At 37.7% G+C, this 72,089-nt stretch overlaps 1 protein-coding gene across 1 annotated transcript; it reads right to left on the minus strand.

The window, feature by feature from the left end:
* Positions 1 to 2,890: 2,890 nt before the first annotated feature.
* COL3A1 (collagen type III alpha 1 chain) lies at positions 2,891 to 53,522 on the minus strand. The gene is made up of 51 exons (XM_061457539.1): positions 53,300 to 53,522; positions 36,053 to 36,258; positions 34,403 to 34,441; positions 33,685 to 33,801; positions 31,559 to 31,630; positions 27,932 to 27,997; positions 27,411 to 27,464; positions 27,151 to 27,204; positions 26,347 to 26,400; positions 26,141 to 26,194; positions 25,608 to 25,661; positions 25,082 to 25,126; positions 24,827 to 24,880; positions 24,573 to 24,617; positions 23,795 to 23,848; positions 23,209 to 23,307; positions 23,051 to 23,095; positions 22,861 to 22,959; positions 22,035 to 22,088; positions 21,787 to 21,894; positions 20,570 to 20,623; positions 20,350 to 20,448; positions 19,182 to 19,235; positions 18,698 to 18,796; positions 18,503 to 18,556; positions 18,321 to 18,374; positions 17,750 to 17,803; positions 17,310 to 17,363; positions 17,045 to 17,089; positions 16,855 to 16,953; positions 16,652 to 16,759; positions 16,049 to 16,102; positions 15,027 to 15,080; positions 14,869 to 14,922; positions 14,239 to 14,292; positions 13,808 to 13,915; positions 13,582 to 13,635; positions 13,028 to 13,081; positions 11,489 to 11,650; positions 11,255 to 11,362; positions 10,348 to 10,455; positions 9,897 to 9,950; positions 9,609 to 9,716; positions 8,934 to 8,987; positions 8,715 to 8,822; positions 7,495 to 7,548; positions 7,154 to 7,261; positions 6,217 to 6,499; positions 5,501 to 5,688; positions 5,070 to 5,312; positions 2,891 to 4,047 (listed from the first exon to the last, which is right to left on the minus strand). Exons 1-51 carry the CDS (start codon positions 53,376 to 53,378, stop codon positions 3,901 to 3,903), a joined length of 4,383 nt encoding a protein of 1,460 aa, XP_061313523.1. The 5' UTR covers positions 53,379 to 53,522; the 3' UTR covers positions 2,891 to 3,900.
* Positions 53,523 to 72,089: the final 18,567 nt, after the last annotated feature.

A 72,089-nucleotide genomic window follows, 5' to 3' on the forward strand; every position in this document is an offset into this window, starting at 1 on the left:
GGTGCCTCATTACTCACGTGTCCAGGAGAGAGGCACTTGGTTTAAAAATGAGAGCTTGACAGACCTGACTTTCATTGTGGTGATAAGAAATTGGTATGTTTTTTCAGAGAACCATTAGAGTTTCAGTCTTGGTTGCGATGGGTATGTTATCTGTGATAAGAAATATATTCTAATTTGGTGGCTACAATGAAGATGTGTTAGTCTTAAATAATAACCAGTCCTCCAGCAGAGCTCATTTTCTAGCTTATATCATCAACATGCAGCTGACTAGGAACACTGGAAATGAGATTTCTCTACTAATGCTATCAGGACAGTCATAGAATGGCAAGATGTGAGTTGGGAAGATCTTTCCCCTTACGAATTCAAAATTGTTATACGCAGTTTTTCCTCCAAGTTACTGCCGGCAAACAGACTCTTTAACTGGTGTCACAACACAGGTTACAAATTACATTGCTGCTCATTTAAATGTTTGACTTCCTTTTTCTAGCAAGGAAAGTTGTTGGTAATTAGCTTCCAAAAAAACTTAGTAGTTCAAATTCAGAAACCATCACAACCCCATTATAAGTTGACTGTTTGTCCTGGCCTGGTTCTAACTGTAAACTTACCACTGAGGTGAAGAGCTGCAGACACAAGGTTACTGAAGGGCTCCTCTGTTGCTGGTAGCAGTCCCTAGGTGGTTACCTCCAGCAGGGAAGAGCATTAAAGCCAAGCTGCCTCTGCAGTGATCTCTCATGCTCTACCCACCAAAGGCTGTGAAAGGTGCTTGCAGGGTTTTTAAAGCATTGCCTGAAGCCACACAGCTGCTAGGTAGGAGGCCCCTACCTATCACCCAAAGGGAGGTAAGCTTCTGCGAGTGATTCATAAGTGTTTCTAAATTGTTTCAAATTACACCCTAGTCAAGTTTTCTGGTTAGAGAAGGGATTGCTGGCTTCTTGTCATGTTTTTTGGTTGTTTTGGGTTTCTTTCAAACATCTTTTCTGTAAAGAATGCAGAAAGGTGTTGCAATAGACCACTGTCACAGACAGTAGTCAGGGAGTCCAGTTTCACCACAAGAAAAACTCTGGTGTCCTACAAAAGAGTTACCCTTTTAGGTGATAACCTGCAATCAGCTGGAAAGGTGACATTCAAACCAAATATTAAAACCTAAATTAGTGGTATGTTAAAACTGTTGGTATTGTCTGGGAAACTGAGGCACTTTTGGGTTGGTTTGGCTTTGTTTTGGTGATGGTTTTGTGGTTATATTTTTATTTTGTGTGTATGTATTTGCTTTTTTTTTTGTTTAATTTCTGTTCTTGTTTTCCCCAAAGAACCATAGTAAATGGTGTTACGAAGTGTTTGCATATTAGCTGGCGTAACTGAATAAGAAACTGTGGATCAGAATGAGAAAGTTCATGTATGAGTCTTACTACTGTGTGAGCAGCATCTTTCCTTATTACTTCAAGCCTTTCATTCACCTCCAGGCCTCTTTTTTCAAGTGTGTATCCTATGGTATTATTTGGTTTTTAATTTATTCAATTCAACTTTAAATTTATGTGCCAAAGAAAGGTGCACTCACTTACTTAAATAGATGCCTAAACCCCAACTTATCTTATAGCTTGAAAGTAGGTGGTTCCAGCCAGCCTTGAAAGACCTCTATTAGTTACCTGCATGAAAATGGGTTAGTCCCAGAAGTTCTGTAGTCTATGAACTTGATGTGCTGCTCTGTAACAGTGAGTAAGGGTGTTGCTAACCTGAAAGTGTCCAGTAAGATTTATTTATTTTTCATTGTATTCCTATGTAAAATAAAAGCCTTTTGCAGGCTGACACATTAAATCAGAGTAAAAAAATACCATAATATTAGAATCTAAAGAATTCCAAAGGATTAGAAGCTAAATCTTCCTTATTTTCTAATCTAATTTTTATTTATGAAGCTGAGCTGTTTCATATGTCTATTATGTCAAAGTTTTCTATAAAAGTACACACGTATCAGAATCATGGTGGCTTAATAACAAATTTGGAGAGGTTTCTTAAAAAACAGCGTCTCTCTGTCCATTTTCCCTGTTTGGTGCAATCCTAAAAGTGTTCTCAGAGGATGCACAACCCATAAACATCAGTGAGAGCCTTTAAGAATCTGGGGTTTTTTTCTTCCTACTTCTTGTTGTCCGACCCTTATAATGCTGGGCTGTAGAGCAATGTGTGGCAGTGCAGTAATGATGTGGGGGCAGGCTCTGTATCTTCCTTCACACGAAAGACTGAGTAGTATCTACCAAAATCTACCTCTGGGAGCGGTTTCACAGCCCAGATATTGGTGTACAGCTAAATTTTCCTCTACTGGCCTGAAACTCAGGTACGGCTCAACTACTGTGGTAACTGCATACCCTTGAATTTTTGCTATGATCAAGGGATGACTCAGCTGTGCAGCTCCAATGGCCATAAAAAATACCAAGATGCTTAGATTGTCAGCTTCATCAAACTGCCATTGCCTCCAGCCTGCACTGCTGGAGCCCTTTAGAACATTTATTTAAGCTGCAGTCTGAAAGGATAGCGGTAGCCTATGACTGCCTATTTATTTAAACTTAGGTAGGTTTAAGCTCTTATATTTCCTTCAATCTTACCTGCCTTGGTGTATGAGCCCTATTTTGGCTCTTGATGTAAGAGATGAATCCATGCTGGTAGTCAAAGAGGCTTACCATGCTTCAAAAATGAGCCATTGGATGGATAAGAGTGAAAAAAGTAACAAAGGAAATGTCAGAGTATGATGCAATAACTTGCATCACTCAGAGCTACTGAGTTTTCCTTCAAACAAATTATCTTAGAAAAATCAGTTAAAGTAGTACCAGAGTTGTGGCCTGCCTTATTAACTTGTTTAAAGAAAGAGATTCAGATAGTAAAATACATTTTAAAAAGTGAGTTTTATGAAACAAGGAGTTTTATTAAGATATGTTATTATGTGTCTCTGTAAGGAATAGACCAACAACCATATAAAAGCTTATAAAGATGGATAACCTTCAACACTATAAATGTGTTAATGTGACAGAAGAAGTTCACAATTTTGCATCTTTATTGACTTTTACAGAGTGAAGGGAGAAAGTTCTCAACAATGACATGCCAATGATAATCTTTGACAGGAGACATTTACCATTGCTTTAAATCCCTTTTTATTTTTTTTAAGCAAGTCAATAACCCTGACTTGCAGAGTTAGGAGAGAAAAATACATTAGCACCATCATATTAGTTTTTTACACTTCCCTAATTTTAGTGGTCTTGACCAGCAATGACAGGAAAGTAGAGAAGCACCTTTGATAACAGAATACAATCCAACAGTAAAATTATGGTGACTACTGACATTAAGGTGTTAAACTCTTAAAATACACTGTACTTCACAGCTAATCAGTACAGAAACAGACAATTTTGTACCCAATAATTCCACAGAATTGACCATGGTTCAATGTGTTTTGATTAGTTTGATTGATTTTTGGTGTGACTCATTAGACACATCCCAGTTTCTGTCCATGTTGAGGTAGTTGAAACAAGGAGGTCTTTCTAGCTTTATGGACTGTATCTTTGAAAGAAGGGTAAACTTTGGTACTGGGAGCAATCAGTGCTTTGTAAATTGGCTAACATTCAACTAATAGAACGCAGTGTTGTTTTATTAAGTGTTGAAGTTATAGCACCACGGAGACATGTTTTGAAAATGGAATTTGGTAAAAAAAAATAGAGCAAAAAAGCATTTTTACTGTACTTTGTGTAATAGCAAAAAAGATAACCCTTGATATCAAATCGACTTTTCCCCCAGAAATCTCGTTAATAAATAACTGGGATACAGATGATCACCTGTACTAGCTGACAAGGCTAAAACAAGGGAGCACAGTTGGAGTGTGAATCTGTTTGCTGGGGGTTCAGAAAGAGCAGGATTTTTGGTTTATAAGAAGCAGACCGGGCCAATGTCCACGCCAAATTCCTGATCAGGACCACTGATATCCATGGGTGCAATATCAATCACGGGCAACCTCATTGTCTTGCGTGTTCTGTATTCAAAGACTGTTTTACCCCATTCACCAGTGTGTTTCTATGAAGTTAAAAAGAAAAGACAAAACCAAACGTGTTAGAGAAATTGGTGTTGGGCTAGGCCAAAGTTATCATACAGTTTACTGGACTTCATACTTTCCATACCAATGTGTCCCTCTCAACACCATGAAAACCGGTTACAGTCTCTGTAGCAATGCAGACTTGTAGATAGGTAGACATTCTTCATTTCTAGACCTTTTATGCAAGGTCTTATACGGTTTTAGACCTTGCAGCTCATAAGGGATAGGATAAATAGTGGAATGTAGAATCCTCTGGAGTGGTGCCAGTGCCCTGACTTAGGTCTGAAATGTGCTGTGCATTCTGTGAGATGGTACAAATGGCTACTCTGAAAAGTAGTTTTGGATTCAGGAAAAAGTGACAGCAGAAATGAGGTTGCTCTTCATGTTGCAAAGTAGATGTGTTTATGCATCCTTAAATAGTAAGTTTGCCATATGTTTGAGTTTGCTGTGGTGCTTCTGGGACCTTAAACAGCAGGAGGGAGAAACTGTGGATGGTGTTACTGTGGTTTTTATTTGTTCCTTAAAAGGCACCTAGAGCAGCATGCTCATCAATTATTGCTGCTTTCCAGTACTTCCTGCAGCTGTGAGCAAGGCACAGTGAGCAATGTTGCTTCTGTGAGATAGATGACTGTGTTTGCCCCTTCCCATAATCATAGCTCATGGCTTGAATAGCATTGATATTTTTTTTTTTTTTTGTATGACTAAGCTGATTCTTGCTACTCTTAGTTTTAGAGTTGATATGGGATGGATAAAAACTTGGTCACTGTGACTTCACTGACTTTGATTCTAAAGCAAGGAGATACCTGTGAACCACAGATTTAAACTTTCTACAGTTGCTACAGGAGTGACATTGCTGGTGCACAGAATCTAAATTTCCACAATTAGGTGAAGCTCTGTCCTTTCCTTATCAAGTCATGCAAAGCTCTCTCTTCCTTGATCATGGGTCTAGTCTTCTAGAGGGAATTATTTATTAAACTACAATACTAAAGTCTTGTTTACTTACAGTACAGCCATCTTCCAGAACAGCATATGTGAATTTGCTGTTTCCTTCAGCCTTGATCTCACTTTCCACAGAGCTCATCAGTTTCAGAGCTTTTTTAACATTTCCACTGGATTGGTCCATGTAGGCAATGCTGTTCTTGCAGTGGTAGGTAATGTTCTGGGAAGCACGGCTGGAGAGGATGCGGAGGAAGGCCAGCTGGACTTCTGAGACATCCTCTGGAAGTTCGGGATCTCCATAGCTGAACTGCACAGTACAACACATAAGCAAGAGTTTTTTGTTTAATCTTGCCTAAGGACAGTCCATATAACTATTATTTCACCCACTAAATTTTTAGCTTAGTTTAATTTCAGTACTATATTTAGTACATTGTGATGTGCATGAGTAGAATATGTACATTACCTTTTAGGCTGATAACTGAGGTAATTTCTTACCTGGAAGCCTCCATTCATAGATTCTCCAAACCAAACATGTTTCCTTCCACTGCTTTCACTGGTCCACCAGTTTTTCCTTGGCACAGTGCTGGGGTTAGCACTGACACATGTCTCACCAGTTTCCATATTACAGTACACTTTAATAGCATCCATCTTGCAGCCTTGGTTAGGATCAATCCAATACTCTCCTAGAGGTAAAAATAAGTAAAATGTTAAGGGACTTAATATATTTGGAGGAGAATCTGACTGTATGATGGTGAAGCTTATCTCTATGCCAGATTCCTGAGCCAAATTAGGTAGCATATTAATTTTGACAAGAAGAGATGCCACAGAATATAAGATGATATAAAAATATCCTGAGTGCATCTGCACACTGTAATATGACTGGCATTTGAAACACATACAATTTCTACTTGTCAAGGTTTTTTTTTTCCCATACAATTTTTTAAATAAATGTTCAGTTATAAGCATGTAAGGAATGAAGTTAAGTCAGTGTATATACTGTGCAAATGCATAGTAAATTAAAGTTTGAAATTATTATTGCATTTATCATCTTTATCATGACATTTAAAAAAAAAATTTTTTTAATCGCAGATCTCTGCATTTAAATACTCAAAGACAACAGTATTCATGTAAAGAAAAAAAAAAAAAAACGCCTCAAGATCTGCTAAATTTGCTACATCAAGATTTCTGGTGGAAATTAAAACCTAACATACCACTCTTGAGCTCAGGATGGCAGAATTTCAGATCTCTGCAGTTACGAGCTGGATTCTTCCGTGACCCATCAGGACTAATGATGTTTTCAATCTGGTTGTTAATTGATTTCATTGAAGATATGATGTCACCTAGATTGATATCATTTTCTTTCGGCTCATCTCGATATTCATACCCATAGCCCACTGGGCCTTTTTCACCAGCACCCAGGGCAGCCACACCACCACCACAACATGGACCAGGAGGACCAGAAGGACCAGGAAGACCAGGCTGGCCTGGTGGACCCTAAAACATTATGAATATAGTGTTGAGCAGAGATCACAAGTTAAAACTTGTGCCTGTGTGCACCTCAATCTTAAAAAAAATAGAATTCTCACATGCAGTTTACTTACTCATTAAATAATGGCAGTTGCTATGCATAAACATCTGTTAGACTTTCCCGGCCTTTACTTTCTTAAAATTGGAATTTTCTTTTCCTAATTCTGTCAGGCTGTGTCTGTCCTCCTTCTGTCTGGGCTTTGAGAAGGAGATGGAACCCTTTGCACCAAAATCCAGCGAATAACCATTTCTTGGCTTTAGGAGAAGTGACTATGCTAGTGACCACTGCAGCACTGGCCTCTTTGGAGTACTCTAGGAAACTCATTTCATAGCTCCCAAGATACAAAGGGAGTCCGTGACCTGAAGTGGAGATCCTATCTTCCCTTTCTACACACAAAATTCAGTGATTATCTGAGACTAACATGCATTAATAGTTACACTCAAGTACAAATGATTTGTAGGTTTTTTTGGATTTAGCCTCGATAGCTAGATACACCCTATGACAAAATCAGTCCGTGAAATACAGATTTTTCTGAGGGAGATAATCAAATAGGGGAGAGCCTTATGTTTCATGAATAATCCCTAAAGATTTGTTTGTTTGAGTGTGCACAATTTACTTACTGCGGGGCCACTTTCACCTCTGGTACCGCGGGGGCCAGGAGGACCAATTGGACCTGGATAGCCACTTGTACCATCTTTTCCAGGTGGCCCAGCTGGTCCTGGGGGACCCTAGGACAATGTTGAACACAAATAACATAGTCAAAACAGTTTACCAAATAATCTCAAATTCAGAAAGGCTTTGAGAGATATTTTGACCATTTCTATATGATTTATCAGGCATTTTCTCTTTCTTTAACTGTTGCTTGTTAAGATGACAAACTTTAATAAATAAATTCTATTTGTTTCAAAACACACACTCTGAATCTTCCTTCCAGTTGCATTAAGTAGGGAGTTTTTCTTACCCTTGCGCCTGAAGCTCCTGGACTTCCAATTGCACCTTGTGGACCCAGGGGACCCTATGAAGAAAAGTCAGGTACCTCTCAGTAATATTTTGAACTAGCTGGATGTGCCTTATATAGAGACATTGAAAACATCCTTAGGGTTATATGGAACAACCTTATAAGAAGACTATGTCAGATATGAGAGAGAATTATTGTCATTCTTTAACCAGAAAAAAAACCCTTGGATATTCTCCATATGAAAAATATTAACGATGTGGTATCCAAAATGCAAGAAAGCCAATAGTCATCAGTGAGCTCTGGATGAAATCCTGTATTCATAAGAATACAGAGCTGTAGGATCAAAATGTTGCAGTTTTAATCATATTACCAGTAGAGTTATTTAAATAATTTGACAAACACTTGTGAAATGCATGTTTAAAACTGACTGTTCACTGTCATAGTGTAAATGAGAATTTATTTGGTGTATGGATATTTTACTCATATGTTAGACAACAAGTCATACTGTGTTGTTAAATAGGTTGGTATCAGCGGCATTTACACTTGACACTTCCATCATTGGTAAATTAATAGAGTGAGTTTTGGTTTCTTGATTCTCACATCATGAATGCTAGTAATAATATTATTTTCAGTACAAATACCTTTTTAAATATTTACTTGTCATAAATACCTAGGACATGCCTGTCTATCACCCTTCAATTCTTTTAGCTGTTAAGAACTATTCAGCATGGTAATATATGTTTACAATTCAGCAGTTTACTATTTCATGCCTATTTTGCCCTAATATTAATTATTGCAGAAGATGCATGACAGAAGAGAGGTATTTGGAGTCCAAGTAGCTTTTTCATGGATTTAGTTGCTTGTCTACCATATATTTCTAATAGACATATAAATTTAAACCCTTGCTTTTATCTTTTATAATTTAATCAGGAATAGCCTATAGAAATGAATGCAAGAAGTGTTGTTCCAGACAAAGTCAGACACATACCTGCAAGGGGTTATACCAAACCCATCTTTAGCTGCCAGCAGTTTCTTCTAGTGCTTTACTGTTACTTATTTCAAGTTGATTCAGGGAACCTGGGCTTTTGAACACATTTGACTGTCAAATTACACAGGTTCTTTTTAATTTCATCTGTCTTCAGTAAATTAATTAAATTTAACTAACTACCTGGGACCTAAGCCACAGAAGCTAAGAACAGCAAAATCCAATGCAAAATACTCACAGGAGGACCAGGGAGACCGGGGGTACCAGGAAATCCTCTATGACCCTTAATGCCATTGCTGCCTCGTTCACCAGTTTCACCTTTGTCACCACGAGGACCTTGAGGACCCTTTAAGAGTAGGTTTGCAATAAAAGGAATTTATAAAAGAAATAACAGAAATGCCCAAATAATAGGAAATAGTAAATGTATGATACCACAAATACTTTCAATATGACTTACAGCAGGACCACGAGCACCAGCAGGACCAGCAGAGCCAGGAGGACCGGGTGGACCCTGTGACACAATAAGGAGATGATGGTATGGATCACTTGGAGTTAATGCGTTCACCTTTTTATTTACAGATAAGCAATATGTTCAAAGCTGGCAGCTGTTTGGAAACACGGGGAAGCTACACACACACTATATATAATCAACAAGAATACTGGCCAGTTCCTTTTTCTACCACTGTTAGTTTTACTCAGTTGCTTGTAGGCACTGATACATACCACATGCACTACACTCCTTCCTTATTTTGTGAGGTGCTCAGTGCTTAAGCTGTGCTGGTGTCAGCACTTCTCAAATAACTTGAAGACTTCCAAAGTTACTCCCTTATTTTAAATAAATAACATCATTCATGCTGCATGAGCACCAAATGGGATGGAAATTAAGATAGGGCTTGGTGGGCCCTATCTGCTTTTTGGCATCCTGAGGAGTATGTGGATTTAGAGCTTAATTTCTATAAAGTCATCAAGAGTATAAAGTGATGTCTTTTCCAGTGATACGCTTATAAAACACATCAAGAAACTCTTGACTGACAAATGTATGACTCTTCTGAACTTCCACTTTACTGCATGAAATAGACTTTGAATAGAAAAGATATCTAAATAAGCAGTAAGCTATTTACATTGGTCTTACCTGAAATCCTCTTTCACCAGCTTTTCCAGGTGCACCACTGGTACCTGCAGGTCCAGGGTGACCAGGAGGTCCCGGAGGGCCAGGAGAGCCACTTTCACCACGGTCACCCTGAAGATAGTGACAGTTGACAGGATAATAAATTTCATGTTTTACAGAACTACAATGTAGAGACTATACTCAGTGGAGCATAAGAGATTCAAGGCACAAGTTACATAATACAGAACTACCTATATTGTCATCTTTACGTAACATTTATTTGGCAATCTAAAGATATTGGTGACTCCTTACTTTGCCTCCTGGGGATCCATCACGTCCAGGTAAGCCATCTGAGCCAGGGTTACCCTGGAAAAAAGAATGGTACAGTTTGTTCATAAACCAGATGATGCATACACAGATTGTTTTCCAGTAAGCTTTAAGAATATTTATCAAAGAAAGAGAGAGTTCTCAAGAAGGAAGAATTCCTGCAGGTAGAGTGGCCCATAAAGGATCTGGAAGACCAGCATTATTTTGTAGGCATTTAGGCAGTGTAGTCTCATGTTCATATCCCAGTGAGACTAAGATGTGGCCCACAGGTAGTAAAAGTTATAGCAGAGACAGCAGGCTACGCTAAGTTACATGAGAACGCAATCTGCCCAGACCCCTGTGTGTCAGGCACTTGAGGGAACCTTAAAGCGTATTTACTCTCAGAGCTTCCCATTTGTAATGCACAAGCTAGCATGAAGGTCTAACATCCACTCACATCTCTGCCAGGCTCTCCAGGTAGCCCTCTTTGTCCAACAGGACCTTGTGGACCAGGAGCACCACGTTCTCCTGGGACACCATTGGTGCCAGGTCTACCATCTTCACCCTGAGCAAAAAAGGAAAGTATTTTACTGCAAAATAATGTACCTGTGAAATACCATTGTATTACATATCTTTAATTAAATGTGACATGATTTAAAGGGCCAATGTGACTGGTGGTTGTGAATACTCAAATAAGAAAGATAAAAACCTGGCCAAACTGGTTTCTTTTCATTGCTTGTAATATTCACACAAGGTCATTGAGCCCAAGGAATGTTCCTTATTGTTTTGTCAAATAAGAAGTAATAAATGAGTATGTTTCTTCTTATGTGCCCCAAAACAATAGCCAAAGGAAAAAAATGCAAGTCTATCACTGTATTAGTGATAAAATACAAACCAAGCCTCACACAACATTTTCTGGAGGTATTTGAAAGTATTTTTATGTTTGGGTAAGAATATTTCAGCAAGAAACATACTGAGAATCAAACAAAGATAAATAACTTGCAAGTGAGATTCATCTCAAGGGCGGTTTTTCATCCATGACTGCCTTAAGTGTGTGAAGCTGGTTATTTGCTTCTAGACAATCTGATCCAGGGCTTTTGATAATAGAGTTGAAAGACAATCTTGCATCTCACAGCTGCTGGTTACTGGACATTTTAAAGCCTGATCTTATGGATGTAAACACAAATAACTGTAAATTCTGTTGTCTCTGGACTGAAAAGCATTTAACCCCTCCCCCCCCCCCCCCCCCCCCCCCTCACCCCCAACATGTTCGTTACTTGTTACATCTCTAAGGTATTTTTAGCAGCTGAGTTACAAGTGTGGTGTTAACTTTGATGTTTTTGCTGCAGTGAATGTGCTCTCACCTTGGCACCTGCCATACCAGGTGGACCACTGGGGCCACGCAGACCTGGCAAACCCGTGTTACCTCGGCCACCAACAATGCCTTGAGGACCCGGTTCACCTGGTGCCCCCTGTTTAAGAAAACGTCAGAGCAGTCAGTACTGAGCATCTTTAACATTCAGTTGGGAGCTTCTTATTCTTGACAGACGTAATCCTTGTCTATTGGTGTAACAGTCCCTGGCTGGAGATGTACTTACCCTTTCTCCTCGTGCGCCTGGTGGCCCTTTTTCACCTGGTGCACCTGGCTCACCTCTTGTTCCAGCAGGTCCCGGACTGCCAGGAGAACCGGCATTACCGGGGGGTCCAGGAGGCCCATCCTTGCCTGCAGGCCCTGTATTACCAGGGGGACCTGGGCTGCCCTAAGAAGTTTTAAAAAGAAAAGTGTGATCTGTGTTATCTGAACGAGTATCACACACTTACTGGCACTGGTCTTTCCTTATGAAAGCCAGCCAGTCTTGAATCATTGCCTGAAGGCAGATTTAAGGCCCAGCCTCTATTCACCCAAATCTGACCTGGTCTTATAAAAAGAATCTTTCCACCTACCACTTTCAAAACATTTTTTTTCTTCCTGCTGTCTGGACTTAACAGTTTGCATAATGCAACACCTGCATGTTTTGGATGCCCAGTGGCTGTAATGCATCCAACACAGGATACGCATTCCTTACCCATGGCTCTGCCACAGAAATTTGGAATAGTAGAAGACCTTGCTGATTTATTGTCACTTGTGCCAGATACCTTTAAGGTGGTGTCTCATACATGTGCAGAATGAAGTATCTTTCATTAAAACTCAGTATAGCCAATGAATGGAAAGAATTATGATGACTTTAATGTACCTTAAATTAAATCCTACTTTTTCTTTTTATTCAGCAATATTCTAATTTGCATCTATCTGTAATTAAAAGATGGAAAATAAAAATCTGTTTATTCAAATATAAAAGATTTTTTTACTTTATATCTCAGCATACAAAAGATGACTTATAATTTTAACCTTAAAATAGTAAAATCCAGTGTATTCTTTGTATTGTCTTAATTTTTAAAGAATCAAAAATCAGAATCTAATTTTTACAATGAGTCAAAAGTAGGTGCATGTTGAATAAAACAGCTTTTCTTCAAAGATATTGTACAAAATATTGGAATTAGCTGGTGCATCAGCATACATTTTTATAATAAGACTGCACACTGGTAGATTAAACTTCAGATGCAGGCCATATCATAAGACAAGAACTTCTGCTACAAGAATCTTTCCAAACTCCTCTGTTACAACGTAATGAAATCTTAATGCCATTCAGTGCTACAGGCAACTAAAAATAAAACAAAAACCTCAACAGTGATCTACAAAATGTGGTTTTGAAAATGCACACCAGTTCAAGATCCTGAACTGAATATTTCTTGCATCATAAAGGAGCAAAAGACATATATACCACCAACAGCAATACTCAAGAACCTGATTCAGGAGAAAGACTCCCCTCTGATGGGCTTTGGAAAACAAACCATAATAGAAGGGGGAGTATCAAGACAGTAAGTGAATGAACTGCTATTCCATATGAAATAAGAGGAGAGAAAATCTCTTTTGCAGATTTTTTTTCCTCCAAGTCCAAACATCATATTCAGGGTGCTTTTGATTGTGATACATTCATGTCAAGGTACCTACAACTTAATACAGTTTAATGTATTAATATATGTCTAAATATATCCACAAGATAAGAATAAAAGAAAAGGGCGATAAGACAACTTACACTGCTACCAGGGGGACCAGGTAGACCACGAGCACCAGGGAAACCAGCAGCACCCTATAAGAGATCACTACTTTCAGTTGTCATTTTTCTTAAGATTGGAAAAATGTGAACAATCAATTTTTATATAACAGCTGACTTGGAATTATATTTAGATGTTTTGCTTAAAACATGAATTAAATGTCCTGGAACTAAACAAGAATTTAAAAATATTTTCATTTTTATTTTCCCTTCAAGGGAAATATGTTCCTCAAAGGTAAACTAATGGGCTCTGAGAAACTTGGCAAGGGCAGCATATAAATCTAATTACAGTTGAGATAAACCATTTTAGAGATTTGTGTCATTGAGCAAAAGCTATTTTGGCACCTTACTTATATTAAAATCACTGTAATCAAAATCACTAAACACTTCAACTTTAATTATTCTTTCTGGAGCACTTTAATTATTCTTTATTTATGCAGATTTTAAAGCCACTGAAGGTCTTATTTTTCATTGACCTGATGGTTTTTATAATAGATAAAATCATTTATCAGTGATTAAGTCAAAGAGATACTCACAGGGCCTCCAGGAGATCCACGTTCTCCTTTTGTTCCTTGGGGACCAGGTGGCCCCTACATGGAAGAAAACAGATAAAGCAAATGATTTGTTAAGTCAATTAAAATTATAGGAAGTGTCATTAAGTTTCAGGCAGTTCAAATGCTTACACTTGGGCCCAACCACCTTGAGGCTGAGGGAGAACTGAAGAAACCTCTCCTTTAGCAATGAGGAACAGGAATAACTTACTGGTGCACCAGGACCACCTTGTGGACCTGCAGCTCCTGGGGGTCCAGCCTCTCCTCTTAGACCAGGTGGGCCTCTTTCCCCTTTACCACCAGGTTCCCCATTTTGTCCCTGTAGAGAATTAGTGCCATTCCATTACGACTCAAAAATACAGATGATATCATTGTCATAAGAAACCCTACTTTTCTGAAGGGAATTTAAATATAAAATTAAATGTGAATGCAGTTGAACTCTATTGATCTACCAATACAGGAAGGGAAGCATAAAGAAATGTTGCTGTATGTGTGACTGAGTACAGAAAGAGTATCAGATGAATCACGTGTGTAACAAGTATGTATATTAAAGGAGGTACAGCAAGCCTTTCTGAGATGCAGATGAACTTAGGGAAACTAAACACTGACAATCACATTCAATTGCTTTTGATTTATACTTACTGGAGCTCCAGGGAAGCCAGCAGGTCCAGGAAGACCTTGTTCTCCACGTTCACCCTGTAGAAAACGTCACCAGTGGAAGATGTTAGAAAGATAGGCTTCAGTTTACAAGTTAGATAACACTCCCATAAACAGCACTTTAGTTTCTTTATCTTATCAGCTTCTGGAAGAAAAAAAAACAACCTAACCTGAGCTCCTGAGCTCTAAAAAGAGCTGTTCAGGATTTACCCAATAATTTATCTAAAGTGTGACAAACTGATCTCAGTCATACCTGCAAAACCCTGAGCACAATCCAAGGTGTTGCCCAGATGCAACTGAGATCCAAAAGTGCTGTTTTACCAATCTAAAAGCTAAATATAAGCATTTTTAAAAGTTTGCTTAACTGGAAGACAGATAGAAACAACTATTTCTGCATACTTGCCTTGACCTATCAGTGCAGCCCTCAAACCCCTTTACAATGTTAAAAGCACTAATTTTCTGAAATCCTTAGTGCCTATAAATCCTGAGTCAACAACAGCCAAATGTTCTTAGTTTATTTTGAACTCGAGCCATATGTGTTCCTCACAGGATAGGTACAACACCAATATCTATACCATGGCAAAGTCACAGTGGGAGAAAAGTGCTATCACTTACAGGACCACCACGGGAACCCATCGGACCTGGGGCACCTGCTGGACCAGTCTCTCCCTGTAAGGAACAAGAATGATTAGTATGTGTTTTTCTTCTTTCCGTGAGACAGTTACTGGTGTGACACTTTACAGTATCAAACACCATTATGGAAGATGCTTTACCTTATCTCCAGGTGGGCCGGCAGGACCAGGAGGACCAATGGGACCTACATTACCCTAAACAATTAGAAAATAATATATTTTGTATCAAAATATGACAATGTTAATTCCTCTGTTCTGTTCCATTTATGTTTCAGTTTAAAAAACAGCTAAAAATATTTAAATGGAAGTAAGTCTACAATGCCAGGGTGTTGTTGCACACACATTTTGGAATGACACTCCAAGATCACACCATTTTACAGCACAAGCGAACTCCAATTAACTGATTCTCTCTGTTGTTTTGTTTGGTTTTTTCCCCCACCACATAAACCTAATCCAAACCTACATGAAGTTATTAGGTCTTTTCAATGCTAGGCAAGTTATCCATTATCCACATTTCTTCAGTATATGCTCAACATCTCTTGACAGACTCCCTGACTTTTTTCTTGAGAATTTCATGTGCACCTTATGGTTCAAAATTAATTTTTTATATTTCCTCCAACTCATGCAAGCTGCATTTCTATGTTTGTCATCCCTCATTATTTTGGTGCATATACTGCTTGCATGTAGTCATTAGATACATGTATATGTTTCAAGGGTCTATTTTATGTTTATATGCTACATAGACATATAAATATATCACATATAGTAACCTGTAGAAGTATTCTCTATGAGAATACTTACTATCATAATGTCATTTGTGCTTCACTATAACCAGCATTTTCCCCATCAATCAGCTAGATTTAAGAAGCTAGTAACATTTTCTCCACTTTTGTATTGCTGCTTTCCCTCCAAAGCATTGACCCAATTAATTGTATTTTCTCGGTTGCAAAAAAAAATCTATTATATATACCCAAGAAGGTGTAATCACAAAATACTAGTATTAGGTTTAGTTTATAAAACTAGATTTGTACCACATGAACGTAATACATGGGTTTACTACTTTATCTCTCCTAGATGGTATGCACTGTTAAATTTAATCATTTTCTAAAGATAGATTGTATGAAGCTAACTGAGTAACTCTCAGATGTTTAAAGACTACTCACCCTCTCTCCTCTTGCACCAGGAATGCCGTCAGCACCTTTGCCACCAGGTTCTCCCTAGCAAGCATAAGACAAAAAAAAAAAAGCATAAGCAAGAAAGCAAGAATAAGACAAGCACGGAGTGGGGAGAGAAGAATTAAAGCACCACAGAGAAGAGGATCTGGTACTGATGGTATCTCAATGACAGGATTTCCTTATTGTCGTCATACAAATCTAAAACTGGGGATGACATTCTGACCAGTATTCAGCATCAGATACTGAATAATTTGATGGAAAAAAGACCCAAATTGATTCAAAATGGAGTCTATGCCAAACTGTTTACCCTGGTACGAACTATTTTCATCCTTAATTAGCTTCATTAGAACTCTTCTGATGTACGTCTCCCCCAGGAGACCTAGAACAGCAAAATATCTAGCATATATTAGAATAGTTGAAAATTCCTACATATTTTCAACATATAGGTTCCATATCACACTGCAAAATCAGCAGTCAGCTACACAGTCAGCACCTCTGAAACAGGGACAAAAGTGAGTATGTGAACAAACCCAGCGTCACCTGGGAAGCTAACATCAAATTAGCACAAAATTAGCAGAGGGTTAGTGTTACCTTATCCCCTTTTGGTCCAGGACTTCCAGAAGCTCCTCTTTCCCCTGGCATTCCCTGTAAGCCAGGCAGCCCTGTGCCTCCAGGGGCACCAGGAGGTCCAGGAGGACCCTAAAGAGTAACAAAAAATTATTAGGAAAATAAAAATATAATATTCACCTGAATGCTAGACATAACAGCAGGAAAACAAGCAACTCTGTGGGTACCTTGGCACCTTCTGAACCAGCAGGACCTGGCCCACCTCTTGTTCCAGGAGGTCCTGGAGGACCCTGTGCACCACGTTCACCTGGGACACCATTTTCACCCTGTGACAAAGAAATGCATCGTTCTCTGTTTCCAGGTTCATAGTTTGTTAACTTATTCTAGTCACTAAAGAAACTTTGCTGTATGATTTACCTTAGGGCCTGGGAATCCAGGTCCTCCAATATCACCTTTTGGCCCCTATTAATGAGAAAATAAATGCAAGTTATCTGTGCAGTTTATTTAATAAATCTGCATTGTGGTTGGCACCCTGTTTCTCTCTTCTATTATTCCTAAAATCAGACTTCTCTGCTCTGCAGAGTGCCGAAAGCTGTCTGAATTTGGAAATGTAATCTAGGAAGACTTCTCATGTATTTTTTTGTTACTTTAAAGGAAAAAAAAAAAAAGAATCACTACTTACTGGTTCTCCAGGTTTTCCATTTTCTCCAGCTGGTCCTGGTCCACCAGGCAATCCCTATTGGAAGGAACCGTATTATCATCCAAGTTACATAGATAAATCATTAATTTGCCTATCTAGCAGACTTTTTTTTTGACAGGATGATGTGTGCCCAACTCATTACAATCTGTTACAAAGGAGGAGGTGCTAATTTGATAGCTGGAAGTTCTATGTGACATAATCTACTAAACTAGCCAGCTGGTTTGCAATTATGAAATGTTTAAGCTGTAACTTCGTTTGATGTGTCTTACTTGAAAATATGATGACATGCACCCTAATGAAATTGTTTAGATGCCCCTTCATTCCTCTCTCTCTTTTTTGTTTCTTCTTCTTTTTTTTTTTTTAGTCTATTAAAAAGACTAACATCAGAAATTAATAAACAATAAAAAAACAACACACAGCACCTGGAGGCCAGGTGGACCTGATGGTCCTGGTTCTCCTCTCTCCCCTGAAGCACCCTGGAATCAAATAAAAGACAAAAAGAAATTAGAATATTTCCACATATAAACACCTTAACACCACCTCTAATCTATGCCTTTTTATTGTGGTCTGATGATGACATTGCACAATCCCAAAGACTAACATATCTTTGTGTTCTAGTGTTTCCTCTTTTCACTCCAACAGTTAGATGTAATTCACAAGAAACATTTATACTTGATACTAGTCTGAAATGCTCCACATGCTAAATGGAACAATAATGCACTTCAATTTGAATAGGTGGTAGATTCCCAAGACTTCAATTCACTTTGCATTTCAGCTTACACCATGTATGCCTGAATTAGGTTTCTCCTTGATAAGTTTTGAGTATTAATTTATTAAAGGTAAAGAAGAGCTCTTTTATTTGTCTTCATAAAAGGAAATTTTTTGTATCATTAAAAATATTTTCCTTCCCTTAAATTTACAGTCCCTATTTGTAGATGCCAGATCACCTTGACAATAACTGGTAATTGCCTCTAATTGGACTACAACACTTACAGTAGGTCCAGGAGGACCTGGGAGGCCAACATCACCATTCTTCCCAGCAGGACCCTATACAAAGACAGAATTAGTCTATGGTTGTGGGCTAATATAATTTTTATAAGACTCACCGAATTATTATTAATATTATGTCATTATTAAATTATTATATAATTAAACAAAATGTTAATGAAGCTTACAGGTGTTCCAGGTGGTCCACCGGGGCCTCTTTCTCCATTCTTACCTGGTGCACCCTTACAAAAGAAGATTACACTTGAAATATTGCATACAATAACATAAAGCTGCAGTATGAGATAGCTCCTATATGGAGCACTTTATTTTAACATGTGACTGATCAAGCATAAACACAAGAGAAGCAGAGAAATCCCACTCACCTCATTGCCCTTAGGACCAGGGAAACCCATTACACCTGGTTGACCACGTGGGCCTGGAGGGCCAGGTGGACCAGAGCGGCCAGATTCACCCTGACTGCCCTGGGATAAGCAAAAAAGTAATTAAGACATGACATCTGATATAAATGAATATCCATCTGATGTAAATGAATCTGAAATAAATGAATACCCAGGATATTAAATAGTGACTGAGGATGAGATCAGGCTAGAGACATTGTTGTTCAAAACTTATGTGTTTTGTGTTTCAACGAAGCTTCTGCCTACTCTGTATCTTAAACAGTATGAAATGGTAAGATTTGCAGAAGGTTATTACAATGACACAGCATGTAAAGTGATCTGGTGATTAAAAGAAACAAAAAAAGAGACAATTAATCTGACTGTGACAACAACCTGCCATGTAGATACTGTCGTGTGTGAGTAAGGTCACTAGGAGGACTAGTATAAAATATTTGTGCAATGTACATACTGGAGGGCCAGGCTTCCCATCACTTCCAGGGCTTCCAGGAATTCCAGGCAAACCCTACAATTGAAAAAAAAAATGTTATTCTTCAGTTTAAAAAATGTATTATTAGGTTACAATATATAAATATATGAAAATATATTTTAAACTACTTGTTTAATTTTAACCTCTTTAATAAACATTAAAACTCTTCCCATTCTATCCCCATCCCATTAAAGGGAAAAATGAGAGAAAACAAACAAATTCTTTTGTTAGAAGTCCACTGCTTTCTCTGAAAATCATTGTATATAATCAAAGCACCGGATATTAATCAACATACAAAACCACTGTGGTGTTACATTGTTTGGGAAGAAAACTAATTTCAGATGGTAAAATCAAGGAATGAAACAATTTTGGCTATGTACCTTTGCTTCAAAGCAACATGATGTATAACACAGTTAACTTGGTTTATGTTTTTAAATATTCTTTGTGTTATAATTTAAGTAATTAATTTATATTTCCAATGAAATCTTGTTAGCTCCCAGAAGCCTGCAGTCAAGCTGACTTCTGAATTTAAATTTATTATCAGCAGTTTCTAGTTTTTAGTATAGTTCACAATGTTGTTACATCCTGTACATACTATGCTATATGTTATCTCTGAAAATCTTGATATGTACTATGAAAACCTGACCAAAAGCTTATTTATTTTAATTGCAAATAAGCAATAAATATAATACTTCAGTGTATTGAAATATAACTATTCGTGTATAATTTAAATGTTACATTTAAACCTATTAAATAATAATTTAAATAGCAATCTATATAAACCCAATAGGACAAATAAGTATTACATATAATAATCATAGCGTAGTTTTTACTAAATGATAAAATTTGCTAAAATGTAAACATATCTGTTTACTTATCCAGTGCTAATTCACATTAAAGTAATCTCATGATAGATGAAGCTGAACATGATCCCCTGTTCTCAGAGTTTGCCATGCACTAAGCTTCAACACTCACTTGTGACAGATGTTACCTGAATTCTCCATGTATCTGCATGGTTATCTATTGCACTAGAATATATGTACTCTACCTAAAGGAAAAAAAGTTCTAATGGGCCTCCTTTATTGCATCAGCTCAGATAAGGCATCTCTAATAGACTGTATCTCATTTTCTTGCAGACATCTTGTCTTACTCTCATTCCAGGAAGTCCTGGGCCTCCATCTTGTCCACGTTCTCCTGCAGGTCCACTGGGGCCAGGAGGACCCGGGCTACCACGTTCGCCTGCAGGCCCCTAAAAAAGATGTTGAAATTCACAGCAAGGAAATCAGTATCATATTGAACATTAAATTGTCCATTCAAATTCAATAGATTTTCCAGAAGTTTTGGGTTTTTTTTTAGAGAAAGACTTGTACCTTTTCACCTGGAAGTCCGTTGCTACCAGGTAAGCCACGGAAACCGGGGGAGCCCTGCCGAACAAAAGAACAGAATATGTATTATAGGCAGTGTGACTTAGTAATGGCAACTGTTACTTTTTGTTAAGTATTTAACAGTAGACATATTATTACGAAAATTTATTAAATAAATAGATGAAATGACCTTTCACTCTAGCAAGAAACTCTACAAAATTATTGTCTCTTTGGACATAACCCTCCTGTTTAAATTATAGCCTGTCTTCCATTATTTTTAGCCTGCTCTGTGTTACTTATTCTCTGAGTTACCTAAATTCATACCAAAAATAACACATCTTGAACAGTCTTGAACAGTTATTTTTTTTTTATTCAATACTGAAAAGAGCTCTATTGTATTGTTTTAATATTTGTATTTACTACTGTCTTCACTGCTTACAAGAAATGTGAATTATAAAAAAAGATAAAATGTATGATCACATTGTTCACTGGGCATCTTTGGTTTCACCATAACTTCAGCAAATAATAGAATCAATTATTAAATGAGGAGTTATAAGTAGATCAGCAAAATTTCCTTGGGAACAGAAATCTAGAATTGTAAGGATGTTGCTCTTTATTTTGCTGAATAAACCAATTCACAAATTCCTTTGTAAGAATGCTTTTTTGAAAGTTATTGCATCTATTAGCAAAAAAAAACCTGTTGGCAATAAAGATACTCAAACACAGACAACCTGACAATAACTTTATTATTGACATTATTAACATTTCAGACCTATTGACAATGTTGACATAAGGACATATCCTGAATGTAGAAAAAATTGCATTAATTTCAATTTCCAGAGCTGAAATTTTGTGATTGTTCATTTTTGTTAGCTAAGAAGTAATTTTGAAATTTGTATTTATTTTTGTTCCCCGTGTAGTTCTCACAGTTTATTGTTGCTTTTCAGCACAAATCTTTCAATACAACTTCCAGTTATGTAAGATCCCTGCTGCTTTAATATTAAAACTCCAAATAATTTAATGTATTTCAGAGTGGGATAGAGAGAAGTGCTGTGATTCATACGGAGAACTAGATATGAATTCCTCCCAGTTTTGTAACCCAGTTTCACATCTGGATTTTGTTGAGAATAGATATGGAGCAACATTTCTTCTCAATTTGGAACATCAGAGTTTGATGTCTCTGTATGAACTCAAAATGTACAGGTCCATCCACAGAAGCTTACCCTTTCTCCAGGGGTACCAGGTATGCCATTCTGGCCAGGTTCACCATTTGCACCTCTTTTGCCTTCTTCACCAGGAGGACCAGGAGCACCTGGGGTACCATTTTCACCCTAGCAACAATAAAGAAACCAGCCTGCCAGTGAAATGAGAAGTCTCAACACACAACATGCACTTGGGTTTTGTATGAGGAATGATTCAAGGTTCAGACTTCCTTGGAATAAGTCTCTGCATGCATTTTAATATCACTTACACGCTCGCCTTTTGGGCCTGGATCTCCTTTTGCACCATCCTTACCAGGTTCTCCCTAGACAGGAATAAAATCCTATTCAAATTATGAGTTGCAGCAGGCTATTATGCTAGAGCTACTAGATGTAGTAAAATACTAAGAACTAGACGTAGTATCTTTCAAATTATGGATTCATTTTTATTATTTCACTTTTTGCAAAAGAATTAGTGTGCACTGGTTGAACCAGAATGTAGGATGTACAGGTCTCCTTAACAATCCAATAAATGAAAGAGCTGATATGATCTTAAACACCACTGAGTAAAACGATATGACTGTTTCTGAGCTATTTTGGATGTCACTGGGATGCCTGAAGTCCCTGAGTATTTTCTCTGACAATAAACTACATGCATTGTAAGGCTATCAGAAAAGAACCCGCTGGGGCAAGTGACAGTATAACAGTAGGTACAATTTTCTAGGTATAGTGGTCTGTGGACTCAGCCAATGTAAATTTAAACAGTTTTAACTGGGATTTTAAAACAACAGATTTTGTCTAATGTAGCTGGTTTAGACAAGCTGTTTTTTTGTTGTGTGTTTCTGAATTGATAATTTAGGAAAGCAAGAAAATATTACCATTTATGTATAATTTATATATATAGTAATATACACATGCCTGAAAGATAAATATCCTATATATTTAGAAAAATAATTGCCTACTGTTATTATAAAATAATTATTAGACCATCTCAAGTGAATGGGACAAATTCAATGTTTGGGTTTTCTTTTAATGGTATCAGAACTATTTCCACCATATTTGTTTGTAAACCCGTTGTGATGAATATTAGTAACTCACTGGAGTGCCTTTTGCTCCAGGGTTTCCACTTGTACCTGGAGGACCAGGAAGACCACGACCCCCTGGTAGACCAGGAGCACCAGGAATACCAGAAGGTCCCTGCAGAGAATGAATGGCAGGTGGGGATGAAGAGAGCATGGCATTTCTGGACTCTGCCCAGTCCAAAGACAATCATATGAAGAGTACCCACCATTTCACCCTTGTTGCCAGGGCTTCCAGCTCTTCCAGGGGGGCCCTGAGAACAACAAATGTATAAATAACCAGTGCTGGTAACCTAGAACTAAACCAAAGGACATGTAGGGCTTTCTGAAGTGCAGGCTGGCATATCACTTCTCAGTTCCCATGTACCTGAGGCCCTGGTGGCCCACCATGACCTTGAGGACCAGGTTCTCCTCTCTCTCCAGGACTACCACTAGAACCAGCAGGACCAGGAGGACCAGCTTCACCCTGTGGAAAAACAGTAAAAGGAGAAAATGAATGCATTTTAGCCTTGTCTTCAGGGCAATCAGTATTAGCTTCATGATTTCTTCCTCTACTGTGGTATCTTCATAATTTGGGAAAAATTATCGTTATCACCTGAGTGCAAGAGCCAAATCAGCTCTATGCTGAAGCACAAAGTACCCATTGCACTCCAGCCAGCACATACTGCACAACTCCTCTGGTTGTGGGAAGTTCAATTGAGCCCCTCCCATTATGCAACATAAAGCATTGGGTCTACCACCTAATGGTATTTTAGTGCGGGTATTAACGAAGATTATGAAGATAGGGTTTGTCTCCTGTGATGCATATGAAAATACATCAGTTCTAGGCTTGCAACCAGTGTAATAATAGCCAGGAAATGGAGGACTTAGAAAATAAAGTTGTATAATGGCATAAGCTGGCTAACTAGAAAGAGGACCAAATGCTATATTAGTATGCATTGTTAGTGGAATACCTTAAAACCTGGAGAGCCTGGAAATCCTGCAGTTCCAGGGGGACCTGGGGGACCCTTAAAAGTGAAAGAAATATTATTCATGTGAAAGGTAAAAGCCATATGGAATTAACCTTGAATTAAAAAAAAATGTCTGATTACGGGATTTTTCTCTGAGTAAGGAAACACCTGGCAAAATAACAAATATAATTCATGCTGTAAAAGGTGAAGTTTGGCTAGTCCTAAAATATTACATCTACATCTTACTTACCCTGACTTTTACATGTTCAGCTAAATTACTGTGTGCAAATTAAAAAAAAAAAAAGAAAACTATCATAAAAGAGATTAAGTTATAAAAAATGTTAAAAATTTCATCTAATTATAGAAAAGTATAGGAGGAAAAAAAAAGCCAGTATAGCTATGACACACACAAGTGAACATGATCAGGTTTCTAGGCAGATAGGAAAGAAAAATTTTTGCCCAACTTAGCTAAATAACGTATTTGATAAGACAATTTGATCAGGATAGAGAACAGCAGTTCTATTAATCTATATGTTCTCTGACAATAATCTGGTTTTGGATTTATGCATTTTCTAATTTACAGTGTTAAAGCTCTCCTATTGCACTGCACGTTTCAAGTATCCCATCCAATACAGTTATGAAATATAATTAATTCAAGTGCTCATGCTTAAACCACTGCAACCCCAGTCTTGGGTTTGCTAGCATTGCAGAACACCAGATAGAAGCAGCAAGACTTGAGTAACACAAATACTTAAAATCAAGCATTTGTAAGTCATCTTACAGGTGGGCCTGCTGCTCCTGGAGATCCGTCTTTGCCATGGACACCCTACAGAAAGAAGAGAGGTGTTGGGTGCCGAGAACTACCCAGGACACAGAATGTATGATTTTCATGTATGATTTTACAGATACTATATCGTTTTCTAATCCTTTGCATTGCAACTATTTTAAAGTAGAACTATGATGTCAGGAATTCTTAACATATTGAAACAAAATATGTGATACTTCTGGATAAGATAAACAGCTGCAATTTCTTACAGGGCCACCAGGATTCCCAGGTCTTCCTCTTTCACCAGCTGGACCTCTTGGTCCCTAGAAAACAGAAAGCTAGTCAGTTCTATGGCTTCCAAAATAATATGGTGGAGCAAAGAGACATTGATCTTATTTGCGTATCTCAGTGTTGTTCAATGAATGCGGTGGTGTAATTATAGTTGAAAGAAAGATGAGTAACTCTGTTAAACAGGAAGTGACAGTAGCACTTCAATTTAAATACTATAGGATACACATATTTACCGGTTGGCCCGGCGCTCCGTTTGCTCCAGGAAGACCACTTTCACCCTGTTATGGAAAGAAAACACTAATGGCAGACTGAACTCTGGTGAGGACATTTTTTGATTTATTCAAGAGGAAAAGACATAAAAATGAGACAGCTCCTCTCTGCATGGTGCTGGGTGTCATCAGCATGAACTGAGGTCTGTGAGGTCTGAGAAGTATAAACAAGTGCCAGGACAAAATATTTAAATAGAAAAAAAAAGAAAAGGCAGGAAGTCCTGGTCCTTCAATATTACGCAATAAAGTCAGCTGGTCCAGGCATGTCCTTTCATTTTGGAATCTCATCTTTAATACAGCTACAAAGTCAGGACATGTTGTAGTTCAGAATGTCTTACTCTTTGGAATGATTCTCAATTCTTTTCATGGAGATATTATATGAGTTTCTTGATGGATTTTTAGAATTGTGTAATATTCAAAGCATATCTATAAAATAAATGGTAGAGCATATTACTCTACCTATTACAAAGAAGATGCTATAGTTTCTTACCTTTGGACCAGGAGCACCGCTGTCACCTTTGGCACCATCTTTTCCATCAAAACCCTGTGTGGAAAGGTAAACTGTGAATATACATACATATATATATATATACATATATATAAAACTGTGAATATACATATATATCTGTGAATAGTATTCATCTTACATTCTGGAAAACTTAATTCCCCTCAGCAAAATATTAAGCTTCAAGACCAACTCATATAAAGGGGCATATTTTTAATGGTGAGTGCTACCTGCTATTGGAACACTTTTTGAAAAGACAATTCTGAATCCTCCATCTCTCCATGGTTACTAGTTAAGAGTGGATGTTTTCTGGAAAGTATGCTTCAGCTTCATTTGGGATGAAGCTTTACAATTGAGGTAAGTAGATAAAATTTAAGGCCTTTGTTATGGAATGTCAGATTGCATTGTCCAGAAATTGGCCTTTAATTCTATGATTCAGTCTCTTTAGCTGGGAATTGATGACTGAAAGGGCACAACAGTGCAACACCATAGTAGAAACAGCTATACTCAGTACTTACTCGTTGACCTTTCATCCCAGGCATTCCAGGCATTCCAGGGTGTCCTTTGTGACCCTGAACACACAAATATGGATTAATAAATCACATAATTACTGTATTAAGGGCACAAGCAAATGTTCATTGTGTGTCATGTTCACACAACTAACTTAAATTGGGAGAACAAAACCTTGATTAGGAGACCACTGTTATTGGGGGCTTTTCCATACCGGTAGTCCAGGGATTCCACGGTCTCCATTTCTGCCTGGCCTTCCTGGTTCTCCCTATTGAAAGAAAGTGATTTTTTTTTTTTTGCTGTTTTGCTACTGTTTCAGTTACTGCAAAGATCTGATCCTAGTAGATCAAGGTGAGGTGGAATAAGCAGATGAAAATCCCACCGAAGATAATGGGGAAAAATTACAGCAGGGTGATGGTTCACTAAATTACTGCCTTTTGAAAAATAGTTGCCAGTATTTATAAACTCAATTTTTAACAAGACTTTGGTTAAAATCTGGTTTATTTCAGGCCAACTTTTAGGAAGAGATGTTTACAGAAACTTATTTTTCATGGAGATACACTCAAAATGTACAAAAACTTTAGCTGCTTGTCCTGCCTTGTACTATACCTATTCTTCAGGACTACTAGCTGTGACATAAAAGATGGTTTTAACAGCTTTAACTCTCAAAGCAAGATTCGAAGGAATCAGACTACTGATTATCTTTATAACTGCTAATTTATTTTGCACTTGATCAAAATAACATATTTAATGCTTAAGTTTTCTTTTTCTTCTTTTTTTTAATTTATTTTCTTTTTTTTTATTGTGTCAATCAAGTTGCCCACTGAAAACTTTTTTGAAATGGACATTTATACCTAAGCCAAATGTACATTTTTACAGTTATGCTGTCAAATTAAGTGATAGGGAGACGATAAAAATTCTTAAAAGCAATAGTATCAATACGCTATGCTGTTTTACTATTTTATGAATTTTCTTTCTCCCCATTTATTAATCACTGGATGAATAATTGTAAACTTACATCTTTTCCTGGTGGACCAACTGGGCCTATCATTCCAACAGGGCCTGGAGGTCCCTGTAGAAAAATAATTAATATTAACTATAATAACAAAAAACATTGTCTCCTTAAAATTAAAGATTAGGTGTTATGTAACACTTGTACATTTGACATACATAGTAGTAAACAGATGGAATTTTCTCTAAAATTTCAACCCACTCCAGTGATGATTCCTTGTAGAATCATGCCTTTAACATATACAGTCATAGATAATGTATACGTACAGGAGGGCCGGGTTGTCCTGGTTCTCCAGGGGAACCTTGGTATCCAGCAGAGCCCTTTAATACAGCAGAAAATGGTTAAGATGTGAACAATTACATGCATCATTCCATGGTGCTTCTATATTTTGTAATAATCTCTTAACTGTAAGGAAAATAGTGGCCAGAAATGTGAACAAATGAGCAGAACCAAACAGAATATGCTTCCATGAAAAAAGAATTAAAATGTCAACTCTAAAAAGAGCTGTACATCAAAAACCACAAACCCTTTGTGTGCTCCCTGAATATATATTAGGATTCCCACTTTCCTTTATCTATTAAATATTTGGATAAATAAACATTTGGGAGTACTAACAAATGCCAGTGGTATGTTTTAAGACAATCTTAGCTGACACCCCACAGAAAAAAAATTTCAGCATAGTATCTAAATTTATCAGTTGAAAATCACCTAGTATGTATGACAGAGAAAAGGAGAAGCTGAATTAAAAAGAATAAGAGATGATTATGGAAAGGTTGATTTAACTTACAGGGGGACCTGCATGACCAGGTGGGCCAGGAGGGCCACTGGGACCAGGGGGTCCTGGAAAGCCACTCTGTAGTGTAGATGAAAAGATAGTCATTATATTAATGTAATAAAACTATAAAGATTAATGTAGTTGCAATAGTTGCCAATAACTGTGAAATAAATTTTTACATATTAGTACAGAGAAAAATCCACAGTGACATGCACTTGGTGCAGTAAAAAAGAAGCAGCAGTATATACACACATTGCTAAATACATTGTCTAGTACCTACAGTCTCTTCAGAAAAGGGACCACTGAGTTTCCTTTTGCAGCCTTAGCTAACATATTTCACAAGATATTTTCCAGGCTGTTTTTTTTTCATTTAAGTCACTCTTCCCCTTCCTTAGACACCCAGAAGGATGCCCACAGCTCAGCTTTTTAGCTACCTGTAGTGGAAGAATAGATAACTGAACTCTCAATTTGTAAGATAGTTGATGAGCTTCAGCTTCTCTGTCATGTAACTGAGCTTTATTAGCCTAACCCTACATCTTCAGTGGTGGAGCCAAAGGGTACTAATATCCTTCCTTGCGAGTCTATTGACACCAGATTTTGCTTTCTAAAACTATTTTTTAAATTTCTGACCCGCATTCAGGAGCTATATTACAGATACATAAACAAAACATTAGAAGAACTTTGTATGATAAATTTTGTTTACAACCCTAGACTTCTTAGGACTTACAGGTATATTGAATTAAGGTCATATTTTTGTTACTGTCAGTAAGGCATTTTCACCAACTAAATCTCTTCTGAGCTTTAAAAGTACTAAGCCATAAGAAAGAAATGATGTCTAGACTAACTAAAGGACTTGGAAGATGAAACCTCAATAATTTATATAGTTTAATTCAAATCAGTAATACTTTTCCTCATTTTAACAGGTAGAAAGGGAGTAAAATATTGAGGAATTCCTCAATTTGGGAAGACTACTAATGTTTTTAATTCCTCTAGCAACAACCATGAAAGCATTTGACACTGCAAAACAGAAAACATTTGAAAATTAACACAGTGGTTTACTACAACTATATGTGGTTCTTTAAAAAATGTTTTGTTACACTGTTCATGCATTTGACACAGCCAAAACAATTGAAGTATACAAATTACATGAGAATCAATATGTGCTGCAGTACTGGTAGTATATTCCATAGCTTAATATTGCACATAATGTGTTTCATGGGATATTTTGAGATTCTATCAGAATAGATCATGTATTATATATGTTATGTGAACCTAATTTTTGTAATACAAGATTAATAGTATTGCTATGCTGTACTGGTATACCCAGTACACAATACTACTATACTACAAATATATTATGTTAATACTAGTTCACAGATATAGTCTTTTGTCTAAAAAAAGGAGAATTGTCGTAATGTTTGCTATATTCTAGGACAAGAAGCACACCAAGTGGCACAGCAGTTAGTTTCTGGGTAAATCAGGGTGCCTTCAATGTCCAGTCCCTTGCTGTTAATTGTTAAAAGTTTGATTAAACATGAATTGGAGCCATCAACTCACCAATTGCAATCAATTGATTAGACATACAGCTATAAACAAACAAAGCATTATTTTTTTTCAAGGTGCACACTGAGGAGATAAAGTGGTAGGTATGACATTTTCTTGCTGCAGCATCTCCAGACTGTGAACAAATGTGTGTATTTCATCTAGAGGATGTTCACTGGTGGAAGAAGAAAGACATATGTGGAGGTTGTACAAGCAAGTAAAGAGAAACTGATGTAAAATACAAGTCAGTCTACAAGCAGAAGAAAGTCATATGTGGAGGTTGTACAAGCAAGTAAAGAGAAACTAATGTAAAATACAAATCAGTCTACAAGCAGTGGGAAGGCATCAGGAAGACAGTAATGGAGAGATGTGTGACCAAGAAAATACCAGGCATGGTAACCACCCATGGAGAAATGTTGGTGCTACAGCTGACATTTTTTATTTCATTACTCTTCCAAATTATTTTAGTTTGGGTATTTATTCAAACTGTTTAAGTTGAAAATTAATAAATTAAATTTATAAATTAATAAAGAAATTAGTCTATTTACTGTTAATGACAAACATTATTTTGTTCTAGCAATTTTAGTCACATCTGCCTGTAACTGCTCTGTTACTTACTTTGCAGTCATGTATTGCATGCTGCAATATGAAAGACCATATGAGCTGAGAGTATACAGACAATCCTGGCTGAAGGCATTCTAGGGCTCTTTATTAAACCCAAGTCCAGGAGAGAGAGCACAAAAAAATCACTAAGAACCTCCAGGGAAAAAATGCCAAAATGGAGAGAAGTAGCCATAATTGTTAACTGAAAGGTATCTTGGGTATCTGCGCAGTTCAACACATCCCATGTTAAGCCACCAAGTAGTAAAATGTAGACGACATATAAGCCATGGGCAAAAACTGTGAGGAACTGAATATTAATAAATGAATAAAACAAAGACAAAAACGGATGGCTGAAGAAGACCAACACATGGATGATCATACTAGCAAATGAACAAAGTAGAAATAAAGATATTAAAATAAAGGTGAGAAAACAAAGAACTCTATTTCATGATAAACAGCTGTCATTACTAGTAAAATTTATTTCACTAGATGATCTGATGGAACCTTGAGAAATAACACTTTTTCTTGGAACTGCTTTGGTCTGTTACAACACAATACCCAAACCTAGTTATGCAGCATTGGACTGAAAATGATTATGCTTAATGAAGCAACAGCCAATTTCAAATAGTAGCAGTTCACCACATCCTCTATATAGCAGATTGCCTAAATCAAGAACAATTCATGTAATTGGTGATGAATATCTCTAAATCCCAGTGCCTAAAAAGAAAATCATGAGGTACAACACTCAAATGTATTTTATACAGGAAGCATAGCTCATGCATAAATCGTTTAGTCAATCCATGCTTTATTTCACTAAAAAAAAAACCAAACGAAAACCTGTGAAAAACTTCAGCTAGGCCTAGCAGTCAGATACATCATCCTTAGTGCACAGTCTGAATAGCTGTGGGTAAAAAAATGGTAATTGTAAAAAGAAAAAGTTAAAAGCTTTTGACTGCTTCTGGCATTAAAAAAAAAAAGATTATAAGAGGGGTTTACTCACTTGTTATCAGGCAAACTTGAGCTGTGGGAAAGTAAACAAGTAAGGAGTATCATACTGACTAAAGATAGAATGTTGCTGAGTGCGTAAAGGCAGATTAGGCACAATGGAAGAGGTTATAAAGTGGTGGCAGGGAAGAAATTTGTAGAATACCAAAGCAGATAAACAAGGAATATATGCAAGGGAGAAAGGGATAAATATTTAGATAGCATGAGAAACATAGACAGAGAAGAAGAAAAAGATAGTGAAGAAAGGAAGAAAGAAATAGAAAAGGCAAAAACCCCAGATGACCTACAGTTACTTAATACAATGATATTGTCAAGCACACTGCTACTTTGCATTTCATTCCACTTGCAGGCAACAATTATATTAAAACTTATCTTGTTAAATTAAAAACAGGATACATACATCGGTATAATCTATGAGCAGAAAATTTGTGTTGTTTTGGTTTTGGTTTGTTTTTTTTTTTTTAAAAAAAAAAGGCTATATCATCTTACAATGGGCTGTGGGTAGCCGATACCAGCTGAGCCAGCCTTCACATCATAGGAGTCATACTGTGGAGAAAAACTCTGTAAAAGAAATAGAGAAAAACAGAAAGAAAAAAAAAAAAGGAAAAGAAAAAGGAAAAAAGTTGACTGCTATGAATCAAATAAGTCTTTTCTTACACTGGTATGGCAAACACATGGAAATAATTATCTGTGGAGCAGTACTTGTTTGACATACAGCTGCCATGTATGTAAATAATCCACAAGAGAAACCCAGCCAATAGCTTTCTTTTGATGCCATGGTGATGTTATCTCCCTGCATTGTATGCATCCCGTTTTCATCTTGGCAGCTGGGCCTCAGCTGTAACAAAAAAATTACCATCCCCTCTCCTCTTATTCTTGTTTGAAGCTTTCTTGTTAAGCTTCCCCCCCATTTTCTTTATTAGTCTCTTTTCTGAAGAAGTATTTTCTGTTGCACTAAAAACTATAACACTTTGTTATTGTTTTCCTATTTTCTTTTACTTGTGACTAATGAATGTCTCATTTCAGGGTATTTGTAGCAAAAAAAATCTCTTACCTATGTGTAAGTCTGTTCTTTGCTGAATTGTAAATAATTTAGTTTACCTCATGTGTGGGAACTTACACATCTTAGAAAACTGAGTTTTACGCTTTTTTCCTAATGCCATTTCCCACCTTTCCCTTTCTCCCTTCCCACTCACTATGTCATTCCAAATAATTCAAATACAATCATCAATTTTGAACCTAATCAGCCAAGCTTCAATGCTTTGGACAATTTTTCTTGGAACAAGTGGAAGCTCCAGTCTAAGGCATGGATCAAAAATGTGTTCTGTGGTCCTGAGAGCAGATAGCACCTTTGACACATCCGTTTACATAAGATACTGCTTAGAAAAGGAAAACTCTAAATTCTACAGTTAGTTTTCAAGGAATTCCCATGTAAGCCTCCTTATACATTGATTTTATTATGCAGATACTAGCAAACTCAGTTGAATAATATGGCATTAACACAGTTTATGTGTTCATGGCGTATCATTGGTTGAGCAGGAAAAGCTGAATACATGTAGTGCTCTGCCTGATAACCCAAACCACTGTGGCCCCAGTCCCATTGCTGACCAGGTACATGAAGACTCCTGTGCTACTGAAGCACCCTTTCATCAGGATTCAGCCACATATCTTTGATGCAGCATTAGAATGGGGAACTAATTCAGCCTATCAACCTCTCTTTTGTCTGCATCTGCCAACCGAAAACCAGTAGCTCTCTTGGTATATTATTGTGACATCTACGGAAACTGGTTAACTGATCCCATGGGTACCTCTTCCAGAAGCTTAGTCTTTTAGATGCAAACTCTTTCATAATTAATTAAAGCAAGACATCTCTCCTCAGTTTTTTGGCTTACCTGGGAGTGGGAAACATACATGGAAGCTATAAACATTGGTCCATATTCAAAAGCAGCAATTGTTTTAACATACGATTTTTAGCAGCTTTGTGCTAAAGCAATCTCATCTTGTAAAGCTAGGCTGGCTCCATTGGATAGGAGACAAAAAGTGTTAGCTGTGACTCAGTTCCCTTAACAAATCCAACCGCACAGAACTTTTAGTTAAAATCAGCTCTCTTGTTTACACTGTCCAACTCTTCAGAAGAGAATTCAAGCGGGTCAGAAATAAAGAAGGAGCATGACAAACAGGCACTTCCCTGAAAGGAGATGACCTGTGTTTCAGTCTAGTCTCCCAGAAATGTTTCTTTATTAAACATGCATTGGATAAACCATAGGAAACTAAGAGAGTTCCCTAACTATTAAGCTTGAGGGGACATCCTTCCTCCTACACTCTTTCTTGTCAGGTTATTTCTGAATTAGGTAAGTCCTTCCTCAGATCTGGCTGCAAAAGATTTTTAAAAATAAGATAAGGCAGAGATTTAACTGCACTCCAGACAAATTTTGTGGACAAAGCCCAAACCCAAGAAAACACCACCTACCCCTCAGCTGTGTTTTTCAAAGGCACAAATAAGAGACAGATGCTACTGAAAGCAAAATATGCATGAAGGTAGAAGGGATAGATACCTACAGTATGACTTTGTATGCTTATGGGCAACAAGGTAGAAGCTGAATGCAATGACTTACGCCTCCACTTATACTGGGACACGACTGGCAGATCCCAGGGGGGCCAGGAGCACCAGGACTTCCTGGTGCTCCTGGTGGGCCAGGGGCACCATTTCTGCCTGGAGCTCCAGGAGAACCCTGCAAAGACACAGAGCAGATACAAACATCGGCACTTGACTCCAACTGCAAGGACAAATCCTTCCATTTGTAACTAAGTCTGTGCAATTGTGGTAGGAAACTTTCTCTATTAAATATAACTAAGGCCACAACTGAACATTTAGGAAAGACAGACAGTAGACAAAATTCAGACATGGAAACCCTTCATAGCTGCTGGAGCGTTGCTGCCGCTGATCAAACACACTAGAAATATTAAACAGATCAATTCCTAAATCTAAAATCAATACTGATAGTGGAGTCCATAGATTTTCATTTATTTTTTTTCCCTACTGGAAAGAAATATAACAACAACAACAACAAAAATCTAATAGAGTATGGACTAAGCTGTCTCTGAAGTTAGCCCAAATTACTTTGGTCTAAACTCTCTCTCTCTTTTTCCAGTTTAATTTTTTAAGAGTTTTATTGAAGCTAAAGGGCTAGTTCAAAATAACTTTGTGGCATAGTCCTGCAGATAGTGCAGACATCAGTGAAAGCTGAATATCTCAGCATCTTGAATGGGATATATAGAACTATAGGAATTTGATCTTGATTTGTTAGTTTCCTTGGAAAAGACTACACTTACAGGGTCTCCTTTGGGGCCTCGGCTGATTACTCCAGGAGTCTAGAAAGAAAGAAAATGGAATTAAAATAAGAAAGAAAACAAAACTAAAACCAACACTTCTCCTCTAGGCAAAAATGTGGCACTTAGGAAGTCAGTAGGGCTTTGCCATTGTGTCTGATGGGGACAGAAATCCACTGTGGGAAGCTGTAAGTGACAGTTTTCTTGTATACTTCTCAGTCCAGCATGTTAAAGTGTGATAATGCAGCTAATTTTAATTTGTCAGATTTAGTCCTTCTATTTATTTATTTTTCAATTAATAATTCAATTACACATCACTATCTGGATTCTCAATAGTTCAGAACAGTTTTTATGTATTCAGCTGCTAGTCATAGCAGCTTTCAAGGTGGCATTCCCCAATATACCATCCAAAGTTAGCAGGACAGCTTCCAGTGGGCTGACCAAACTCTTACGTACCAAACACAGAGGCTGTAGGAAGTAGTCCACATGTCCCTTAGTGTCAGGAGCCACAGAACTAATAAAAATCTATAGACTCAACAAGAGAGAGAGCTGTGCCTCTAGGACAGCACAGTGTCTCATGCACTGAGCATGTCTCCAGCATGCTTGTATGTATCATTCATTTACACCTTGAAAACTGTTCAGTGAAATATCTCCGGTAACTGTGGATGCAATACAGTTGCACTAACATGGGGCAACTAACATTAGGGATGTATTTGTATATGACACTTCATGTTTAAGTAGATATACTATAGAGCTCAGAAACAAATCTCCCTTTCTTTTCTGTGCACACATCTCTTTCACTCTTTTATCTTCTGGATAAGAATCTTCAATCTGCCTATGGAAATCTATGTACTTTAACAGAATCTCATGGATCTTAAACAAGGATGAAATGTTCAGGTAACCTTAGAGCTCATTATAGCTGGCTCACTTACTGAAAGGGTTTAGTCAGAGGACTTGCATGCACTAGCATTCTTGATTTTCCTGGACTTAAGTCTGATTTACATAATGTTGGTGTCTATAAACAAGATGTGATAAATTAGGGATGTAAAGCTTGAATCACTTTTTCTTTAGTGGGCATTAAGTCAGCAGTAACTCTGCAAAAGGAAATTTATTCTTGGATAATGTTGAATTGAGTTGATAAGAAATGCAGTTTTGCAGTATCCTGTGAAAACTGTCAAAGTTGAACTCTCTGTTGGCATTAGTTTCATGGATATAGATTGAGCATGCAGTCCACAAATAAGCTGTTTGCATTATTCCTATGCTTCTCCATAAAATTAAAAATGTAATGGCTAATTGATGCTCTCTATCCCTTTCTACTTTTCATCTGTGCCTGTTGTCTCTATAAAACTGGGTTGAAGGACTCCATGCTTTCAGCTGCATAGCCCAAATTACTAAAAAGTATTTATCAGATCTGGTACCTGACAGAATACAGAATGATTCTTGAATTTAACAAAAATGATAAAACTCTGTGAAAGTTCAAGCTGTTTTTTTTAGATTTGTTTTGGCAAAATTTGCCCATTCTCAGTATTTTTCTACACTCAGAAAGTGGCAAGCTTAACATTAAAAGTGTTTAAGAGCATCTAAATGAAAATGAGATTGACATGGATCAAGAAGGTGGCAAAATCAATGTGACAGCATTGAGAACAAACTTACTCTTGTAGGTTGAGGTGTTGTTTGTGGGCAAACTGGACAGCACTCTCCAAAGGGAATTTCTGGATTGGGACAGTCCAGCTCTTGATCATCACAGATGATGTCATCACAGAGAACAGATCCTGAGTCACACACACAGATTTGGCATGGCTCTGGTTTCCAGACATCCCTGTCAGCATAAACCTGCCCAAGATGGGTACATCCTGCAACTAGAAATACAGACAAAATAGTTTTCAATTAGATTTCAAATGTGTTTTCCAAATCAAAGATGTATAACATGAAAGCTATTGGATATTCTGTTTTATTTTCTACTGTAATATGGTTTATGCATGTGAAGTAAAAGGCAAAATGTTTCTCTTCAGGCATTGGGAGGATCTGTTACATTAATTGCAGTCTGCTCTGAATATATAAATAGACACCAATGGAAACCTCCTGACGCTGATCCAAAGCCCAATTAAATCTGTGATAATTTTCTGTCTTGAGTAATTTTAATGTCAAACTGAATTACTGTGTAATTAGCAATTGAATTTTCTGCTGCAGCTAAAATGAAAATGTGCCAGATCTCTCAAACAAGTGTATCATTGGCCCCATGTGCCAACACGATCACTTACACATGGATGCGGAATAAGCCATCTGTCCAGCGTGCACTCTCGTTGCTAGCATCTTGCATCAAGAGCTAGCACCAAGTGTTTTCAAAGTGTTTTTGAAAGTCAACTATGTGATAGATGCAAAAGAATGTTCACATTAAATGCCCAAATGGTATGCAATTATTGTGTCATCTTCCCCATTCAAATGCTACAAGGGTCTGCATATTCAGAAAAAAACATTATTCATCTCTAATACTCATGGATTTGTGAATTTCTTCCTACAGATATTCTACTGATCAAATTTATTGTAGATAATGAATTTGAAGATACTGGTGAAAACCAGCTTCAAACATTAAATTCTGGGTTTGGATTTTCTCAGAAAAACAACAACCAGAAAGTTTAAGAAACCAAAATGAAAATAACAGTACAAATTTAGACAACCTCCTTGTAAATTTGTAGAAATTATTGGAAGTCTCAGATTGCAAATATAAGTATTAGTGAATATATTAAATAATGGAATAAGATTTTATTTCCATTAATAATTCAAAAGAATTAAGTTTATAAACAAAAAATTCTGGTGAAAGGGCTATCTGTGTACCTACATTGTCCTTAAAAATTTAATATCAAATAAGTTACCGACTACACATCACCCTTCAAAAAGAGAAAAAATACCAAAAAATGTAATTCAAAGCCCTGACATTAAAATTGCTACTGGCTCCACACAGAAAATTCTGAATACCATCAAAGAGTTATAATGGTCATAATTATGTAGTACAAAGCTGAGTCCAAATTTATAATGCAGTCCATTCCTATGGGTTATGCAGTCCCTTTTTCTTTTTTCCCATGAGGCATCTTTCATCATGTTTTTTCTCTTTTCCACTACTGCATTAGCACATTGGTCTCCTTTTTCTCTTCACATTCTTTGTTTAACTTTCTCTCTGTATTTGTGGGTATATCTTTTTCCATACCAGCACCCATGCTATTTGGCATGGTACACACCTGGATGTGTTTCCTCTCTTCTCATTCTGCTTCTGCTTCAGTCCCTTCATTCTCTATTTGGTTTCATCTTTCCCATCTGTAACATTCCTTTTCATCTTCCCTGAATCCTCTTGCCTTTTCTACCTGAACAGTTCACCTTCTTTATTGCCACGTACACAACTGAGCTTAGATTTTCAGATTCTACTCCCTTCCCAGTGTCTCACTGAGATGCTTTTTCTCACCCATGTTAACCTTTTTCATCTGTCACCCATGAAATACATCACCTTCTCTTATGAGCTCTGGAAGGGCAATGGAGAATACAGCCAAAACCTCCTGGCTCACTCTGCGGAGAACCAGAGTGGGAATCTTAGAGCAGGGCACTGCCTGGTACAGGAGGTTTCTTTTCCCAATATCAACCCTACTACAGGCTTTCTCCATCTACCAACTTAGGTTATTTCTGCACTTCAGTTTTAAAAGAAGCAAACAGCAAAATATTGACTGTCTTATGGTTAAGAGTTGGTTTTTACCACCAGTTTGATTAGAACAACAAGATGCAAAAAGCCTCAAAAATAAATGCAAGTGCAGCATTAAAAATGAAGCCTTGTTTGTAATCTCTCTAATGACACATGGAAAAACCTGAATTATCAAAAGCTGAGTAGCTCAGTGTATAAGTGGTTTACGGTACAGAGGAAGACCTCAACAGTAGTATACTGTGAGAGGCAGAATATCGCCAAAGATACAGGGGAGGTTAGAGCTTGTTATCCTTTTAAAAGGAACTGGTTGGATACACCCTGGGGAACACAGGTGGGCATAGATCCACTTCACCCAAGAGCTATGTACTTAGCTGTCATTCCACTTAAGTACTTCCCAGCTCCACAGGTTAAAACATCCTTCTCATTTACAAATGTAATGAGGAAGGTAAGAGATGATTTTTCTTTAGTTTAGGGCAAAACATAGTTTATACATAATTATTAAATAAAAATACCATGATATAGATCTAAAAGAACATAGTACGGTGTGCATATGTAATGTACAGTTATATGAACTGCATATACATATAAAAAAAATGCAGTGTACACACTTCTGTACCCATAAGATGTGTTTTATTATTTTTAAAATTCACATTTTCATCTCTCTTCACTTTTGTATGCTTTCAAAACCACATTTTGTTTTTAACTATGTGTTTAAGACAGCAATTTTCTTATTCACTAGTAAACTTATATCCAAGAATTTGCATTTTCATGTCTATTGTTTCTTCATCCTTACTTAATTTTCATTGATTTGTATTGGTTGTTGGTGTGGGTTTTTTGTTTTGTTTTGTTTTGTTTTTTTTGTATGTGTTTTGTTTTTGCTTGTTTGTTTGTTTATTATTTCCAGAGATGTATTCCTGCTGACTTAAACTTAAGAGGACAGGTCCTTGAACGGGGAGCAAAAAAGGGCCATCTTTCCCATATTTTTGACCTGCTGGTTAGAAAAGATTGTTTTCAAGACAGCTGCCCTTTTCTTAAGCAGAGGCTTTTCTCAGTCACCGATTTTTCACACTGGAAATACTCACCTTTCCACATTTTAGTCAACATTATTGATGAAAATCATGGAAATTTGGAATGTGTCACAAAATGACTGACATAATTTTACAGTAATAAGAAAAGTGGATTTCTCTGCATTTGTAAAAGGTTGTCATTCAATTATTCTACAGTAGATGGCATTATTTAACAGAAGGAAAAGAGACAAAAAATTGACGCATGGATTTAATGACATTTATATTTGCTTCTAACTTTCTGGACATCATTAAATGAATTAAGAAATAAGCTAGGAGAGCTGCAATGAAAATCACTGTGGCCTTTGGCAGAATAAAAGTATTAAATGGGTTTCCAAAGGAAACTTACATCTGGGAAGACTTAGTCTGTTCAAGACACCCCCTCTGTGTTCAGATGTAGATCTGTGTGTCAGCATGTTATGACATAATGCATTTTGCATTTCTTGTAAAGATTAACTGCTAGCTCCAAAATCCTTTGGAAAAGGAAAGCTGATTTGTGCTAAAGCACTGGCAAGAAACATATAGAAATAACAAGGTTATAAAAAAAGCTGACTTAACTGCTTCTAGACTTGTGGTAAAACAGTCACATATTTGCCTTAGCCAGCTTTTCTTATTGTTCCCTAAACATATATATTATCTTAAGATTTAAAAACATATTAGAACTCAACAGTATTCATCTGTGGAAATGCAAAATCTTATTCTTCTTCCCAAAGACCTAAATATTTTAGCTATACAGCACTTCTCTGCAGTTACTGTAAAGGTTTGTTGGAGATTTTGTACAAAACTATGTTTAATATTTGAAAGCCTGACTAACTTTGCATTTATGCTGTTTACTGAGCATTCACATTTTTAAAGATTTTGCTGTGAGTAGCATTTCCCTGGGCCAGCATAAAAAGTGAGAAAAAGAAGAAAAGGCAACATAAGCTTTGTCATATGCTGATTTTTAATTATTTTCTATTTTCTAAGTAGCCATATGTAAGTAAGACCAATAATGTAATGTTGTTCTAAGTAGCAGCTGTATGTAAGCAAACGAATAGCAAAAGCTGAAAGGAAAATCCCCATTTAGTCTCAACGGACCTGTGTGGTACGTAGAAAGAGCCCAAATGTGCACAGGGGAAAACAAATATGATTGTGGTAGGCCTGAAGGGTGACAGACATCATATGGATCATAATCCTGATTCCCAGGGAGGTGAATGGGAATTTGTTATCTAGTGCTTTGACCTGAGAAGATGACCTGTTTTATCGTTGCTTTTGGCTTTGCATTTGTGCAAGTGCTATGATCATGACAACTACATTTATATGGCAAAAGGGAAAAATCTCCTAATAGTATCCTCAAAACCCACAGCTTTTCCATTTTGGACAAAGCAAATGTCCAGCTATTGCCTTAGTAGCAGACTCATATATCCCATTTGCAGAGATATGACTAAGTGGTTAGAAATTAAAGAACATTTTGAACTTGTCTGGTTCTGTCTCAGAAAGGGCAATAGTCCACACGAGGTGATTCACTACCCTCCAACAGCCGCAGGATGGTAGCTTGGGAAACAAAACCAAGGAACTTTGATCTGTGAGGATCTGATAACAAACACAATGAGTCAAGGAAACAGATTTTGCTGTTATTTAAAGTGAATCTGGCAAAGGCTAAAGCACTGAGATGAAAGAGGCCCTTGCCTCCAACTTTGACTAAATATAAATTCTGTTGAAGCTAAGAAGGGTCTTTCTGTTGCTTTTTGTGGACTTTTAAATGTACAATGCCTGTGCTTCCTTACTCTGACCAGGTTTTGGTGATTTGTTTTATGGGATGACTACTTCAAAATGTGTTTTTAAATTTCTTCTACAACAAACACATCCATTTATTGTGTATTCCAGCACTGTTTAGGAGATATATTGTTCTTTTTCAGTGGAAATGCTCTAATCCTCTCCTGCACTGGAGTAGAGAGAGGAATCCATCTCAGCGTCTGCAGCATAGCAGCTTTCCATTTACTGAGCAGAAAAGAATGCCACAGTGTCTACCTCAAAGCAAATGGTTTGGGCTCCCTGTCTGGTATTATGATGATGTTTATAAGAAAATCAAACATACTTGTTCCATCCCGTGGTCAGTAATGGAAACAAAGAGACTCATAATGAACTAAGTGGCTTGCTGAGCCTGAATGGCCTGGTTTGTCAACATGTTCTCCTGTCAGGTAAGTGCCGAGTACTGAGAGTGTCAGTTTCAGAGTGGAGTCAGGAAAAGAGGCAGAAATGTAAGAAAATAAATGGTTTAATAAGATTATATTTTTTTCAACTGTAGGGCCTACAGACATTCAGCTGTAATTGTCTTAACCAGCTAACTAATTGAATCCATTCACATGGTGCATGAGGGACAATTAGGGTGTACCTATCTGTTAGATATTTGCAGATTTAACAGTACTGATGCTCGTCCTCCGTTTGACTGGAGGTAGAAGGAATGAAACTTTGATGAAACACTTAAATTCAGGCTATGAAAAATCGGAGCAGGTCCATCTTAAAAATCCTTTCCTTGTCCATGTCCTTTAGGAGGAAGAACTGCTATTGGGTGGAATGGAAAAGGAGTATGAATGAAAGGTTCACAGATTTCTCGAGTTTTATAACCAAAAAAAGATGGCTACATCCTGTGCTTTCACTCTGAAACCAGAGCTTTCTTACTTCTAGGGATGCTTGTCTGCCAAAAAAGCTGGTGTTTGAACAGTTCTGCCACTGCACTAGTCCCAGATGTTTTCCTCTTTATTTAAACTCAGTGCAAGAAATAGAAAGCAGCAAAAAAGAATGGTGGTTAATCATAATACTGCACTTGTCTGTCAGAGGTATTACAGAAAGGAGACATGCACTGTTTCAGTAGCAATGTATAGAAGAGGCTGAATTCTCAGGCAAATGATCATTATGTCATACAGCCAAACTGTCCTTGGCTTGGACCTACCCAATCTGTCTTTCAGATTACAAAATGGAACACACACCCCCAAGAAATCAGGCCTGCACTGGTACAAACAAGTGTTTGCATTTTAAACAAGTCATTGCTTGTTCCATTCATTTGTCTTTATAGGCTCCAAATGCTGCAACCATTCTGCAGCTTTTAGAAATCTTAGAAATATCAGGATTATAAAAATAACCTTATGCCATATTTGCTACCAACTAAAACACAAAATGCCTCTATTTTCCTCGAAGATTACTGGGTTTTTCCTGATCTTTCAAAGAGTGATTTATGAAAGAACTCTAATTTTTCTCCTTTCTCTTCAAAGGTCTATTGCTCTTCTCAAAGGTAATGTGGTCTAAAGTGGGTGAAGCTGTCAAATTGTTCTGCCTCAACATTTATGTTTCACAAATTGTTCTATTCGGGCATGCATGTTGATATCCTTGAATTATGTTCTTCATGCAACTTTTAAAGGTCACCCGGCCCTGTAAGTGTCGCTTTGAAATGGGGACCAGTGATATCCCATCAGCAGTATTGTTACACAACAGTCCCACTAACTTCAGCTGGTGTTGAGCATAAAAAACAATGGAAGAAAAGTTTTCTTGTTTCAAAACAGCTAATAGGAAAACAAAGTGCAAGGAGGGTTTTTTGTTTGTTTAGTTGGTGGGGGTTGTCTTTGGCAGAACAGTGACTTCAAACTGACTCATACAAGGGGCAGTGTAGAGCAGATTGCTGTATGTCTATCACCTTGCTGCTTTCTTTGGGGCTGCCCAGAAAATTGTTGCACCTGTTTCTAAACACTGAGAAAAACATCTTATAGGTGCAGGAGATGGTTATACTCCTTTTGTTGTTAGCTATTCCTTGACAACATCATGGCCTAAATTGTTTGGGTTTTCTTTGTAAGGGAGGAAGATATTCCTGAATGACCATCTATATTGAGATGTTATTCTAGGATTTCCTCTCCAAAGTCCTCTCTCAACAAGTCGACTCTGTAACTCAGTTATATTTACACTCCTGTCTTTTTAGCAGTAATGGACCTCTTTTGCTATACTCTGCATAATGTGTATCATTCCTTCCTGATTAAGGGTGAACACTGCCTCATCAGAATCTCCCTTGATTTTACTGGCCTTTGCACATTTTTTTTCAGTCACTCTTCCAACTGTTGGTAAAATGCCTATGAGATTTTTCCATCCTCTCAGTTATTACAATATTTTTTGGCACATCAACTTTTGCGCCATTTGATGTCACTCTAAAAATAAGCAGCAATCTGCAATTGCTTTTTTTGTGGCTATTTAGTTGTAATGCTGGAACAAATTCTCAGTACTCTGCAGTAATCTGATTTTAATGTGCTTCTTGTCTTTAGAGTGAATGATGCCAAATGTCAGCAAGACTGGTGTCTTAAACCAAGCAGTAACTGACATAAATTCCAGGTCTTATGTGATTACTTATGATTTTATAAATTTATTAGTTTCTTTAAACATATATCCTGCCCACTCCTTGGGCAGTCAATACAGACTTCTACAGTCGAGTCCAAGTATCAAGGTAATCTTAATTTTGAACACTTGAACACATGTATACTTCTAATTTTATTCCATAAGAAGCTGGCCTAATGTATTTCTAAAGAAAAGTGATAGCTTCAAGCTCAACATTACTAGTATCAATGAAGTGGAAAATTTAACAAAATCCAGCACATTTTTCCAGAACTTTATATCCAGAGTATATCTCAAAAACATACTTCTGCATTTCTGATTTTCCCTAGGACAAGGAATAGTTTATAATACCGGAGGGTTCTTTGCAACATTTCTTGCAGTAGGTCTGTCCTGGCATGAATAAAGAAAAACTGGAAAAGTCATTATGCACAAGCAGGTTTCCCAGACTGTACAACCTCTCTGACAGATCCAAAGCACCATGAAAGTGAGATTCACCTTCTGAGCTGCTAAGTGAAAGGGAACCACTGGAAACTGATTACTGTTACACCTTGCTTTACATAGCACCTCCTGTAAAACACTTACTGTAACTACATGATACTTTAAGCATCTCTCAAGATAAAACCCAAAGGCTCTGGTGGGTGGGTGGGTAGGAAGTATGACATTTGTTTTTCATTACCTAACTTTGTAATTAAAGCAATTTTTATCAGGTGATTAAAATTTCAAGTGGGATATGATCTTCTCTTTCCCCTTTGCTCAGTGAGAGGGCTAACAACTTTATGCAATACTGTTTGTGTGTTTTGCTTTGGAAGAAATCAGCTTGATTCAATGCTTCTCTCCTGAGACTGAAACAGATGAGAAATCTAACAATGCAGTATAGTACATATGGCAATATCATTTATATTTTCAGATGCATTGGACAATGTCAGCCCCAGCATATCTTCATGGCCATAGTGAATTTACATCAGAAATGAAAACAGCGGCAGGGGCTCAAATTCTACAATAATTTAACTCCCCACACTATTCTCTTGATTTCTCTGTAATTTCAGAAGTTGGAAGTAAATGAAGAGTTTGGTTCTTATATTCCATATTCCAGTGATGGATGAATGAACTCTGGCGTCTTGTCTAAAGAAAATAATTGCATCTTTGGCTGCCAGTAAATGAAAGATACTTCTAATTCAGAAGGCTGGGGACAGGGGAGATTGAGCGCATAAAGTATCATTAACCTAGTTGCATCTGCTTGTATCTGTTTGCACTCATTCATTATTTACTCCAATTTGTACTAACTCACCCCACATCCATTTTGGACAGTTTGTTGGATACAGATGGCAGTATTTGAAATTCTTCTTTATCTGCCTCATAGAGAATAATAAAATGGCTATTTTTACACTGGATACAACGTTCGTATTGTCACTTTCCTAAGGCTACCAAAGTCAGTATTGTGAGAGTTTTCTCAGGGTACAAATGACAATTTTCTTAATTTTAGGGCAACTTTTAAGCAGCAAGTTTTATGCCTATTTTTCAAGTGTGAAGAGCTAAGGATCTTCCTAACCAATACCCTCATCAGGTGAAAATCCACACTTCTGGTCAGCTGAAGAGCCTTCAAACACAGAGCTGACTTTTTATTAATATCAGAGGTCAGAGTCATTGCTACTGAAGTGGCAGCCTGAAGCCTGGCACACATTTAGTTCTCCCTGCTCTGTGCAGCAACAACGCCTGCTGGCACAGGGTGAGAATAAACAGCGCTGTGTAGCAGAAAAGGGCTAGAACCAGAATTTATGTGCTGGACCCCTTAAAAGGTATGAGTGGAAGAGCCTGAGACACAGGACACCTTATAACTGAAGAGACTCTGTACTTTTTTTTGATTCTTCACTGAAAGAAGATTACAACACTCTTTCCTCAGCTGCACTAATAGGATAAGAATCAGTTGGACTTGAATGCCTCTCTTCTTTCTTTTTCCCTCCCCCTACTTCCATATTTATGCTATTCTGTTCATATAAAAAAAGAGGGATCAACAAAGAAGACCACCCTGCCAATGACTAAGCCATCAACAGCCTTTGGATATTGTGCACAGAATCTTCAAAATGTCTGAGTGGATTTCAATTGCTCTTTTCAAAGATTTACAATTCCCACTACACAGCCCATTATTTTTTTTCTCTAGGACATTCTTCTCTTAAACAGCTGGCACAGAATGACTACTGCTCTGTAGGAAAACAAGCCAATACCATACAGCAGATGTAAAGCCAAACAGAGAAAAAAAAAAGTGATTTTTTAAAGAGAGCCTCTCATGAAAATAGAAGTGTTTTTAGAGATAATATGAATTCTATTTTCACTGCTTATAGCTGAAGGAAAGCATGGGGGATGTAGTTCATTCTCCTTTGATGCTCAGAGTGGATATTACACTGAACATCACAGGAATGATGAGCGATGCTTCCTGTATTTTTCATTAACTTTGTTTGGGTGAGCAACTGTTTCTCTCATGTCTGTTTGAAAAAGTAACTGCGATTTTGCTCTTGCCTCTTTTCCTAAAAGAAAGTGGAAGGAAGGAAAAGAGAAGCAGCACAAAGGGAAAGAATAAAGAAAAATAGATATTTGCAGCAGACACCCACTGCTCACTGGGCGTGAACTGCAGGGAATTGCAGTGGGAACTAATTATGTCCAGAAGTTTCCCAAGAACTGGCAGTGTTGGATTGCTGTGGGAAGTCAGTTCCAGACACAGATCATTCTTTCATATCTACTGCTGCAAACGTGCACAGGATGTTCCTGTGATTCTACTGCCCTTCGCAGTGCTGGGGTTGGATCTAAAGCAGAGCCTGAAGGCACCATTGCAGCCCACAGAGGTTTTGCACATGGAAGGAAATTTTTGCTGCCTGGCAGGATAGGAGAAGTGTCTGTGCCACCCTCCAAGATGGAATTCACAGTGACTGGAAGAGACAATAGCTGCAGAAAGGGATGGGTTTCCTGTGGCTAGGGATATCTTTGTGTTATATTGAAGGCCATCCTGGTACAAACTCAGGTAGAGTCTTAAAACTACAAGTCACATCCCCCATTTCTTGAGAACCCTATGGGTGCTTCTTTAGCTTTAAGAGAAGGCTGAGGCTTTCAAAATAACAAAACATGTTCAGCTTAAAATATATATCTTTCCATCACGACCATCACATTCTTGCTGTTCAATATTTTGTGCGTGCTTTCTCCTCCCTGGCATACACCTCTTCATGGAGTACTTGTGGGAATTAAAGCAAAGAAAAATGTGCACACACTGTTACAGGAGGTACTGTTTTCACTCTCATTCTGATAGTTCATGTTTAAATGAAGGGTTTGATGTAAATCAGGGAAAATGGAAGTAGTCTCTTAGCTAATCTGAAAGGAATCTCTTCTGCTAAACTAAACAAAGCCAGAAGTCCCAGAGATGAAGTTTATCCAAACTAAAGCCAAAAAATGGTTATTGTTGGAGGGGGTTATATCATGTTTTCCATTGTCATTTTGACATGAAACAGGCAGAGGCTTCCACTTCACAAACTTGGAGACAAGAAGATTGTCTCTGAAGTGAAAATAAATAAATAAAAGCAGCGGTTGGAAGTTGCATAGGTTTTCTAAAAGCAAAATGGAGAGAAACTTCCTTTACAAAGTACAAGATGAGAAAAAATACAGACTGCTTGAAAGTGTAAATGAAAACCATCATTTACTGTGCCTCTGCATGAAAGATGAATTGCTCTACAATGTTGGAACTCATTCCTCCTTGCACATTTACAGTGTTTAAGACCGGATAAGCACACATCTCTAACTCTTATACTCACAGAAGAGACTTTCTGACTCCTGTAACATATAATTTTTTACTGTCTCTAAAGATTCAGAGATCAGTTCATTAGCCACAGCCAGGAACACGGTTAATCTTTGAAACTCTTATAGAGTCTCAAAGCAATGCGAGAAATATTAATGGCATGGTCCCTATACATAAATATGGAAATTTCCCTGAAACACAAAGCATCTGACTGCGCTGAATGGAGAAAGATCAGGAAATTCTCTGGGAATTCCTTACAGATTTTTCCAGGTACAAACCACCTCTTGTCAGGGAAGCTGGAGAGAGGACTGACAGTAAAGCTACACAAAACCTGTACAAATCAAAAAATTCAAAGAAAGAAAGAAAATCTATGGAGAAGTTGCTGTCCTGCAGCAGTAACTAAACCGGGGTACTGGCTCTGGTACCAAGTAGTAGCATGGCCATGGGAAGCCAAATGCAGTGAGTCATGATACAGCATCTCTGTAACAAAGATAACATCACCATAAGCCACACAGCCCCAAACAGCCTCCTCTCCAAAAAGAATCCATTAGATCCCCTGGATTGGAGATGGGCAGCAAGCCGAGGGCCAGGGGCTGTAGCATTCTTCTGCATCCATCCATGCACTCCTCAACATCGTGACCTGAAGGTATAGAAGCAAAATACACTTCCACTTTCTGCACCACTCCTGGAGAAGTAATTGCATATATGCCCAGTTCTCCTTTTGCACAAGGTATATTATCATAAATATGTCAAAGGAGGGGTAGGCTGGTAAAGAACTGCAGGAGGTAAAATGATGACACTAAAATTTTTGTTCCTGTTTGAGTTGAAGGTTATTTTTCAATCCAAAATCACAACATTTCAAAATTGTGGACGTACAGGTGGTAGGTACTGAACCCTAAACCATGTTAGAGTTGTGCAATTCACCAACCTACCACAAGGAGAATACTCTTGCGGTTGTCCTGTTGAATCAGAAGATTATATGTACACTTTTCAAGTATGAGTTTTGGTTTTTTTGGGGTGTTGCCAAAAATAAATTAATTTTTGGTCCATCACCTAGAATTTCTGCAATGATGTGGGAATCTAACCCAGTTACTTCAACCCAACGCACTCCCTCCTCCCCTCCCCCCCCCCCTCCCCCCCTTTTGTTAACATCTTATCTTTGCCATGGCCAACAGGTTTTGTTTTCTTAGCCAAGAACTTTGCCTAATTTCTTAAACAAACATGACTAAAGGCCCGCATAATCTGAAGTATTAATGGACATGACCATTGCACTAATTTCCACTTCTGTGGGTTTTGATGAATTATTACTTCAAACCAACAAATTAAAATTTGCAACTCTTACAGCAGCTGTGGCTTGTGCTCTTCTCCAGACTACTAACCTACCACAAAAATATCAAAAGCAATATAATTTTCATGGTGCCCACTCCTGGGAAAGCACACTTTGTTTCCCCCTACAGTTAGGCTTCACCTTTTAACTCTGAGGAGATAGCTTTTAATCCAAAATGCTAAATGACAGACTGCATCATTTCCATTAGTGACCTACAGCATACTTTCCTAATTATGAAGTCAGGTATTTCCCATTTTCTGCACAATTCTGATTAAAACAAGGTTTGGACAATATTAGTACATAATTGGAACAATGACTAATGGATCCATGTCAATCCAGTTTATCAGCCGGTCTGTGAAACAAAACGCGATAGTAATTCACTCCTTTCCTTCTCTTGAATGGGATCTATTAAACCTAGCATCCAGCGAACACATCTGTTGTATAAGGCTAGCATCAACTAAGATTTTGCATGTGACACCTGGCAGCCTATTGCAAACCTCAAACCATTTGCAGAAGCTGGAAGAGGAAATAGGATCTGCTTGTAACCTGCAGCACTAAGACTGGAGCAAATATAATGACTCTGAGGCATCAACAGTAATATTCATACCAGAGACAACACCCTTCTACCTCTTCTTCTTCCCCATGTGATAAAGGAGTGGGTGTTTCCAACTCCACCTCCTCTTTTAAAAAATCAGTCTATGTAGATTTGGCCTCAAATCAGAAACAAATATGGAAAATAATGGAAAGGATATATAATGGTCTCATTTTCCTAAAGCTAATGTCTTCCAGGGATGTGTGATTTAAAATGCCTTTACGAAATTTGTCATATTTCCAAGAACATATATATAATGTTTAGAGGGGTGGATTCCCCAGGCTTTCATTTAGCATGACTTTTCCAGACCAGAAAGGAATGTTGCAGTTTTCCTAAGTGTAACCTTGCCTGCTGTGTGCTTGGCAAAAAACTGTTAAGAAAAAAGGAAGAACAGCAGTAAACCCCCAACTTTCATACCTTCATGTAGCCCAGGTTACTTATGATGGTGTAATTATCTGTTGGCATGCAGACATGCTTCATCTGGTTTTACCTTCCAAACACTGAAGGGAGATTTTTCTGTATTACCAAAATCTTTGAGGAAAAAAAGTTTTCACTAATTAAGGATAGTCATTACCCTTAAACTAGTTAATTTATCAACAAAGAATGCCTATGTGCATTGTTGCATACAAGTAAGTGTTAATAATGTCAGTCTGGCAGTCTCATAAATGCACTGCATCTGTGCAATAACTGTCCACTTCATTATCTATCAAATCTTTATAAATGAATGAAAGAAGAAAGCAAAATGGCTAAACCAAGGTGTTTACAAGTTTTCCTAAAATATCAACCTTCTTTTCTAGGGGATCAGAAGTGGATGCTCAGCATAAAAAGTTCTCTGCCTCCTGAAACCTACAAGGAGTGGTTATATCTAATTTTAAAACTGCAATTGTGACTGAAAGTAATTTGAAAGGTCAATAAGTCTTCTCAGAGATATTTCAGGATTCAGTCATTACCTCAGAAATCAGCTTCCTGACCAAACATCCAAGATAATATTTACATTACAAGGAAAATGCTTTAATTACATTAGAACAAAACAATATTTGGAATAGTAAGGAAGGGTTTCTGGCTCTACTCTCATACTGCTTTTAGAACAGTCGAATTTTCTTGATCACCTCATTTAAGTTCCTTAAGGACGATGCAGTGTATGTATGGTAAGTGTCACACTTCAGGTGACTGAGATGTCCATTAGCCATCTTAGATGCAGCTGAGACAGGCCCAAATCCATCTGACCTCCCTTTTGGCACCAATGAGTACAGGGCTGTGCATGTGCTTCCTTTGTAGCTGGTGGAACCTACCAACTACCTCTAATGTAGCTAACATGCTAAAAATTATGCTGTCTTCTGGAATTAGCTGTCTTAATTGACTCTAGAAACTCAAGATAAATAGGATGAATGTAGGCTGTAAGGCTAGCATATACTTGCACAAATTGTGGTGGCTGGTAGAGGACGGATTTCTTTCCTAAAGAACCATTCCAAATTCTTACACTTTTTGTTAGTTTAATATGCAGGATGTAAAAGTGCCTTCAAATGCTGGAATTGAGTATACATTGCTGGAATATGAATTATCTGTCAAGTCTGAAGCACCAGCTTTATTTAACGTCGGCCACTAGGAGGCATTTTATCTTGAACAGTTATGACTTGCAAATACATTATGGTAATTGGACACACATCAGGAAGCCTGAATTGTGTCAAGGTGATTTCACATGCAGGCTAAAAGCATCCTAGGAGGTTACCAGGATAGAAGTCACAGAAAATTCCTTGTTCCACAATATCCAGCTCCTGAGCTTTTGAAGAGGTTCAGCCTGAGGGCATACTCAAATGCTAGTATTTCCTAGATACTACAGCAAGACAAAGAAACCCATAGCCCGGAGGTACATCTGACTGTCCTAAACTTAGTGTATACTGAGCAGTTTCCTTAATGTCTTGCCAAGTCTTGTCTCCTGCCAGGTTTTTCCAAGGAAAATTTTATATTGACTTACATTTGATACTAACCATATAAATATTTTTCTTGACAAGAGGGAGCATTTTAGCATGTCTGGAAATTCTCTTATGAATTGTGGAAAATTTGGTTTCCAGTCCATTGCTGCTCTGCATGTGAATTAGTGATACTAATAATCTACTCCTTCAATTATTATTTTCTGTGAGAAAAGGATATCCAAATATGTGGAAAGGAACATTCCAAAGAGAGGACAGAGTCAGATATTTTAAGGGATAACTAGTGTTTTATCAGTGTCTCTGTGAAACCACATCCCTGTAAGTAGTATGGAAGTTAGCCCAATAAGGAAATGTTACTACACCATGAAACAGGAATGTGGCAAAGAAATGAGAATACACCCTCACATTTCATTTCTATATTGTTCTTCTACCCCAAATTTACCATTTCTTGAGTCAAATATCTGTTGTACCTCAGAAGTGTCCAGGGGTACTACCACAGTGAGGGTAAGAGACCTGAAATTCAGAGGGGATTTACTTATTGGGAGAAATAAAACTGATGTTCCTTCTTTTTATATTAGCTGGTCCCTTAGTACTTGTCCCTCTGAACATAGGTATATACATTTATATATAAATATAAAATATACATAATGCATATTAATTGTATGCACTATGTTACTTGTGCTATAAGCAGAGAAAACTTACAGCATACATTTGCTCAAATTTTACAGCATTTTCTTCACCAAGGATTACCGAAGGAACAGCTTATGTACTGGGAAAGCAGAAAAACATCAGTTCACAGTATATTATGTTTCTCTTCTAAAGAACATCTTTCTGTTCTTTTTTTTTTTTAAAAAAAAAAAAGTCCTTGCAAGGCTTAGCCTGTGTCTGTGCTGCTTGATGAGGGAGGCTGGTATTTGGGCATGCTGCTGTTGCAGATGACGTTACCTGATTTGCTCATGCACAGAGCCCCCTGAGCTCAAACTGCTCCACTGCTAACAGCCTGCTGGTGGACTCACAGTCACCCTCCTTGGCAGAGGTGCCTCTCCAGATATGCTGCAGCAGACAGATTTGCTGTGAAATGGCTAAAGTAATCATTTTCATGATTTGTATCATAGAGTTGGGTAGGGTGCTGTTTTACTGCACTACAGTTTATTTGGCTGCTGCTTACTAAGTTGTCTGTAAGGTTATTCATTGCCTTGATGCAGGAATAAATACATTGCAGATATTTTCTATTTACAAGAAAGGAAAATGTGTTATCTTGAAGCTCTGGTTTACAATGTCTGGCAAGTAGAACACAGCACATCCAAAAAAGTCCAGCTGTACTTGTGGAATGTCATCTGTTTAACTGAAATACTCATACCAAACTTATATTCACTCTAAGTTGAATTGTTGTATGCAAAGTATTTTTTTCCCCCTCTAAATTCCATGTACATTTGGGTTTTGGTGTTCCCGTTCTCCGTAAACACACACATACTCCCACGGAATCTCAGATATGATCAGCTGCTAATCAGTCTCCTGAGGGACTGAAACAGCCTGCAGATGCACAATTCAAACTATTGCAGCTGAGGGAATTAATTTACCCTCCTGCGTTATGACTAAGTAAAAGTCCCATAAGCTGACATATTTTCATATACCCTCTTAAAAACTGTTTCATTAAAACTGGTTAGAATTTTAAGGCTTTTTTTTTTGCATGCAAATTATTTAAAGAAACCCCCACGGTGCCAGTGGAAAACACACAAGTACAGAGGAGAACTTCAAATAAAAAAGCTGGAAGCAAAGACTTATTGCTTGTGACAAATAACTTCATGGCAGCACAGAGTTAAACAGTTAAAATGGTATTCCAAGAGTTAAAAGAAATAGCTTAAAAACTCTCCGCTGTCTGTAATAGGGAAACAAGTAAGAACAAGTACAAATGCAGCTAAGGCAGACAGCACTATAAAGTCCTTGTAATCACAGAAGAAAACAAAGTGAAGAAAAACGTTTGCGGATAGTAATGCAAACTCCTGCAGCTTTCAGCTTTAGCATTAAATATCTGACTGCTGAATTAGTGAAGGAAGAGGGTTCTGGTGAGATTTGTGAATACACATTTCTTAAAAGCTATTAAAATCATTGGTGAAAATAAAAATAAAATAAAAACATTAAATCATAAGAAGCTTGAATTACTCACCGTCTTGTTGTGCCAAAATAACTGAGGGTTGAAACACGGCAAGAATGAGCAAAGTTACTTTTTGCACAAAGCTCATCATGTCTAAATATTAGACATGAGACTCTCTGTGCAAAAATAAAAATGGGGGGGGGAAGAAAAATCTATTCAAAATAGCAACATCGGTTGTTCCCTGCCCTTCCAGCACCAGGCCATGTACAGAACTCAGCCACACGCATTCCCCAGCTTTAGCCTTAAATAGGAAAAAAGTTGGCTTACTTTGCTTTTCCACCCCCTTTACTGAAACATGAGAAGAAGACCCATCCCCTAACAGTAAATGAATGATTAATATTTCCCTTGGCTTTACAGAAGAACAAAGTCAACTAACAAGATACACAGCACATCTGGAACTTTTGTGTGTGTACAGAATGCACACTGAGACTGTATATGAACAGTTAGTGTGCGCTGCGTGTGATATATAGGCATGTGAAAAAAAAGAAGTCCTGTGGTAAAGCCTCTGTGGTGAAGCATTTTCTCATGTTAATTAGAGTCAATGGGTACGGCCCAAAGAGGATTTTTAATTTAGTGCTCCCTAACAAAGGTAAAAGGTAAGTACCTGATGTGGATGCACAAACTGAAAGATTCCCAGAAGTGGATATTTCTGCTGATGAACAGTTGGTGTTAATGAAAGGGAGGCCTGAAAATGGCAACACTTCTGTTCCAGTGTTTTTTTCACTATCTCTGCCTCACACCATGATTTTGGATGATCCGGGGAGAAAGCAAATGTAAAAAAAAAATATATGAAGAAAATAAGGTCTCAAATAGAAGCAGCAATTGCGTGAACTAAAACTTTTCAAATTCAGTTTGATTCTGTCATTACTACACTTGACAGGAATGTAGAACAAGCACCACCATTTTCTTTACTGTTTGCTCCTCAAACAAGAAGATACAGTGGACCAAAAAAAAAAAAAAGACATTTTATGACTACTGATCCCTTTTAAGCCTAGTTCTTTCTTCGTTCCATGCAAAACTTTACAGAGAATAGGATAAGAACACAAAACCTTATATTTTCAAATAAACTGGCTTAAGCAGGCTTTGTTGTGAATGTAATTTTATTATGAAGTTTGGGAGACTCCAAAGTGAATGCAGAAACCTGTCACAGTGTGCATCTCTGATAAAACAATTAGCAAACTAATTGCTACTCTCAGTGGATTAATCTGATACAGGTCATTGACTGCAGCAGTGCTCATTCATTTGTTCTAAAGTGTTGCTGAGATTACAGTGACCAGGGAACCATGCCTCCTACCAATAATTCATTAATGCCATGAACTGTCATCCCCAAAAAAGTGACCCATATCTCTGTATGCACTACAAAACAAGAGCAGCTTAATGTTACCTTTTAACCTGAAAGGTATTAGTTCTCATTTCAAAACCTATTTATCTGAAATACATTTGCACTTAAACTGGGTAATCCTTTCCTGCTGGGGTCACCTGAGGTGGAAGAGGTTGAAGCAAGTATGAAGAGATCTTAAACAATTTGATGTTACTTTCAACATATCTTTTGGGCATGAATTAAATATCTCCCAATTTTCCTCATTGACTCTGTTGGGATGGTGGAATCATTTTGTGCAATTTCATATCCAGTATCATATTACTTAACAGGTTGGGTTATTTGGTTTATAAACTTCAGGTTTATAACAATCAACAAAGCTAACCATGCCCTGTTGAGCTATCTTGGAATGTAAGACAAAATGCGTCAAATTTTTGTGCACAGGCCTGCAAGGTTTTCTTCTCTTTTGGAGTTATGCTCAGGACATAAATTAGAACCACAATATTTAATAATACCTGCATTGAATCATTTAGCTCTCTTTAATATGAGCATACAGACTAAACACTGGATCTTTGCATTCTCAAGTACAGAATTAGAATTAAACTGTTTATCAAAATTGCATGCAGATCATTTTATTGCCATTCTGTTTTCTGTATTAATGCCCACATGTTCATCACAGTGATTGTTTAATTTACATGAAACTTAATGAATGTTATAAGTGTTCATATATAAATGGCTAAGGAAAAAATAAATTTGATCACAGTGTTTGACTTAGAGCCAATTTCATACTCAATTTTACATTTTATTCAGCGTATTTGACCACAGTAAAGATTTCTCTACATTTCTTAAGTTTCTCCTTTCAAAAAAAGAGAACACCCTTAATGACACCCTTATTTGCACCATTTCACCAAAGCTTCAATTTTTACAGAAAAACACTTGATTGTTGCAGTAATGTTAAAATTCTAAGAACAGTTCTGTATTGTTCACCTTAGAAATTGAGCTGTTCTTTAACTTGATTAGGAATCCAGATTTATCCATGATGCCTACTATTTCCCATAGGCATTGGGTCTTCAATTTGTGGGCTTGAATTAGTACAGAAATGAATATTGAGGTTTCTTTATAGAAGCATAATAAATATCACCTAATGATTACATCCCATAAAAACCCAAAATAATCTAGATGACCTTATCTTCTTTGGTTCTGCAGTATATTTGCTGTGGTTCAGCAAGTAATGAATGGCAATGCTCAGCTACACTGGAGTTTCTCATTAGTGCTACCTTTACATAACAGCGGCTGTAGAATTGATTTTATAATTTTAGTGCAAAACCACGAGGCAATTGCCATTTGCAGTCATAAGTCAATTCCTTTTAAGTATTCACCATTTTGTTTTGTTTTAATTACCTGGCCTGAACAGACTGTGGCACAACAGCTTTCCTTGAACACCATGGACACTTTATAATCAAAGGCTTCTTTTTCACATACTCGGCAGAGAAACAGGCCATCTATAAATCCACCCACCCTTTTCCTTGAGACCTGCGCACAGTTTTGGAATATTTAGTAAGTAGTCCTTGATTTAACACTCACCTTCCCAGAGATGTAATGTCTTGGCATCTGGACTAAACAGGAAAAGGTACTCATATCAGAACTGGAGCACTTTTGCATGGGGGAATCTGAAATACTTAAATTCTTAAACTTATTTGTGCTCTACTGCAGATTCCATGAAAAATGTGTAGACCAAAACTAATGACCAGCCTCTACGTCAGATAACTGGAGCATTCATGCTACATGTGCAGTTTGGGATTCCTTGTGCATGTTTGGGTCTTGTGGATAATAACATTCTGCCTCCAAAAGACAAATGAGAGACATGATTTTACATATTTATCAGGTGACCTCAGGTCCACCTCCCCAAAAGACCATCCTTAAGCAAATGATCTAAGTGTTACTTTAAAAGTTCATGAAGTTCTGACCTGCAGAACATGCTGGCAACTATCCCTTTTTTCCAGAAGAGCTCAATCTGAACTGAGAATCTTTGGTTTTTGCCATTGCATTTACCCCAATGTCAGGAATAAGATAGATATTTTTTGTTCTGTGTGGATTTTAATGATCAGAATTTTAAAAGCAGTGTATAGTTTCACTGAAATAAAACATTTAAATAGCAAACAAAAGCAGAGGGTAAGAAAGGAAAAAAAAAACAAAAAACCAAGGTAGGTAAGTGTAAAGAAGCTTTTGGTTTTGCTCAAATTGTACTCAGTGAATCAATACAAATGCCAAAATGCATTATTTTCCTCTCAAAGCCCTCCTTTAAAAAACATTTGACCTACAAGAAAAGCTGAATCTAGAGCCACTAAATAAAAATACCCATGTGCTTCCTTAATGATTCCTATTTATGAGCTATAGTAATACAAATTATGACTGATGGACAACTACAGGAATTAAGGGGGCCAAGTCAATGAAATCGTTTCATCTTTCTCCTTTCAATTTTTACTGAAATTATTTCCTAAGACAATGCGAAATCAGCTTTTGAGACACAGTCTCTTGTTCACACGTGCTCTGTTTTCAGCTTTGCACAGCTTCAACGTTTTCACAAATAAAAACTTTTTACAAATAAAAACTTTTCAAAAGTCCTGTGCAGATTAAATTAAATCTTTCATCTGAGTCACGCTGGGAACTAGCTGTGTTACAGCACAGCTGCAAAGGTTCTCAAGGCAGAGCCAACATTATGACTGCATGCGGGTAAAGCAGAATGCACCCACAGCAATTTTTCTTCACAGCAGGAGGGACACAAGCCAAGCTAATTTAATGACCTTTGGGTGTACTGAATGCTAGGGAATTAAAAATCTATGGCCAGGGCGTGGTTTTTCTGCACTGAACACGTACTTACTCTTGTTGCCAGCAAAGGAATCTGTTAAGTTGGAGCACTGGCCCCATGCTGTTGTGAAGATGCTCATCCTTTTCAGCAAGGTGTCAAAATTACTTCCACCATACAAGTGAAATAATCTCAGAACTTCACTTTTTTAAAGAAATACAGTCCTATCCCCCTAAGGAAGTACTTCATGAAACAGTTACAAGATTCTGTGGCAGGAGAATATCTTGTAAAGGCTTTTGTACTCTACAACTTCTGCTTGTTGGACATCAAAATAACATAAAATGGTACAAAAGATTTATAAATGTATGAACAAATTTTGTCATGAATTTGGGTCTATGTTTAGTTTTACACATTCACAAGAATATCATGTTTTGGTGTATCTTAAAGTAACAAAACCCCTTTGAATCCACCAGAAGAGCAATCTGAGAGTGAGTTATCTTAAAAAGTAGGTTATCCTTCATACCATGAGGTTTGTGTAGGAGGTGAGGGTGCATCACGCAAATCAGGCAGTCACTTTGTTGGTCCTGCTCAGGGACCAGTTGCTATCTCTGTTGTCTCTGCTCAAATCAGTGTTTCTCCAAACAGTACATGTAGTTTCCAGAAGGGTTCAAGTGGACTATACTTCAGCTACTGGTCCTCAGCACTGAAAGGTTCCAGGTTTTAGGCTTCAGCACTAGCAATGCAGCACGTTTAATGAGCACTCTTTCTTGCTTGACTTTCTAAAATAAAAAAAAGGAACAATAACTGTAAGATACAGCCAAGATTTTTTTTTAAATATTGTTTCACATATTTCTGTTTGCTGATTTATTGTTTTTCTAATGAGAGCATAAATATTCTTTTTGAATTTACTAAAGAATAACAAAAGGCCATTCGTACTCATATGACTCATTCTTCAGAAAAAACAGAAAACAGAAGAACAGAGATTAAATGTTTTAACTCTTGAGCTGTTCAGTATTAACGTGATTGGAAGCAAAGAAAAACCAATCCTAAATGAAGGCACTGAAGATGTGCAAGTAGGTCAAAGAATATGACAATACAATTCTTGCACTTGCCAACAGTGTGAGGCAGGTATGACATTCTCTTCTGGACTGTAAGGGCTCTGTGTGTCCCAGAGTACACTGTTTTCCTAGAATGGAGAAACAGCATCCAGCTGCTTTTCTGCAAGAAGTGTATGACACTGGGTTCAGCCCTGCTGCTGCTACGCTGGTGGGTGGGTGGCCTGGGAGGCGGACTGCAAGGATTCTCTCTATCTCTATTTAATGGGATTTCTTCTGATCCATGACCTCTTGTCACATTCTTTTCTTTGCTGTTTAGTATATTGCCACTTAGCCCATCATGCATCTGCTGTTGAAAAGTGGTGGCACTTAATCTGTCCAGTGTCATACATAGAAGAACAATGTGGGACCCTAGCTTAGATACATGGATTAATCTGTTCTGCTTTTCAAAGGTAGCTTTCCTTTCCGTCCTAAGAACATTAAATTGCTACCTGTAATTGCTACCTGTATTTGAGCCCTTTGAAGTCTATACTAATAACAAAGATATTAAAAAAGAAAATCATAAATAGGTATGTAGCTACACTGCTCATCTGAACTCATTTCATGGCTAAGTTCTATACAGGCTTGCAGTTTGTTTTTTTTTAATATTACAGTACAGAAAACCCTAGTTCAAACATCAACTGCATGTTGGCAAGAACTGTTTGGGCTATGACAGGCAAGTTTGGGAAAGTTTTGTTAGATACTCTGAGTTAAAGAACATACCACAAAACCATCTCAAAGTAGTAACAACAAAGTTGTGGTGGTCTCTGGTGACCAAGTTAAATATTTAGAAAGACTCATCTAGAAAACAGAGTGAAAATACCACACTTTTTTTTTTCTTTTTCTTTTTTTTTTCTTCCCTGCAAACTCTATGTCATGAAGAGTAGCAATAATAGAATTCTTTTTATATTTTTATTTGAAACACTTATGTGAACGAATTGGATTTAAACTATTCTATGAATCCAAATATCATGCCTCACTAGAGTTCCATTTACTCTTTGTTTCCTAAAGATAAGAGATGCTTTCCTAACAATTGTGTCTCATGGAGTAGTGGAAATGAATGCAATAGAAAAAAAAATTTTATTGGAAGAATATAACAACAATGGGTTTTTTTAATACACAGTTTTGAGGATTAAAATCTCACTTCTCAATATAAGAATATGTTCTGTTCAGCAGATTCTACACGCATGGGAAATTTAGATAAGTGTCTACTTAATTAAATCAGTATTTGAAGGTATTAGAAACCCTTTTTTCAAACAGCAGAACAGTAAATAGCCAGGCATGAATATACTGAAAAACAGAGTGCCATAATCTTGATTTTGAAAGCAAAGAACTAAGAGTCTGTTTTTAAATGAAAATACATGTAACCTCACCTGCACTGCCCTAGCTAAATTCCCTGTGCTCAAAGGGATATTCTACTACACTCCTGCTAGAGATCAGTCATGCTCCAGGACCCATGTTATTGAAGAAATCTTGCATGCAGAAAATTAAAATAAGCAGATGTGGAAAGTATCTCTCAGTGAATGCTACTATATCTGATTAATATTTATTTTAAGATTAGAGATCTGGTCTGGGTCATTCTTTCCTGATGGTAGCAGCATGTTTTTTAAGGCAGTGGCAGTGGTCACCCTGTCCAGTAGACACAGAAGAGAAGGAGGCTCTCAAATGCAAAGAGATTCCCCAGTGGGAACAAAGGACTATTCAAATCTCTCCACTCTCGGGAAACTCTGCATCTCATTGGCATGGAAAGAGTACCAATCTCCAGCCACCCACCCTGCATCTCCCCCCACTGGCTTCTGCTTGTTCCCAAGGACAGCAGAACGCACACTGTCAGGAATTTATGAGACAAGCAGACATGTACACAGGGCTGAAAATCTGAACTGCTGCTACGGAAATCTTGGGTTCTTTGCACAGCAGAGAATTAAGCTTGTTTCCATTCCCAGAGCTTCTGGTGCTGTTTTTGATTTAGAATTGCACTTCCTAATTTATAATGGTCAGGAGGTCAGTGTTGTTTTACTGTCTTTCCCATAAGCTGCCTTACTGTCCTACTTTATGTTTTGCCATTGCGAAGAAAACCACTGCATACTGTTATTTTTCCAGCTCCCAAGATATCACCCATGACCATTTTAACTTCTCAAAAAGTGAAAGATTTTCCTTTGGAAGAACAATGAAATTTCAAAATTACTAATTGCTTTACATATACTATCTCTAGATCACCTAGAACTTCAAGTGTCATTTTGTCTTAAGCAAATAGGAAACTACAACATAAAAGAGAATATTTTCTAAAAATAAAGAATAAAGAAATAAAAATATGAGGAGAATCCTTGTCCTGATCCAGCACCATATTTAATGAGTTACAGTTTAGGCAGGTTGTCATGTACCTCAAATTTGCTCCTCACTAGCCAAATGACACTCACCATTATTGCTCAGAAGCAAAACTAGCATTCCTGTCAAACTCTTGGTACCTTTGGAATCAGAGTTGTGCCACCAGTGAGTGAAACAGTAAATCCTTTTGTAGCTTTATGCTGCTGTTCTGTTAGTCCTCTATCAATATTCAGACAGTGCAGATCAACACATGCAAACTTTCTATATTTTTGTCTGAACTTAACTAAAAAAAAAAAAATTAAAAAGAAGACATTTCTTAACTACAGGCACAGCGTAGAACACTATTTCTGAGGATGTAATTAACATTCTTATAATGGTTAACATCTCTACGAATCTGCATGTGCACAATCTACGGACCACTGCTGTTGTTTACATTCCAAGCTAAATCAGGTGTTGCAATGCAAAAGCTATCAACATACTAACAGATTTCACTGGCTGATACAAAACATTTCTGTACACCTGGAAATTGATTTTTTGCCCCACGCCTGTTCTCAGTGAGCAGAATTCCTTCCATTTTCATGATTCAAGGTCACTGCCTTAGAGAAAGAGCAAAAACATTAGGATCCTGACTAGTGCTTTCTATCTCTTTAGCTTTTTAGCTTGGGGCAACCTCATTATGAAGATATATTCCAGCCTTCTGTTGGCATGTGCATGCACATTTGCCTGGATGCAACTCTTTGGAGAACAGTATGATACAAAAGAATCATCCTGTAGGCTATTAATTATGAAAAAATACTGAGAAGCATACTTATTTGTTCCACGTCGCAAAACAGTATAAAAGATCATTCCCTTTTAAACAGCCTTGCAGCTTGCTCTTAGACACCCTTCAGAGGCACAGCCAAGTGGCAAGGTGCCTGGCTCTGGGACCTGGGGGCTGGAAATTGAAAGACCTACTGAGGGCTGCTGCACCCATACAGGCATGCACAACTGCATCTTGAAAAGTCAGCAGGAAATTTTGAATATTATTTTTAGAATAAATCAGAAGTCCAAAAAACACACAGATGCTCATTATTAAGTGTTAAAGTAGATATGAATTACATTTATAGACACATCCAGGTCTTTTTAACAAACTTAATAGGGAAAGAAAGCATCAAGAACCTTGCTCTACTTTCTGTCTCTGTGGAAAAGTCAGGCAAAAAATGACACATGAAAGACATAATCTCTCACTATAGAGTTATTCCTACCCTTCAGGAACGGCTGTGGGAAATTATGTCAGATGTAGAAGAAAATGAGAAGAGACTCTGTTCTACAGTTTTCAAATGCAGTGCATTCTTTTCAATGAGCTGAATAACACATAAGCCAGACCACTGAATACATCAAACAATATAAACATCAAAGCCCTATCATGTCAACACAAAGTGATTTACTACACTCCTTACCACTGAAGCAGTTTTCACTTCCCAGAAGTGACGCTTGTCGTATCTAGGCTGGCTTGATCTCCTTTGAAATCCAGACGCAAATTCATTCAAAGAGGCACAAATGAGGTATTTTTAAAATTACTATTGAATTCTCTCAAGAGAACACTAGGGGGTAAAATAGAATCCCTATACATATTGCCTGATTTCCAACAGTAGGATTTTCTGGCCACCTCTGAAAGACAAAGCTCCCAACAGCATTTGGATGGTGCATATACCTGCCATTTACACATCCTGCATTTTCTTGTTTTGGAGCTTCTGATCTGGTTCTCACTGTAATTACACATCATTTGATTAACAAAGAGCACCACTAACATCTGGAATCAAGTTAGACAAAAGGAAAAAAACAAAATATGGAAATAAGGTTTAAGATGAGCTATTCAGACCTGTGATAGCTGAAGAGCCTGCTCTTCAAACCCTTCACCCCTTGTCCCCAGAACACTATTAAGCAACCCCACAGTCAGCCAGCAAGGCACAATCTAGACACTTTGCATCAACAAGTCACTACTTGGCTGACCCTGCAGTCTCTCAGCTATCTTCAGGGAATCAAGAGCTTGAAGCTGCTCTTTCTTTGGACATTTCAGTATCACAGTCATCACAGTAATGATTTTTGTTGTTGTTGTTTTTAACTGGTAAACAAAAATCTAAGGACAGTAAGTTGGTGCTTCCTTGTGTGCTGCTATTTCAGTCTATTTGTAGCATGAACAGAAAAGTTTGACCCAAAGTGCTCACAGTATTTCTTCTTTCCTTTTTGCTTTGACTATTAGGTCAAATTCAAACTAACTACAAGTTTCACGGTTTTAGCATTAATTTCAGATAAAGGATGTTTTTAAAGACACCTTGTGATTTTTAAGCCATAAGTACTGTCTTCACATATGTGAGATTGTAAAACGGGTATTGTAAAATGCTCCTTTCACGTGCAGCATACTCACAAATAAATTCAAATATTCTGAGTATTTTCACTAATGAACTTTATTTTTAAACAGCTCTATTTCTATGAAAACACATTTGTCTGCAATGAGTTACCATCTAACCACTGTTGAGTTAACCTGGCAGGTTAACTCAACAGCTTTTTTTGTTCTCCCTTCAAACAGGACTAATGATAATCATCAAAACAATTACCTGTCAAAACAAATAACTGTAAAACAGTACAGTGAGTGTCAGCTATTCAAGCAGTGAGCTATCAAGGTGCATGGCATGGGTATTGCTGGAGTAGCCAGGAAAAGGGATACAGACTCTAAGAGACTGCTAGGTTTTGGTAAGAACCAGACCAGGCAGTTACGCAGGCAGAAGTGGATTTTTGAGCCACAGAGTCTCCGAATCAAAGAATATTATGACCTGAGATCACACTAGGACAGAGCAGAGATGCAGAAGGCCTGACACCTCAGCCCTGCCAGCCCCTTGGAGCCTGTTCTCTCCCACCCTGTTTATCTTAATGATACAAACCATCTTCAAAAAGCATAGCTTCTTTAAGCTGCACCTGTGGTTCCTGCTTTTAAAAATATGTCTATACACACTATATTTTAAACCAATGTGGTTTTACATAATATATTTTATTATAGACTGGACTTGCTTTTCAAAGGTTTAGTCTGTTTCATGAGATGACTTCCTCAGAAAGCATATTTGGATGTTCAACTTATTTTCACAGTTGGTCGTTATCCATTCCCCAATCTCTGTGTACCTTGGGAAGCACAGGGCCTTGACAGAGTTGTAGCTATTCGGCTGTCATTTTGAAAAGCAAAAGAACCACTCACAGAATGACCAGCCAGTTACTTCAGACACTGCTGATGAAGAAGAAGCAGAAAGGTATTGATCTGTCTGCTAACCTTTCACCAATCCACTCATACAAGCAAATTTCTGGCATCTTTAGGAATAAAATGACCTTACAGTGAATCTGTTTTCTTACATATCATCTTCCAGAAGGACACATGTTTATTTGAAAGCTGATTTGATGTTTGGAACATTTATGTCAAATGTCCTGACTGAAAAATTGCCTGGAGATTTCTTTCACAAGGCATGTATTTTTTTCAATGTTCATAAATTTAGCAAAAGCAGAAATAATGTGTGCAAATTCAAGGGTTATTCTAACTCACCTTGATAAATGTGTATTTTTAGTACTGCTGACACATGCATATGCTTTAATGTGGAGAAAGTTTAATGTTACGCAATGGGCGGATATTAGTTTATCTAAAAATCTTAAATTAAGACATTGACTGATCAGTTATTGAGTGCCTAACTAAAATCAAGGTGAAACCAGGTTAGGACTTCATATCAGGGTTGAATGCCGTTGAATTCTCAACTTTCAAAAACCCTCTGACAATTGGAAGACACAAAACTGAGCTCTAATTATGTAGGGGAGTGTCTACAAAAGCTGTTGCACATTTCTCTAGAATGCCTGGATTGCAGCTCCTTTATCCTGGCAACATCTGCCTTTTCTATTCTGGACTGAGTTTTACACCTCTGCCCTGTTCATTGTCCTGCACTGTTTTATTTCTCAGTCTAGGAGGTTCCTCCAGTGCATTGATGATAACTTCTTAATGCAAATGGTCGACGAACCAACTAGGAGAGGAGCGCTGCTGGATCTGGTACTCACCAACAAGGAGGGTCTGGCTGAAGTAGTGACCATGAGATGGTGGAGTTTAGGATCTTGTGTGGGAGGAATAGAATACCTAGCAAGGCCACATTTCTGGATTTCCAAAGGGCCAACTTTGGCCTCTTCAATCAATTGCTAAGGGAAGTATCATGGCAAAGGGTACTAGGTGGTAAAGGGGCTCAAGGTAGTTGGTCAGCATTCAAGAACCACTTCTTCCAAGCTCAGGATCAGAGTGTCACGAAGGGTAGGAAGTCAAGTAGGGGAGCCAGGAGACCAGCATGGTTAAACAAGGGCAAACTCATACGGAAAAAGAGAATCTATGGATTATGGAAGGAGGGGCTGGCCACTTGGGAGGAACATAGGACAGCTGTTAGAGGATGTAGGGAAGCAATTAGGACAGCTAAGGCCTCCTTGGAAATTAATATGGCAAGTCGGGTCAAGGACAATAGAAAGGGCTTCTTCAAATACATAGCGAATAAAACTAACACAAGAAGCAGTATAGGCCCACTGCTGAATGAGGTGGGTGCCCTGGAGACGGAGGATATAAAGAAGGCAAAGGTGTTGAATGCCTTCTTTGCCTCTGTCTTTACTCCTGCAGACTCTCCCCGGGGGACCCAGATTCCTATAGCCCCGGAAGGAGTCAGGATAAAGGAGGAGTTTGCTTTGGTGGATGAGGATTGGGTTAGGGATCAGTTAAGTAATCTGGACATCTATAAATCGATGGGTCCGGATGGAATACACCTGCACGTGCTGAGGGAGCTGGCGGAGGTCATTGCCGAGCCACTCTCCATCATCTTTGGTAAGTCGTGGGAAACAGGTGAGGTGCCTGAGGATTGGAGGAGGCAAATGTCACGCCGGTCTATAAGAAGGGAAAGAAGGAGGACCTGGGTAATTATAGACCAGTCAGCCTTACCTCCATCCCTGGAAAGGTGATGGAACAACATATTCTTGACACCATCTCTAGACATATCAAGGATGAGGGGGTCATTAAGAGCAGCCAACATGGCTTTACCAAGGGGAAGTCATGTTTGACCAACCTTATAGCCTTCTATGAGCAAGGAACTAGGTGGATGGGTGATGGTAGAGCGGTAGATGTGGTTTTTCTTGATTTCAGTAAGGCATTTGATACTGTCTCCCACAGCATCCTCATCGATAAGCTAAGGAAGTGTGGGCTTGATGATCAGGTAGTGAGGTGGATCAAGAACTAGTTGGAAGGAAGAAGGCAGAGAGTTGTGGTTAATGGGGCAGAATCTAGCTGGAGGTCTGTGACTAGTGGAGCCCCTCAGGGGTCGGTGCTGGGACCAGTGCTGTTTAATATTTTCATCAACGACCTGGATGAGGGAACTGAATGCACCCTCAGCAAGTTTGCTGATGATACTAAACTGGGAGGAGTGGCTGACACGCCAGAAGGCTGTGCTGCCATTCAGTGAGACCTGGACAGGCTGGAGAGTTGCGCAGAGACGAACTTGATGAAATTCACCAAGGGCAAGTGTAGAGTCTTGCATGTGGGGAAGAACAACCCCATGTACCAGTACAGGTTGGGGGCTGACCTGCTGGACAGTAGTGAAGGGGAAAGGGACCTGGGGGTCCTGGTGGATGACAGGATGACCATGAGCCAACACTGTGCCCTTGTGGCCAAGAAGGCCAATGGCATCCTAGGGTGCATTAGAAAGGTGTGGTTAGTAAGTCAAGAGAGGTTCTCCTCCCCCTCTACTCTGCCTTGGTGTGGCCGCATCTGGAATAATGTGTCCAGTTCTGGGCCCCACAGTTCAAGAAGGACAGGGAATTGCTTGAAAGAGTCCAGCGCAGAGCCACAAAGATGATTAAGGCAGTGGAACATCTCCCTTATGAGGAGAAGCTGAGGGAGCTGGGTCTCTTTAGCTTGGAGAAGAGGAGACTGAGGGGTGACCTCATCAATGTTTACAAATATGTAAAGGGTGAGTGTCAGGATGATGGAGCTAGGTTTTTTCAGTGATGTCCAGTGATAGGACAAGGGGCAATAGGTGTAAACTGGAGTATGGAAGGTTCCATGTGAACACCAGGAAAAATTTCTTTACTGTGAGAATGAGAGAGCACTGGAACAAGTTGCCCAGGGGGGTTGTGGCGTCTCCTTCGTTGGAGATATTCAAGGCCCGCCTGGACAAGTTCCTGTGCGATGTACTCTAGGTTACCCTGCTCTTGCAGGAGGGTTGGACTAGATGATCTTTTGAGGTCCCTTCCAACCCTTAGGATTCTGTGATTCTGTGATTTCTGTCTTCAGTGTTCCTATTTTATATTTTCCATTCAGATAAACCAAGCAAGAATGCAACTGATAGTTTTCAAGCACATACTACTAATGCAACATTTCCTGCAGCCTTTTCAATAAAAATATCTCTAGTATTTTCTAATTAGAGAATTTCAGACTACAGCTATCTGAGTTTTCTGAATTAAAAAATCCAGGTAACTAGATCTCTGTTGCAGCTGTAAAATTAGCTTCTGCCTATGTTGGTATATATAAAATTATTATTTTGTTTTCGATGCTTTTTTCCTAAAACTATCCACTTTATGTAACCTGACACGAAATTAGTTGTAACTCCTCAGTTTTTTATTTCATATTTTGTCACTTTGGTCTTCCCTGATATCATAATCTTCAACTGGCCAAGAATCATTTTTCTTATAAAATGTTTCACTGTCTTCCTTTACAGTGTTAATTATCAAATGCCCTTTTAGTACCCTTACCTAGTTCAGTAAAAGTATTTTTCAGTCTTTTTTTTTCCCTCGCTTCTGTGAAATTAAGCAAAACTGCACTGTATAGACACAAAACTTGCTGCATTTCTACATGACCTCTGTATTAAAAAATACACATTTTTTTGTTGTACACAGTACCTCCTTTATTTTATGAATTCACATCTACTAAAAGCATCATCAAAGCCCCTGTATAGTCAGCAAAACTGTAGACTTACTCAAAGAAAACAATGTGAAGTTCATAAAATCCCATAAAAATTGACACATATGGAAATTTTGCTGTAAATTATGTTGGGAAGACTTGTGTTCTGTTTATCTGATACTGAGGCTTCAGTGTTTGCTTTACATCAGTCTGTGTTTACAATGAGTTTGTGGACATTAGATTAGATAATAAGATCTGTAAAAGCCTGGGAAAAAATGAACAGTTGACTTCTTTTTTCTAGAAAACACTTAAACTGTCAGTAACTTTTGATACTGTAATGACTCCTGTCATTACAAGTGTAATGTTATAAATAAGGTGAGACAAACAAGTTTCAGCTGCTGAACAAAATAAAACAGTTTAGAATGAAGCACTTCAGGGGTTTTGTGATTTGGGGTATTTTTCATCTGTATGGCATTCTTTTCAAGGCACTCGTACCCTAAGATTTCCCACCCCTTTCCCCAGAGCCTGAAAAAAATGGATGAGAATTTGCAATTTGATGTCCTAGATGTATGTCCTAGCTCAAATATAAGACATTTTATTATTATAACTAAAGATCAAAGTTTAAAATTACTTTCTTGATCCAGTGGCATGATTTGAACTAAGACGTCTATTTGAACTAAGTCTTCTGCAAATGAATTTGATGAATAATTGCAGAACAAGCTTTTCTTTTTTTTTAAATCAATTTCATGTAATTTTAAACAAAAAAATATTGGTTGTGGTGTCAGTCTGAAAGGAGGATATGTAAAATCTCCTAGTCTTGCCATTATCTGAGATGAACAAGACATGCAGAACCTTTAAGTGAGAGGCCTTTTACCACGAATTTTTGTCTAAACTGGTAAATCCTGCTTCACTTTGTATATAGCACAAAATGCCAAGAGCCAAAGAATTATAAACTACCTTGTAGTGCACAATCACACACTGGCAGACAGGTAAACTAGATGACCTAATAAGCTCTTTCCACTTCTAGCCTCCAAGATTATGTGAGTGTACTCAAGAGAGTAGTTTTTTATTAAAATAGCCAACTGAAGATAAACTTGTTCAGGAAATTATCAATTTCTGTAAAAGAGAAGAATAATTCTCCGTGCAGGCTTATGAGCTGTTGACAACAGCATTTGATGGCATCCAGAGTAGGAGGCAATTTCTAAGGACAGGCCAAACCAGGAAAATGTTTTGACTACAGCATTTAGCAAACCTTATGAATATTTCCCCCTTATATGCCAGAGATGGAGAAAAGCATGACACATCAACATTTTCAGTTTTTAGTAACCTGCGTAACATTTTGTAACACATAATATTTGATATAAATGCAATGCCCTACTTTTCTACTTTTATTAGAAATTTGGACTTTTAGCATACTATTTCAGGTGTAGACCATTTAAAATAATCCTTTGCTACCTTCTTGACAAAATCTATCAATATGTTTCTTTCTGCACCTCTTCCTTATAGCATACTAATAAGATTAAAATGAAAAAGGGACTTTACAGGGATTGGTGGGCTATTTAGATTTGGAGTGTAAAACCAAATTAAACTATCTGGCTACATTCAGCTTAACTGAGCTTGAGCAACTGTACTATTCTGACTGACATCTCTACTCAGGATGGCTGCTGGTTGCATTCTTATGGCCTCTCATTTGCTTCTCAAAAGAAATGTGCCTTCCCGGGAAATTGACTAAAGTTTAGTTTGAATGATTTTCATTACAAATAAGTGACATAGAAATCTTTAAGAGATTTTTCTAAGGTACGTGAAAAACACTACCATATGCTGATATGAGCAGATAACACTTAAGGAAGGGTCTTCCTGGAACATATCTCTATGTGAAGTGAAATCATAGCACTTCAGTGAAAAGAGTGAAAGTTTGATGGACATGAGCAGTCCACAGAAAGATATGAACAGTTCTACCATACTCTAAGAACACTAAGAATTTTTTAAGTAACATTCTCTAATTCAGCCAGACTTTGTGCCATAGATGTTTTGTTTCTCTGAAGACTTCCTACCTGCTTCCCACCTGGACTGCACAGTAATTGAGGAAATAATGTAACAATATTTGTTCCAAATGTCCATAGTTTTACTAAAATGGGATCCTTAAAAACTGTGTCCAGTATGTTCCACTGGTAATACTTCCCCTCTGTACTGCCTGTGTAATACTTGAAATATGAACTGAATGTAATGGTACTTCAAACTGCAACAGTCAAAAATCTTTCCTTAAAGACTGGGCAAGAAAAGAGCTACTAATATTAGGATATGCTAGAGTTCATTCTGCACATGATTTGGCTCAAAAGGAGTGAATAAATTATTAGGTATTGCAATTTCCAGTACCTATTTGCTGCTATTTTTTCACAATACTGTGAACCAAAAGTCTGGTAGCATTTTTCACATACAAACTTTATGACATTCAATTACAACACCATATGCTGCTGGCAAGAACAATAATCTTCACCAGAGACAATGACTGGGTTCTTTCCTCCCCACCCCCAGATCCTGACACAAAACTACCTATTTTCTTTCTTTTTGTTGTTGTTGTGGGGTATTACTCATTTGTTTGGGGATTTTTGGAGTTTTTTGGTTTTGCTTTTGTTTTGTTTTGATTTCTGTGACATCATTGGGCCCTGTGGAACAGATTCTAGATTGGAAGATGTCTGTGAAAAGCCAGCCTTCTCAGATGGGGCCATTTTGCAGCTGTGCGCAGCTTCAGATAATGATAATGCAGAACGTGGAAGTGTCCCCTATACAGACTGAGGTGTGGGTTTTCAGCTTTTAATACCACAAAGGAAGCAGCTGCTGCTGCTGCTTGGTTTGGTATGAAGCATGTTTACCAACTTAACAGATTTCTAAAGCTCAAGATTCAATGTTTCAAAGTAATAGGTTTACATTATGAATTCATGTATCCTATAAATATAAAGAGTTAAATTAAGGCTGTTTTTTATGAATTTAAGGCAACATGATGTGGTCTTGCAGGACTGTAGTTCTTAGACCACATGTTTTCTTAGGGGATGTAAGATGCTGCCTAAGGGAAAGCATTTCCTGATGGTGTGGCTAGCATTAGATTTTATATTGAACTTTTTGTAAAGCTCTGTCCTAAAAGCCAGTAAAACACATACAATTCTTAGCTTTGTTAGGTAGTACTGCTCCTTTAACTGGTGTTGCTTTCTTTGTTAGAGAACAATTCTCCATAAGGATGGTCAAGGAGTAAGATTTTTGTAAATGTATGTTTTACACCAGAAACCACCTGAGTATTTACCTATGATCACTCATGATGTAAGATTTGTTTATAAAACACAGGTATTCACTGTGTATCTTCATTTCCACACTTAACAGTCCATGAATCAGGAATTTAAAATAAATAAACACTGTTGTACATTATTACACATGTAATTATGTATCCAAGTCTCCATAATAGGGCAAAAACACATGACGTAATCCAGCAGGTGATATTACAAAGCATTAAACTGAGTATCAGTATAACAGAAACTGAAAGGAGATACCTTGTCTCTCCTCTGATACTTGACTCCATGCAGAATTACAGTATATGTGACTAGGTTAGGAGTAGATTTAAGCAACTCTAAGCAAGAGGTAGTAGTGAAATAATTTGACAATGGGAGAAGAGAATATGTAACCAGCAGAGAATGTCAGACTGCAAAACCTATTCCCTTAAAAAGCAGATGTTGTCATAACTCAGTATTAACTAGTCATAAGGTTTATGTCAGTCTATCTAAAGAAATGGACCTAGTTTTAAAACACAAACATGTCATAAACAGCAAAAATAGCCAATTCAGTATCTTCTCCTCAGGCAGATTAGATAAAAGTTTTAAAGCAAAATGCACCCATCAGCTAATTGGTAAGGAAACAAAATAGGGCTCTAACTTAGAAAGGGTATGAGATCTGGGAGTGATTCTTTTTGGACCAGGATTACTCTACTGTGAAAGCTGCAGGGGCCTTATGCTTCCATATCCTCAATTGCGCAGCATTTAACCAAAGACTTGGTTAGAATCAAAGACAACAAAGCAAATCATCATTAGCCCCTTAGCCTTGTACAGAATGGAGTATGAAATGGGTCTATTCAGTAAATTATAAGAAGAGGATGAAAATCTTTTCTGAATTACAGCCTTTGGAATGACTTAAAATAACATAGTGTGCATATTTATGTGGTCTGCCTCTTGCTCTCTCTCAATAGCAAATTTCTTCTGCTTTTGGCTTCTATGCAGACAAACTGCTTCTTCATGTCTTAAGCTGGTGGCACAAAGTCATTGTTAAAAGTAAATCTGCTC

This window comes from Pezoporus flaviventris, unplaced genomic scaffold, assembly GCF_033815535.1.
Source record: "Pezoporus flaviventris isolate CSIRO_AGI_PZ_B2104156 unplaced genomic scaffold, CSIRO_AGI_Pfla_v1 ptg000001l, whole genome shotgun sequence".
Classification (NCBI taxonomy): Eukaryota; Metazoa; Chordata; class Aves; order Psittaciformes; family Psittacidae; genus Pezoporus; species Pezoporus flaviventris.

Coding starts and splice junctions, on each gene's coding strand:
- COL3A1 (XM_061457539.1), bottom strand. CDS start 53,378: ATGATGAGCTTTGTGCAAAAAGTAACTTTGCTCATTCTTGCCGTGTTT. Junction 22,089..22,860: donor CTGGAGCAAAAGGCACTCCA/GTGAGTTACTAA, acceptor ATTCCTGTCTAG/GGAGAACCTGGTAAGGATGG. Junction 14,293..14,868: donor TGGGTTCCCGTGGTGGTCCT/GTAAGTGATAGC, acceptor CGTTTTCTACAG/GGTGAACGTGGAGAACAAGG.